We start from the raw sequence: 72,089 nt of genomic DNA on the forward strand, positions 1-72,089 counted from the left end.
TACACTCACACACAGTCTCACACGCTCACTCTCACACACACACATATACATTCCACATGCTCACAGTCACACACATACACTCACACATACCCACACTCTCACAGACTCACACACATACACTCTCACATGCTTACACATTCATGCTCATACACTCACACACGCTCACAGTCACACAATACACTCTCACATGCTCACACACACCCATACTCTCACATGCTTACATACTCTCACACGCTTACACTCTCACACACACACACATGCTCACAGGCACACACATACACTCTCACATGCTCACAGCCACACTCACATGCTTACACACTCACTCTCACACACTCACACATGTTCACAGTCACACAATACACTATCACATGCTCTCACAGTCACACATGCTCACAGTCACACATATATGCTCACACGCTCACACATACCCACACCCTGACATGCTTACACACTCTCACATGCTCACACACTCTCCCATTCTCACATGCTCACACACTCTCACATGCTCACAGAATCTCACACATGTGCACACACATACTCTCACACATTAGTCTTAACTAAACCCACAGACCAGGGTGGCCCAACATGATAGAACACTCTAACCATCCTTCCTATTCTCAAGGCAGACATGGGGAAAGCTCCACACTCTGCCCCCCAAAAGGTGCCTCAGAAGCAGAATTCATCAGCGGAAGGCCAACTTCCAACCCCTTCCCCCACAGTAAGGTGGTCCCTGCAGAACCTGCAGGCTGAGCTATCTCAGCCTCAGCATTATTGACCTTGGGTCTGGACAGTTCTTGGTTCTGGGAGGGTGGCAGCAGGTGCACTGTAGGCTACTTAGCAGCGTCCCTGAACAACCCACTAGATGCCAATACCACATCCCCCAATTTTGATCATCGACAATGGCTCCTGACATTACCTAATGTCCCCTGGGAACATTGCTCCTGGTTGAGAACCAATGCCATGTGTCCACACCCCCTGCAGGACGGGCCCTCTTCTCTCCCCACCCCAGAATAGGAGGCACCACTCTTTCCCATCCCAAGCCTGCAGTGAGGGGACGCAGGTGGAGTTCTGTCCCTTGGGAAACATGAAGGTGGACAGACAGGCCAGAACACATGAGCCGGTATGTACAATCGGAGTGACCCCAAGAGTGGGCTGTCTGGGAACAAGGCCACCAGAGACTGGCTCCCTGATGGGGAATGAGGAGCCTGCAGCCTGTGGGTACTCCAGGAGGAGGGAGCCTGCCCACGTGGCTGGGACACCACGTGTCTGCTCAAAACAAGTAGTCAGGGTTCCCGCCAATCAATGTTCCTGGTGTCTTGTGCCCTGCTCCATGGAGCTGCACGCCCTCATGTGTTCTGTGTTGTCACGTGCCCCCTACCATGGCACTGTGGTGCCCTCATGTGTTCCCGGTGTTGCGTGCCCCACGCCGAGGCGCTGCGGTGCCCTCACGTGTTCTGTGCTGTCACGTGCTCTGCCCCGAGGCGCTGCGGTGCCCTCACGTGTTCTGTGCTGTCACGTGCCCTACGCCGAGGCGCTGTGGTGCCCTCACATCTTCCTGGCGTCGCATGCCCCAGCAGGGTTGCAAGTCGGTCGCGGTCCTGCCCTTGAACCCCTGGGACCCTCCCACCTCATGGCTTCCCAGCCATCTGTCCCTCGTGCTGTGCTTGGAGCCTCACTGCCTGCAGCCCCCAGCCTCATCCTGCTCCTACTCCTCCTGCCCCCCACCCGAGTTGCAGCCATAGCCCACGGACACCCCAAGATCAAGGGTGTCTCCTTGAACCGAGACGTGGGTAGGACCCTTCCCAGCCCAAGTTGAAGGGGTCCTAGGGGCGATTTCGGGGCTTCTTTTTCCGTGGGGTGGAGGCCCCCCCTCTGCCCCTCTCTGCCCCTCCCAGCCCCTCCCTGCTCCTCTCCTCCTTTCACGCCCTTCCCCGCACCTCCCCACCCCTCCTCAGCACCTTCCCTTACCTGCCTTCCCTTTCCTACCCTCACTCCCATCCCCTCCCTTGCCCTGGCCTCCCTTCCTTGGCCCTCCCCCCAACTTCCCCTCCCATTCCCTCTCATGCCTCATCCCTCCCTGTCTTTCCCTTCCCCTGCCCTCTTCCTGACCTCCCCAAACCTTCCCTTCCCTTCTCACCCAGAGGCAGGACCTCTCTGCCACTCTGTGTTTCTCCCCAACCCAACCCACCTGCCACCGCTGATAACTTGCAGACTCTGTCCCTTTCTCCTCAGCCTGTGGCCATCGTTACATACAGGGGAAGATTGTGGGGGGCGTGGATGTCCCAGAGAGGAAGTGGCCATGGCAGGTCAGTGTGCACTATGCAGGCTTCCACGTCTGCGGAGGGTCCATCATCGATGAGTACTGGATCCTGTCGGCAGCCCACTGCTTCCAGAAGTGAGTGGGCAGCACCAGATGCCATTCCCTAGGAGGTCCAGGGCCTCTGGGGTTGACCACGTGGGCTACCTACAGCTGGGACTTCCCAGAAGTGGGGGAGAGAGTGGGGCCCAGCACACAGTTCCAGCCAGGGCAGCCTCTCCTCTCACAGGGCTTAAGGCTCCTTGGGGGCCATTGGCTCTTTGGGACAGGTGTGGAGCCTCGTCATAGGATGAGAGGTGAGAGGAAACATCACAGGAGAGGTGAGGAAAGACGTACCTTCATGGGCGACTCACTGCACACCTAAGTTCACCCTCCTGGGCTGATGGTGAGCAACATGTCATGATGAGTCCCTGAATCCTCCATGGGCCCAGCTTAGGACTTCTTTGGGGGCAGTTTTCCTAGACAACCAGGATCCCAGTGTGCTGCAGGAGTTTGCTTTTCCATATCCTGGCTGAGAGCCGGGAAACCCAGGCCACCATGCTCCAGGCCTCCCTGGGCCTGTGAACTCCTAGGAGACTTCCCTTCCCAGGTACATGGTGCACAAGCCACTGTGCCTCTGTCCTCTGTCCCCACAGAGAGAAGAACACTGAAGCATTTGATATGTACGTGGGCCTTGTGGACCTCAGGGTTGCAGGCAATCACACCCAGTGGTTCGAGGTGAACAAGGTGATCATTCACCCTACGTATGAAGTGTACCACCCTATTGGAGGAGACATTGCCCTGGTGCAGCTGAAATCTCGCATTGTGTTTTCTGACTCTGTGCTCCCAGTCTGCGTCGCACCCCCAGATGTGAACCTTCAGAATGTCATTTGCTGGGCTACAGGATGGGGAGTCATCTCCCAACAAGGTAAGAGAACTAAGGGGTCAATCTCTTAATTGGAGCTTGTGAAGGATGGCAGCTCTGTGTCACTACAGAGAAGAATGAATTCTGTCAGTTATGGGAGTGCAGGTGTCTGGAGACTGGAAATCCCACCCATCAATCACTATTTCTTTATCAGTGTGCGGTTTTGTTATCCCTGGCTGTCTTTGTTGTGTACAGAGAAGGAGTTACATCAATTCTGAGTACAGAATGTATATTTAGTATATTGAAAATACAAATACAGGTTTCAAAACAGAGTTTTCCTTAAGATTCTAAATTCAACTTATAAACAATCTTTATAAACTTATTTTAAAAATGGGGGCACCCGGGTGGCTTAGTCAGTTAAGCATCCAACTTTGGCCCAGGTCATCTCACAGTTTGTGATTTCAAGCCCCGCATCAAGAGCTCTCTGCTGTCAGCAGAAAGCCTGGAGCTTTCTTCAGATCCTCTGTACCTCTCTCTCTGCCCCTCACTCACTCATACCATCTTTGTTTCAAAAATAAAAATGAACATAAAAAAATTAAAAATCTATTAGTTATTTTAGTTTTCTCCATAATGGCCTCATATTTTCTTTCTAGGTTTATACCTGAGTGCTTTAGAATTTTTATGGTTACTGAATATTTTATTTTCTTTTTTTAACATTTATTTATAATTTTTGAAAGAGAGAGAGAGAGAGACAAAGCATGAGTGGGCAAGGGGTAGAGAGAGGGGGAGACACAGAATCCGAAGCAGGCTCCAGGCTCCGAGCTGTCAGCACAGACCCCAACATGGGGCTTGAACTCACAAACTGCAAGATCATGACCTGAGCTGAACTTGAACACTTAACTGACTGAGCCACCCAGGCGCCCCTGAAAACTTTTTTTTTTATTGTATTTGCTGATTAGTGACAGCTATTGATTTTTGCACATTGATTTTTCCAGCCACCTTATAGAACTCACTTTTAATACCTTGTCAATTTAGTATTTGGAAAAGAAACATCCTATTTTTTTTCCAAATAAGGACTGTTTCTTCATTTCTTTTCCCATATTTTCATCCTTTTTTTTTAATTTTTTGGTCTTATTGCAATGATGCTAGGTCTCCTCTTATTTTCTATTTTAATGAAAATCCTTCTAATAACTTGCTATAAATTTGTGGTCTGGTCTGGAGACTTTAGATTAATCTTATACCAGTTTAAGAAAGATTAATGTCTGCTTTACTTAATTAAAAAAATTTACTGAATTTAGGCTGCTAGAAATTCAAATTAGAAAGTTATAACTTTATCACGTTCAATGTAATTTCCATGGTAACAAAGAAAATATCTGTAGAATATACACAAAAGGAAATGAAGAAGGAATTTAAACGTTTCACTACAGAAAAAAAGTGTTTAAGCACAAAAGAAGACTGTAATTCAAGAAATGATGGACAAAAAGATACAGGGCATAGAGAAAACAAATAGAACCATGACAGAAGTCTTTCCTTATCAGTAATTACTTTAAATGTAAATGGATTAAATTCTCCAATCAAAAGACAGAGATTAGAAGAATGGATAAAAATATATGATCCAATTCTGTGCTGTTTGTGAAACTCACCTGAGATCCAAGGGCACAAACAAGTTGAAAATGAAAGGACAGAAAAAGATATTCATGCAAGCAGTGACCAAAAGAGAGCAGGGTGGCTATACTATTACCAAATTAAATAGACTCTTAAAAAAAAGTTACAAGAGACAAAGAAGGACATTATAGATGAATAAAAGGTTTACACATCAGGAAGATATAAAAATTATAAGCATTACACACCTAAAGACAAACCATCAAAATATATGAAGCAAAAACTGACAGAACTGAAAGGAGCACTAGACAGCTCTACCATAATAGTTGGAGATTTCAATATGCCTCTCTCAACAATGGACTGAACAACCAGACAGAAGATAAGGAAGGAAAGAGAGGACTCAAACATCACAATGAACCAACTAGATGTAGCAGACACACATAGACACCCACCCCGCAACAGCCACACACAAGTACACTTGTGAAATTTTTCAGGATAGACCATACATTAGGCCACAAAGTCCCAGTATATCTTAAAGGTAAATATCTTACAAAATATCTTCTCTGACCCAGACAGGGCGAAGTAGAAATCAGTAATATAAAGAAAATGGAAAAATTCACAAAACCATGAAAAGTAAACAACACATTCTTAAATAACAAATGGATCAAAGAAAAAAATCACAAGGAAAATTACAAAATACTTAGAGACAAATAAGAAAAGAACTAAAATGCAACATACCAAAACGTATGGGGTGCAGCAAAAGCAGTACTATGGGGGAAAATTGTAGCTATGCCATTTATTCTTTTATAAAAGAAGTACTTAACATTTATAAAGAAGAAAGACCTCCGATAAATAACTTCACTTTACAACTTAAGAAACAAAAGAAGAACAAACTAAACCAAAGCTAGCAGAAAGCAGACAATAACTAGAAAGCAGAGAAAATTAAATGGAGATGAGAAAAAAAATAGTCAATAAGACCAATGTTAGTTATATGAAAAGACCAACAAAATGAACAAACCTTTAGCTAGCCTGACTACAAAAATGAAACTGAGAACACCACTACTGACATCACATAAATAAAAGGATTTTAAGAGAATACTAGACATAACTCCACGCCAACAAGTCTGATAACATACATGAAAGGGAAAAATTCCTAGAAATGCCCAAATTACCAAAACTGACTCCAGAGAAACTTAAAACTCCAAGTGAGTTGTAACAAGTAAGCAAGTTGGTATTCACAAACCTCTCAACAATAAAAGTCTAGGACGAGGTGGCCTCCCTGATGAACACTACCAAAGATTTAAAGAAAAGTTAACGGCAATTCTTCTCAAATGATATTTGAAAAACATAAGAGAGAAGAGAACACTCACCTCATTCTATGGAGCCAACATTACACTGATCCCAAAGCAAGACACAAAAGTATGAGACACTATTCTTTGTGAATGTAGATGTAAAAATCCTCAACAAGACACCAACAAACTTAATTCAACAGCACATTAAATCCCAAGTACAAAATCTAACAGCACACCTAAAGGAAATAGAAGCAGAACGGCAAAGACACCCCAAACCCAGCAGAAGAAGAGAAATAATAAAGATCAGAGCAGAAATAAACAATACAGAATGTAAAAACACAGTAGAGCAGATCAATGAAACCAAGAGTTGGTTTTTTTAAAACATAAACAAAATTGATAAACCTCTAGTCAGGTTTCTCAAAAAAAAAAGGGAGATGACCCAAATAGATAAAATCACGAATGAAAATAGCATCATTACAACCAATCCCTCAGAAATACAAGCAATTATCAGGGAATACTATGAAAAATTATATGCCAACCAACTGGACAACCTGGAAGAAATAGACAAATTCCTAAACACCCACACTCTTCCAAAACTCAATCAGGAGGAAATAGAAAATTTGAACAGACCCATAACTAGTGAAGAAATTGAATCAGTTATCAAAAATCTACCAATAAATAAGAGTCCAGGACCAGATGGCTTCTGCGGGGAATTCCACCAGACATTTAAAGCAGAGATAATACCTATCCTTCTCAAGCTGTACCAAAAGATAGAAAAGAAAGGAAAACTTCCAGACTCATTCTATGAAGCCAGCATTACTTTGATTCCCAAACCAGAGATTCAGCAAAAAAAGAGAACTACAGGCCAATATCCCTGATGAATATGGATGCAAAAATTCTCAATAAGATACTAGCAAATCGAATTCAACAGCATATAAAAAGAATTATTCACCATGATCAAGTGGGATTCTTTCCTGGGCTGCAGAGCTGGTTCAACATTTGCAAATCAATCAGTGTGATACATCACATTAATAAAAGAAAAGAAAAGAAACATATGATCCTGTCAATCGATGCAGAAAAAGCAGTTGACAAAATACAGCATCCTTTCTTAATAAAAACCCTCGAGAAAGTCAGGAGAAAAGGAACATACTTAAACATCATAAAAGCCATTTATGAAAAACCTACAGCTAATATCATCCTCAATGGGGAAAAACTGAGAGCTTTCCCCCTGAGATCAGGAACACGACTGGGATGTCTACTCTCACCGCTGTTGTTTAACGTAGTGTTGGAAGTCCTAGCATCAGCAATCAGACAACAAAATGAAATCAAAGGCATCAAAATTGGCAAAGATGAAGTCAAGCTTTCACTTTTTGCAGATGACCTGATATTATACAGGAAAACCCAATAGACTCCACCAAAAGTCTGCTAGAACTGATACATGAATTCAGCAAAGTCGTAGAATACAAAATTAGTATACAGAAATCAGTCACATTCCTATACAATAATGAAGCAACAGAAAGAGAAATAAAGAAACTGATGCCATTCAAAATTGCACCAAGAATCATAAAATACCTAGGAATAAACCTAATCAAAGATGTAAAAGATCTGTATGCTGAAAACTATAGAAAGCTTATGAAGGAAATTGAAGAAGATACAAAGAAATGGAAAAACCTTCCATGATCATGGATTGGAAGAATAAATATTGTTAAAATGTCAATACTACCAAAGCAATCTACATATTCAATGCAATCCCAATCAAAATTGCACCAGCATTCTTCTCAAAGCTGTAACAGGCAATCCTAAAATTTGTATGGAACCCAAATAGCCAAAGTAATACTGAAGAAGAAGACCAAAGCGGGAGGCATCACAATCCCAGACATTAGCCTCTAGTACAAAGCTGTCATCATCAAGACAGCATGATATTGGCACAAAAACAGACACATAGACCAATGGAATAGAATAGAGACCCCAGAATTGGATCCGCAAATATATGGCCAACTAATCTTTGACAAAGCAGGAAAGAGTATCCAATGGAAAAAAGACAGTGTCTTTAAGAAATGGTGCTGGGAGAACTGGACAGCAACATGCAGAAGAATGAAACTAGACCACTTTCTTACGCCATTCACAAAAATAAACTCAAAATGGATGAAGGACCTGAATGTGAGACAGGAAACCATCAAAGCCCTAGAGGAGAAAGCAGGAAAAAAACCTCTCTGACCTAAGCAGCAGCAATTTCTTACTTGACACATCGCCAAAAGCAAGGGAATTAAAAGCAAAAATGAACTATTGGGACCACATCCAGATAAATAGCTTCTGCACTCCAAAGGAAACAATCAACAAAACTAAAAGGCAACCGACGGAATGGGAAAAGATTTGCAAATGACATATCAGACAAAGGGTTAGTATCCAAAAATCTATAAAGAACTCACCAAACTCCACACCTGCAAAACAAATAATCCAGTGAAGAAATGGGCAGAAGACATGAATAGATACTTCTCTAAAGAAGACATCTAGATGGCCAACAGGCACAATGTCACTTCTCAACAGGGAAATACAAATCAAAACCACACTGAGATACCACTTCTCGCCAGAGTGGCTAAAATGAACAAATCAGGAGACTACAGATGCTGGAGGGGATGTGGAGAAACTGTTGCACTGTTGGTGGGAATGCAAACTGGTGCAGCCACTCTGGAAAACAGTATGGAGGTTCCTCAAAAAATTAAAAATAGACCTACCCTATGACCCAGCAATAGCACTGCTAGGAATTTATCCAAGGGATACAGGAGTGCTGATGCATAGGGGCACTTGTACCCCAATGTTTATAGCAGCACTCTCAACAATAGCCAAATTATGGAAAGAGCCTAAATGTCCATCAACTGAAGAATGGATACAGAAGATGTGGTTTACATATACAATGGAATACTACTTGGCAATGAGAAAGAATAAAATCTGGCCTTTTGCAGCAACATGGATGGAACTGGAGGGTATTATGCTAAGTGAAATAAGTCATACAGAGAAAGACCGATACCATATGTTTTCACGCTTATGTGGATCCTGAGAAACTTAACAGAAAACCATGGGTGAGGGAAAGGAGGAAAAAAAGTTACATATAGGGAAGGAGGCAAACCATAAGAGACTCTTAAATACTGAGAATAAACTGAGGGTTGATGGGAGGGTGGGGGGAGAGGGGAAAGTGGGTGATGGGCATTGAGGAGAGCACCTGTTGGGATGAGCACTGGGTGTTTTATGGAAACCAATTTGACAATAAATTATATAATTAATACATACATACAAACATACATACATACATACCATTATGCCATCAAAATAAAAAAACAGCGCATTAAAAGGATTATACACTTTGGGGCATCTGGGTGGCTTGGTCAGTTAAGTGTCTGACTCTTGGTTTCAACTCAGGTCATGATCTCATGGTTCGTGAGCTTGTGCCTGGCATCGGGTTCTGGGCTGACAGCACGGAGGCTGCTTGGGATTTCTCTTGCCCTCTCTCTCTCCTACTTGCCCACTTGAGCTCTCTCTCTCCCTCAAAAAGTAAATAAATAAACATTAAAAAAGGATTATACACTTCAACAAAGTGTTATTTGTCCCAGGAATACAAAGGAGGCTCAGCATGCAAAAATTAACCAATAGAACACACCACATTAAAGGAATGAAGGAGGAACCCATATGTTCAGCTCAAGTGATGCAGAAAAGCCTCTGACTGGATCCAATGTCCTTTCATGAAGAAAAAAGCCAGTCAAAAAGTAGGAAGAGGGGAGTACTTCCTTGGCACGACTAAGGACATTTATGAACAACCCGCAGCCAGTATCTTACCCAGCAGAGAAAGGTGGACAACTGATGCCTAAAATCATGAGCAGGATAAGAAGGCCACTCTCACCGCTGACATTTTGTATTGTACCAGAAGCTTCAGACAGTTAAGTTAGGCAAGAAAAAGAAAAAAAAGTCACCCAAATTCCAAGTAATCCTAAAAACCAACACATAAAACCAACCACTACAAACAAGAAACAATTTCAGCAAAGTTGCAGGATAAAGATCAACACACACAAAAGTTAACTGAGTTTCTATATGCCTTCATTGAACAATCACAAAATGACATTAAGAAAATAATACTACATCATCTGAAAGAAAAGCTACCTTTAGTAAATTCAGCCAAGGAGGTGAAGACCTGTAAACCAAGTGCTACAAAACATTGCCAAGGGGGATTTTGAAAGACCTAAATAAATGAAAAGGCAGCTTGTGTTCACGGGTCAGAAGACAAATTTGTCACAATGTCAGCACCACCCAAAGTGGCCTGCATGTCCAGTGCCTTTTCTGAAGAAATGTAAAAGTTGATTCTTAAGTTCATATGGAATTGGAAGGGTCCCTATGTAGCCAAAACACACTCTTGGAGGAGAAGATCAAAGCTGGACAGACTCACAGTTCCCACTTTCAAAATATTGTAAAGTTATAGATATCAAGACAATGTGATTCTAGCACAAGGACAGATTCATAGACCACCCCCTGTGTACACGTGTGCCTTTTTACATGTGTGTTTGCATGTGTGTGTACAGGTGTGTGCACGTGCATGTATGCATGTGGGGTGAGGGGTGCACATGCATGTCTGTGAGTTCATGTGTGAGTGTGTGCATGTGTGTATATCTGTTACATTTTTGTTGAATGCCAGATATTGTAGAACATTTAGAACTGAAACCTGTGAACCCCAGAATAGACCCTTCTCTGCTGAGTCATTAGTGGGGTGGTGAGGGCGGGGAAGTCTGGTGAGAATTTGAGCTGGGTTGCAGGTTCTGCTGTTGCTCTGGCTGCCTTCAGTGCACCAGAGGCTCAGGTCCCTCCATGGTGGCTGCTGGATGTGGGGCTTGGGGTGTCTCTCTGTTCCTGTTCCTCCTTTTACCTCAGCACCTCTGCACACCTGTGGCACGTTGTCGCCTACCCTCTGGGGGGCAACTGGTGCTGGGGAGGAGGATCTCTGAGTTGCCCTGGTCCAGCCTTGGTCCCTGGCAGTGCTGTGGGCCCATTGGAAATGGGCCTCTGTGCACAGTTGCTGGCACACCTGGGGCAGCTGCACTCGACTCTGTGTCCTGGGACAAGAGTATCTTTTGGTCCTCCCGACCAATGGAAGGCTCATGGTCCACAGGTGAGAAAGGAAGCAAGCTGTACTCTTGCAGTCCTCCAGTGGCAGCTGGCCATCCCCTGGCCTCCTGTGTGGAGGGGCTCTCCCTCTGGACCCCTGCCCTGTCTCCTGTATTGTCCCATGGCTCTCGGTGGAGACTTAGAGGAAAGACCTACTAGTGAGTGCAAACCTCTCGTGTGGCTTCCGAGCATTCTGAGCTGGTGTGCTGGCCACACCTACACAAGCCATTGAAATTATTGCTACTTTCCATGCACATCTTCCTTCCACCTCTTCCCTTGTGCTCTGCCAGGCTCATCAGTTTGGTCCTCCGTCCACCAGCTGCATGGGGCTGTGGCGGCCGTGAGAGTGTGATGGATAGCTTACACCACACGTCCTCTGTCTCCACCACTGTCTGGGTGGTCAGCAAGACTCTCCACTCTGGGATGGCTGGAACTTGGTATCTCAGGCCCCTGTGAGCTCTGGGGGCTGTGGAGTCCACCCCACCATCCTCTGCCCATCCTCCCCATGGGATTGTCTGTACCCTCCACATGCACGGCTCAGGACCCAGCAGCAGGCTGAGGGAGACTAGACTCTGTGCCCTCTGGGCCTCCTTCTCTCTGCAACACCCTCCCTGTGGTGTCCACCTTGGGGTTCCAGCTGCCCGGGTACCTGGGGACATTCCCCACCCAAGGGGCATGGGTCCCTTGAGGTCTTGCCTCATCTGCTATGTGTTCCCTGGACAGCCACAATGTAGGAAAGCAGTTGTGTCCTGTGCAGACACATTGCTGCTTGCTTATGGCAGGAGAGAAGTGCACTCCTTGTTGCCCTGCATGGTCACAGTGGAGAGGTTTACAGCCAGCGTATTTCCCAATGCACTTTACTGGGCTGCCTCTTCCAGCACTGCAAACCCTGGTTTGTGGGTTCTCTGTTGCTCTGCGTGCCCGTTTGCACCACCTGCCTTGTCCGTGGCTCCTCTCCTGACATTACCCTGCCTGCGCAGCCAGTGTCAACCACAAACACTGCTGACTCCTGCTTTGGGTCACCTTCTCTAGCTCCAAGAGTGGTTCCCCAGGTGCCCCTGGAGGGTTCTCTGCCTTCCCCAAATGGGCACCCCTTTGACACCAGGGTCGCACGGGTCTGCAGCCTGTGCAAACAGCTTTTCTTCAGTCAGAGCGATGCCCAGAGCCATGGGAACCTCTCTGAGAGCACAGGCCAGGAGAGCACAGGTTTCTGGGACCAATGACTGTGCCCGTCAAGGTAGACTGAGGCACGCAGGGGTGACACCGGCAAAACCCAGAGGTTCTTTATTTTGCACACAGTGCCCTCCACTCAGCCACCTGGGGACTGGGCTGACAGAGGCTTGTTTGGTCCCCAGCTGCAGCAGTGGGAGGGAACAGGCTAGAACGTGGCGTGGCCCTTCCCGCTGCTTTAGGAAGACTCACATGACACATATATTTCATACCCACTGAGCAAACCAGGCACCCCAGTGCAGAGAGGGAGCCATGAGGAGGGCGGGAGCAGGAGGAGCCTCAGGGTGAGCCAGCTGGGCCCCAGGACCACAGGTGCCTTGGGGACCCCTCACTGGGCCTGCACTCTTTTCTGACAGGCCACACCTCAGACAAGCTGCAGGAGGCACAGATGCCCCTGATCTCACTGCCCCTGTGCCAGCTGCTCTACGGACACCTGTCATATATTATGATGGACATGCTGTGTGCCGGGGACATCAAGAACATGAAGACTGTGTGCGAGGTGCTTCCCTCTGAGGGTCAGGGGCCAAGCCTGGGGCTCTCAGATGCTCACCTGCTTTGAGCCAGGGGGCACTTTGGGAGTGGGAGGTGGTCCCAGATGGCCTGTCCCCTGTAGGGCTCAGGAGCACATCACCATGTGGCCTTCAGCTGGGCGGGAGTTTTGGGTGGCTTATGCGACTCCAGTTAGCACTCAGCACCCTGTGGACCCCAGCACTGCCAGAACAGCCCAGGTTCCACGTCTTCCTGGGGCCTTGCCCACTATCTGTCACCCCATGGCACCATCCCCCCCCCACCCCCGCTGGCAGGACAGTGCCTGGAGCACAGCCTGCCTGCAGCAGAGCTTGGCACCGGCAAAGTGAGGCTGAGTGTGTGGGATGCAGGAGGCTGCAGACCCTGAACTCCCCATTCACAGGAACCCCCTCTCTTTTCCAGGGTGACTCTGGTGGCCCACTCGTCTGTGAATTCAACCACACCTGGTTGCAGGTTGGAGTGGTGAGCTGGGGCCGTGGCTGCACATACCCTATGTATCCTGCAGTTTATGCGCGGGTCTCCTATTTCTCAAAGTGGATCCATTATCACATAGAGCACACACCCCTGCCTCTTCAGCCACTCCCCACCCTCTCCTCCATGCTATGCGCCACCCTCAGTGTCCCTGTGACCATGCTGGCTGTCCTATTAATGTTGTGAGGGCCACCGGCCAGGCCCAGATGTGGGGCCACATCTCACCACAAAAGGGCCCAGTGCTCTGGGCTGAGATGTGGTAAGATATTAAATGTTTACCAAGTGAGCATCCCGGAGGTGCTATGTTGTCTGTCCACTCAGAGCACAGGCCTCCTCATGAAGACAGAGTGTGTATATCGCCTGGCACTCAGTGGCCTTATCAGGGTGACAGGCAGCAAGGGGAGAAGCACAGGCCAGCCGGCCATCAGTGTCGGGACATTGAATCCAGGTGCAGCCAAAGCCAGCAGAGTTTTAAATGCTCAGACCTGTCAGTGTCAAAGAGTTTTTAAGTACCCAAATTTCCAATATGAAAATTGAAAGATGTGAGCTGAGAGTAGGCATTCGGAAGAACTAAAAAGATGAACACAGACATCAGGGGGGCAAATGCCAAGAAAACACCAAAACTAACATTCTAAACATCTGGTTTTGGGAAAAAAATCAAAAAGTAAGAAGTCACTAACTTCATCAAGATATAAGCTGGGGCCCCTGGGTGGCTCAGTCAGTTAAGTGCCAGACTTTGGCTCAGGTCATGATCTCGCTGGGTTTGAGCCCCACGTTGGGCTCTGCTGACAGCTCAGAGCCTGGAGCCTGCTTCAGATTCTGTGTCTCCCTTGCTCTCTGCCCCTCCCCTGCTCACACTCTGTCTCTCTCTCTTTCACTCTCTCTCTCAAAAATAAATAAACATTTTAAAAAAAGATATAAGCTGAGAGCAAAAAATACACAAAACAAGAAATGACAAGGGGGAAATATTAAAGAAAAAAATCTCTGAAATCATAAAAGGTATTGTATAATTCTATGTAAATAATTTTAAAATGAAACATTTCACCTTTTAGAAAGAAATTTACCAAAGGTAACCACAGTAGAGATGGAAGGTTCAAATAGGCCAAAGTCTGGAGAAGAAGTGGAGACATTTCAGAAGGAATGTAAAAGCCCTTGGTTGAGGGTTCCTTGGGAACCTGTCAAACCTTCTGCTGAGGGCTATCTCTGTGCTGCTACGCAGCCCACACGCAGACTGGGGAGAGGCTTCCAGACTCACCCTGGTGGTGCACGTGCATGAACACACCTGACCACACGTAAGCAGGGGACTGCCACAGTCCAGCTTACAGTTCAGAAGTCCTGGTGAAGGACTAGTCGCCAGAATCCAACTTTAAGATAGCACGTTGTAATCAAGTAGGATTTACTCCAGGAATGCAAGGATCCATAGGTGTAATTCACATATTAATTACTTCCTTAATGAGACTAATATTAATGAAGAGGCTTTTAACAAATTCAAAACCCATTTTCCAAAAATAAAAGGAAAGAAAGTAAAGATAGCTATTGCTAGTAAGGTACACGCTGCCTTGGCCTAAAAGCCGTCCTTTCCTTGGTGGGGAAACAGTGCATTCCTGCTAAGGCTGGGTCACAGGAACATCGCTCCTGTGTCTCCTGACCCTTCACATCACTGGAACAGCAGCCGCCACAGCTGTGGAAGAGAACCATCCGGGCAAGCAGGAAAGAGACATTGAAACTATGTCAGAAAACTTAGAGCACATCCAGAGCACACAAGAGGACAATGTGCAACTCCCAGAGATGGTAAGAATACTCGGTAAAGTCACCAGACAAAACATGACAAAAGCAGAATGGGTTCCGGCCAGGAGATATAGCAGAAGGGAAGAAGACACCTGTTACAGTAGCGGTGAAAGAGAGAAGATACCTACAGCCTTAACAAGAAATGTGAACGTCCATATGAGGAAATGTTTAAAATGCTTCTGGTGGGGGTGGGGAGGGAGAAAGAACAAGGAAAAGTAGATTTGAACAAATGTTAACACAGTCTTTCTCAGGCAAAGCAACCCTAGTGTGTGCATGCACGTGTGCATGAGTGTGTGTGCATGTGTGTGTGCATGCAAGCATGTGTGTGTGTGCACATGTGTGTGTATTTCTGGAGCTAAATAGTTGATTTTGAGGTTTATATCAAAACAGAAGAAAGAACACTGAGGAATAAAGCTACATATGAAGGCCAGTGACATGGGGGGAATTACCCCAGCAGACACTGAAATGTTGCATCATTATAACAGACCATGGATACGGGATAGTGTGTGTCTGTGCATAAGACACTCAAAACGGGGCCCAAGTACATGTGGGAAATCAGTGTATGACTAATGTGTTAATTTAAGTCGCTGGAGGTATTAAGTTTTCAAAACTGCAATTTGGCATGGCCAAATAGTTTGTCCCAGAAACAGCGTACATCCACCCAAGTACACTTTATCCCAGGAATTTAAGAATGATTGAACATAACCACATTCGTCCCATGTAGCATGCGAGAACTATTCACTGAGTGCTGCAGTGTGCCGAGTGCTGTCAGGCCCCACAGTGACAAGAGGGACCTGAGTGGTTCATCCGCTGTCATTGGCCCTGTATTCTGGCAAGAAGCTGAGAGAGCTGCAGTCGGGGCCAGAGCATCTTTGTGGCCTTTAGCGCCTGCATCACTTGAATGTTTTATCTGTCCTCTGTCACCCTCCTTTGCCATCCAGGGCCCCTGGAGACCCAGCTAAAGAGACCTTTTTACATGGAGTAGGCTCCCTGCTAAGAGGTAAGTAATCACTAGCCATCTGGGCAACTTGCTTGGAGGCACCAGCCAGAAGCAGGTCTACAAGCGAGGGTTTAGGTCAGGATGTGTGCTCTGTGCTGCCAGGAATACACCTGCTAATGCAGTGTGTGCACAGAGAGAGCACCACACATAACCTGTCCCCATTTGGATGGAATCGCTGGAAGCACTGCTGAATGCTGTACCAATTGAGCAGAGGACTGCAAGTCCCAACAGAATGCCAGCCGGCCTTTGGCCCTTAGCCACTCTCTGCACAGGCCTTGGCGAGGCCACTGCAGGAGTGAGCATGCCAGGGACACAGTGCCCACACCTCACTGAGTGAGCCCCAGAGCATCACTCATGAGAATCAGGCAGCAACTTAAATGCCTTGGTTTCAGGGTAATCTGTGCACTTTCCCGGTATTCTCAATCAGACTAAAATTCCAATAATGACAGGCAGGGAGTAACCTAGTCAAAACAGCAACGAGGACAAAAAAAAAAAAAAAAAAAAAAAAAAAAAAAGCCAAAAATGCAAACTGGAAAAAATGCAAAAAGACTTGAAAGAGACAAAACCTCTCAAGACATCACCATGGAAACTAGAATCTCTGATGTTGAAATCACGAGGAAAATAGGATAACCAGTAGAGAGAGTGTGGAAGGGACAACAGAAGAGCCGAGTGGCTGGCGAGACACTCCAGCCGGGGGTGGAAGAGAAAAGGTGGGGGTGACCATGGGGCTAGCGGGCCCACAGGGTGACCCTAGCAGGGCCCCGTACAGGGAAGGCACTTGTGATCCAGGTGGCATTCCGGTCACATCCGCAGGGAATCTACAGAGAACATACATTGAGAAGCTTCTCCAACCAATGTTTAAAAGAATTTTGGGAAGGAAAAAAAAAAAGAGAGGGAGAGAGCCAAACCATAAGAGACTCTTAAAAACTGAGAATAAACTGAGGGTTGATGGGGGGTGGAAGGGAGGGGAGGGTGGGTGATGGGTATTGAGAAGGGCACCTGTTGGGATGAGCACTGGGTATTGTATGGAAACCAATTTGACCATAAATTTCACATTAAAAAAAAGAATTCTGGAGCCAAACTTTTATGATGTCTTGGTTATGTTCTCCAAGACTAATGTTTTCACTTACTGTTTTGTCTTTAAACTGTTTTTTTTAATTGTGGTAAATACACATTATATAACATTTACCATTTTTGCCATTTTTTAAATTTAATTTTTTTTAAATTTTTAAAAATGTTTTTATTTATTTTTGAGTCAGAGAGAGACAGAGCATGAGAAGGGGAGGGGCAGAGAGAAAGGGAGACACAGAATCGGAAGCAGGCTCCAGGCTCTGAGCTGTCAGCACAGAGCCTGACGTGGGGCTCAAACTCACAGACAATGAGATCATGACCTGAGCTGAAGGCAGACGCCCAACCGACTGAGCCACCCAGGTGCCCCTACCATTTTAGCCATTTTTAAGCATACAGTGACTTTAGTGGCATTAAGTGAATTTACATTGTTGGACATCCATCACCACTATACATGTCCAGGATGTTTCCTTCTTCCATTAAGCAATAACTCCTATACAGTGCGCCACCCCCAGCCCCTGACAACTACCATCCCAAGTCCTGTCACCATGAACTATCCTATTCTACTCTCCCCATGTAAGTCCGACGACACACTGTCCTTTTGCATCAGGCTTATGTCACTCAGCATATTTCCAGGGTTCATCTATGTAATGTGTACCAGAACTTAATTCCTATTCCAGAGCAAATAATATTCCAGTATATATATATGCTACATTTCCTGTATCCATTCATCTGCAGGTGGACGTTTGGTTTGCTTCCACGTCTTGTCTACTGAGGAAGATACCACTGTGCACATTTGTATACAAATATTTGTTTGAGTCCTGCTTTCAGTTCTTTTGTATATATGCCCACAAGTACAATTATTGAGTCATATGGTAATTCTATATTTAGTTTTGGGACGAACTACCCAAACTATTTTCCCTGGGCAGCTGGACCATTTCACGTCCTCAACAACAGTGCATGAGGGGTCCAATTTCTCCACATCCTTGCCAGCACCTGTACTTTTCCGATTTTATTTTATTTTATTTTATTTTATTTTATTTTATTGAGAGAGAGAGCATGAGTCAGGGACCAGGTGGAAAGAGAGGGAGAATCCCAAGCAGTCTCCACATTCAGTGTGGAGCTCAAAGCAGGGCTCAATCCCATGACTGTGGGATCATGACCTGAGCCAAAATCGAGAGTGGGACATCAACCAACTGAGCCACCCGGGCACCCCTGATTATTTTATAATAGCCACTGTAAAGTGTGTAGAGTGGTATCTCGTGTTTTGCATTTCTGATGATGAGTGATGTTGACATATTTTCGTGTGTTTATGGCCATTTCTTTGGAAAAATATCTGTTCAAACCCATTGCCCATTTTTGATTTGGTCATTTGGTTTTTGGTGTAGAGTTGTAGGAGCTCATTATACCTTCTGGATATTAATCCATTATAAGACATGTAATTTTCAAATATTTTCTCCCATTCTGTAGACTGTCCTTTTAATTTTTCTTTTTCTGGTGGAGAAACAAACTCACACACAACATAAAACTTAACATTTTAACCATTTTTAGTGTATATTTCAGTGGCATTAAGTACATTCACACTGTTGTGCAGCCATCCCCACCATCCATCTCCAGAACTATTTTCATCTTGCAAAACTGAAACTCTGCCAATTAAACAATAACTCCCCTTTGCCTCTTCCCCATCTAGAAATGCGCATTCTACTGTTCCACTTCTATGAGTGTGACTGTTCTAGGCTCATTTAAGTGGAATCCTACAGTCTTTGTCCTTTTGTGGCCAGCTTCTTTTCACAGTGTTCTCAAGGTTCATCCATGTTGTAGCATATGTCAAAATTTCCTTACTTTTTTGGGTGGAATAATATTCCATTGAATGTATTTACCACATCTGCCCATTCATCCATCCACCGATGGACATTCGTGTTGCTTCCACCTCTTGGATATTGTGAATATTGCTGCTATGAACATGCATGTGCCAATATCTCTTCAAGACTCTGCTTTCAATTTTGGGGGGTATATACGCTGAAGTGGAATTTCTGGGTCATAGGGTAGTTTTACAAATTTTGGGGGAACTTCCATACTGTTTTCCACCATAGCCGCACCATTTTACATTCATACCAACAGTGCATGAGGGTTCCAATTTGTCCACATCCTTATCAACATTGTTGTTTTCTATTTTTTTGATAGTAGTCATTCTAATGGATGTGTGGTAACACTTCATTATTTTTAATTTGCATTCCTCTAATGACTAATTATGTTGAGCATTTTTTCATGTGCTTGTTGGCCATTTGTATATCATCTTTGGAGAAATGTCTATTCAAGTCTTTAGCTGACATTTAAAATAAGGTTATTTGTGTCTTTGATATTGAATTATATGAATTCTTTATATATTTTAGATATTAATTTCTTACCAGATATATAATTTGCCAATATTTTTCCCATTCTATAGGTTTCCAACTATGTTGGTTATGCCCTTTGATGCACAGTTTTTAAGTTTCATGTAGTTCCTTCTTGTCTGTTTTTGCTTTTGTTTCATGTGCTTTTGGTGTCATATCCAAGAAAGCATTACCAAAACCAATATCATGGAAGCTTTTCTCCATATGAATTTTGGGATGAATTTTTAATTTCTGCAACCAATACCATTGGAATTTTGATAGGGATGGTGTTGAGTCCGTAGATTGCTTTGGGTCATATTTACAACTTAACCACATTATGCACCCAGTGCATGATCATGGGATGCCTTTCCATTTATTGGTACTTCTTTAATTTCTTCCAGCAGTGTTGTGTGCTTTTCAGTGTACAAGTTTTCCACCTCTAGGGTAAGTTAATTTGAAGTATTTTATTCTTGTTGATAGTATTGTATATGGAATTGTTTTTGTTAACTTCCTTTTTATTCATTGTTAGTGTATATAAACGTGAATGATTTCTATTGGTTTTGTCTCTTGCAACTTTCCTGATTCATGTATTCTAATAAGTGTTTTTTGTGGAATCTTTAAAATTCTCTACATAGAAAATCATGTCGTTTATGAGCAGAGATAATTTTATTTCTTCTTTTCCAATTTAGATACCTTTTATTTCTTTTCTAGATAACTTCCCTGGCCAGGACTTCCAGCATAAGGTTAGAAAAGAAGTGGCAAAAGTGGGTATCCTTGTTTTGTTCCTGATCTTAGATGAACTGCTTTCAGTCTTTCACCATTGAGTATGATGTTTGCTTGGGTTTATCATATGGCCCTTTTTTGGCAGTTCCCTTCTTTTTTTTTAAGTTTGTTTATTTTGAGAGAGAGGAAGAGAGCACAAGTAGGGGAGGGGAAGAGACAAAAGGAGAGAGAGAATCCCAAGCAGGCTCTGCACTGCCAGCAACTGGCATGGAACCCGACACAGGGTTCAATTTCACAAACTGAGATCATGACCTGAGCCAAAATCCAGAGTTGTACACTTAACCAACTGAGCCACCCAGCCACCCAATGAAGCTCCCTTCTATTCCTAACTTGTTGAATGTTTTTACCATGAAAGGGTGTTGGATTTTGTCAAATGCTTTTCTGCACCAAGATAATCATGTGGCTTTCATCAACATTCTGTTAATGTCATTATTACATTGATTGATTTTTAAAAACATTTTAAATGATTATTTATTTTTGAGAGAGAGGGGTAGGAGGGGCAGAGAGAGACAGAGACACAGAATCTGAGCTGTCAGCACAGAGCCCAGTACAAGGCTCCAACTCACGAGTGGTGAGATCATGACTTAAGCTGAAGTTGGACACCCAACCGACTGAACCACCCAGGCACCCCACATTGATTGGGTTTTGAATGTTGAGCTATCTTTGCATTCCAGGAATAAATCTCACTTGGTCATGTTGTATAATCCTTTTCATGTGCTATTGAATTCATTTTGCTATTTTTTTTTTGATGATTTTTGCATCAGTATTTATGAGGGATATTGTTGTTTTGTGGGGAAAAACTCATTGTCTGGATCTGGAATCAGGGTGATGCTGACCTCAAGAATGAGTTTGGGCGTGTTCCCTCTTCAAATTTTAGGAAGAGTTTAAGAAGGATTAGTGTTGGTTCTTTGAGAAGTATAGACATTTTAACTATATATATTCTTTCATGAGCAAGAAATGTTTTCCCATTTCTTTGTGTCATCTTCCATTTCTTTCATCAGTGTTATAGTTCTCAGAGCACAGATATTTTTACCTCTTTCATAAGGTTTATTCCTAAATATCTTAATGTTTTGGTATAATTGTAAATAGGATTGATTCCTTAATTTCTCTTTCTGCTGCTTCATTATTGGTGTATAGAAATGCAACAGACTGCTGTACATTGATTTTGTATCCTGTGACTTTACTCAACTTGTTTATCAGTTCTAGAAGTTTTTGGTGGAGTCTTCCAGGTTTTCTTTACATAGTATTATGTCATCTGCAATACTGAAAGTTTGACTTCTTCCTTGCTGACTTGGATGCCTTTTATTTCTTTTTGTTGTCTGCTGAGGCTAGGACTTCTAGTACTATGTTAAATAACAGTGATGAGAGTGGATATCCTTGGCTTGTTCCTGACTGTAGAGGAAAGGCTCTCAGTTTTTTCTCATTGAGGGTGATGTTAGCTAGATGGCCTTTATTATGTTAGGTATATTTCCTCTAAACCTACTTTGTTGAGGTTTTTTTTTTATCATGAATGGATGTTGTACTTTGTCAAAGGCTCTTTCTTCATCTATTGAAAAGATCCTGTGAGGGGCACCTGGGTGGCTCAGTCGGTTAAGCGGCCGACTTCAGCTCAGGTCACGATCTCACAGTCCGTGAGTTCGAGCCCCGCGTCGGGCTCTGGGCTGATGGCTCAGAGCCTGGAGCCTGCTTCCGATTCTGTGTCTCCCTCTCTCTCTGCCCCTCCCCCGTTCATGCTCTGTCTCTCTCTGTCTCAAAAATAAATAAAACGTTAAAATTTTTTTTTTTAAAAAGAAAGGATCCTGTGGTTTTTATCCTTGCTTTTATCAATGCGGTTTATCACACTGAGTGATTTGCTAATGTTGAACCATGTTTCCAACCCAGGAATAAATCCCACTTGATCACAGTGAATGATTTTTTAATGTATGGTTGGATTCAATCTTCTAGCATTTTATGGAGAATTTTTGCCTCTGTGTTCATCAGGGATATTGGCCTGTAATTCTTTTTTAATGGAGTCTTTATCTGGTTTTGTGTCAGGGTAATGCTGGCTTCATAAAATGAATTTGGAAGTTTCTTTCATTTTCTACTTTTTGGAATCGTTTAAGAAGAAAATTGTATTAATTCTTCTTTAAATCCCTGTTATAATTCACCTGGGAAACCATCTGGCCCTGGACTTTTATTTATTGGGAGATTTTTTGTTACTGATTCAATTTATTTGCTGGTTATTGGTCTCCTCAAGTTTTGTATCTTCCCATTTCAGTTTTGGTTATTTATATGTTTCTAGGAATTTATCCATTCCTTACAGGTTGCCCAATTTGTTGGCATATAGTTTTTCATAATATTTTCTGTTTATAGTTCTGTGTTGTTTGCTATTTCTCCTGTCTCCTTTATGATTTTATTTATTCGGATCCTTTCTCTTTTCTTTTTGTTGAGTCTGCTAGAGGTTTATCAATTTTATTAATTTTTTGAAAGAACCAGCTGCTGGTTTCATTGATCTGTTCTATTATTGTTTTCCTGTTGTTTTATTTTTCATGTCATGTGTCTGCTCTAATGTTTATTATTTCCTTCCTTCTGCTGGTTTTAGGCTTCATTTGTGATTATTTTTCAAGTTCCATTAGGTATAAGGTTAGGTTTCATATTTGAGATTTTTCTTGCTTTTTGAGGTAGATCTGTATTGCTATATACGCCCCTCTTAAGATCACCCTTGCTGCATCCCAAAGGTTTTGGAACACTGTGTTTTCATATTCATTTGTTTCTGTGTACTTTTTATTTCTTCTTTTATTTCCTGGTTGACACACTCATTATTTAGTATCACATTGTTTAACCTTGTGTTTTTGGTCTTTCCAGATATTTTTTCTTTCTGCTTGACTTCAATTTTGAGAGTGTTGTGGTCAGAAAAGATGCAGGGCATGATCTCAATCTTTTTGAGGCCTGATTTGAGACCTATACTATGTGATCCATTCTGGAGAATGTCCCATGTGCACTTGGAAAGAATGTGTATTCTGCTGCTTTAGGATGAATGGAATGTTCTCAATATATTAATTCCATCTGGTCCAGTATGTCATTCAAATCCATTGTTTCCTTGTTGATTTTCTGCTTAGATTATCTGTCCATTGTTGTAAGTGGGGTGTTAAAGTCTTCTACTACTATTGTATTATTATCAATGAGTTCTTTTATGTTTGGTATTATTTTATATACTTGGGTATTACAAATTGGGGGCATAAATATTTACAATTGTCAGATCTTGTTGGATTCTCCCCTTATTATTATATAATACCCTTCTTTGTCTCTTGTTACACTCTTCGTTTTAAAGTCTATTTTGTATGATATAATTATTGTTACCCTGGCTGTCTTTTGACATCCCTTTGCATGATAAATGTTTCTTCACCCCCTCTCTTTCAATATGCAGGTAGTTTTAGGTCTAAAATGAGTCTCTTTTACCCACTTTAGACCTAAAGACATCTTCAGATTGAAAATAAGGGGATGGAGAACCATCTATCATGCTAGTGGTCAACAAAAGAAAGCCAGAGTTGCCACACTTCTATCAGACAATCTAGATTTTAAAATAAAGACTGTATCAAGAGATACAGAAGGGCATTATGTCATAATCAAGGGGTCTATCCACCAAGAATACCTAACAATTGTAAACATTTATGTGCCAAATGTGAGAACTCCCAAATATATATATCAGTTAATCACAAACATAAAGAAACTCATTGATAGTAATACCATAATAGTAGGAGACTTCAACACCCCACTCATAGCAATGGAAAGATCATCTAATCAAAAAATTAACAAGGAAACAATGACTTTGAATGACACACTGGACCAGATGGACTTAACATATATTCAGAACATTTCATCCTAAAGCAGCAGAATATACATTCTTCTCCAGTGCACAGCGAACATTCTCTAGAATAGACCATATACTGCGACACAAATCAGCCCTCAGCAAGTACAAAAAGATCGAGATCATACTGTGCATATTTTCAGCCCACAATGCTATGAAACTCGAAATCAACCACAAGAAAAAATTTGGAAGAGTAACAAATACTTGGAGACTGAACAACATCCTACTAAAGAATGAATGAGCTAACCAAGCAGTTAAAGAGGAAATTAAAAAGTATATGGAAGTCAATGAAAATGATAACACCACAACCCAAAACCTCTGGGATGCAGCAAAGGCAGTCATAAGAAGAAAGTATATAGCAATCCAGGCCTTCCTACAGATGAAAGAAAGATCTGAGATACACAACCTAACTTTATGCCTTAAAGAGCTGGAAAAAGAACAGCAAATAAAACCCAAAACCAGAAGAATACAGGAAATAATAAAGATTAGAGCAGAAATTAATGCTATCAAAAGAAAACAAATAACAACAACAAAAATAGAACAGATCAATGAAATCAGAAGCTGGTTCTTTGAAAGAATTAACAAACTTGATAAACCAGTAGCCAGTTTGATCAAAAAGAAAAAGGAAAGGACCCAAATAAATAAAATCAAGAATGAAAGAGGAGAGATCACAACCAAAACAGCAGAAATAAAAGCAATAATAAGAGAATATTATGAGCAAATATATGCCAATAAAATGGGCAATCTGGAAGAAATGGACAAATTCCTAGAAACATATACACTACCAAAACTGAAACAGGAAGAAATAGAAAATTTGAACAGACCCATAACCAGTAAGGAAATTGAATTAGTAATCAAAAATCTCCCAAAAGAACAAGAGTCCAGGGCCAGATGGCTTCCCAGGGGAATTCTACCAAACATTTAAGGAAGAGTTAACACCTATTCTCTTGAAGCTGTTCCAAAAAATAGAAATGGAAGGAAAATTTCCAAACTCATTCTATAAGGCCAGCATTATCTTGATTCCAAACCCAGACAGAGACCCCACTAAAAAGAACTATAGACCAATTTCCCTGATGGACACAGATGCAAAAATTCCCAACAAGATATTAGCTAACTGGATCCAACAATACATTAAAAAAATTATTCACCATGACCAAGTGGGATTTATACCTGGGATGCAGGGTTGTATCCACAAAACAGTAACGTGATAAAAGAAAGGACAAGAACCATATATCCCCTCAATAGATGCAGAGAAAGCATTTGACAAAATACAGCATGCTTTCTTGATAAAAGCCCTCAAGAAAGTAGCAATACAAGTATCATACCTCGAGATCATAAAAGCCATACATAAACGAATCACTGCTAAAACCATCCTCAATGGGGAAAAACTGACAGCTTTCACCCTAAGGTCAGGACCAAGACAGGGATGTCCACTCTCGCCACTGTTATTCTGCATAGTATTGGAAGTCTTAGCCTCTGCAATCAGACAACACAAAGAAATAAAAGGCATCCAAATCAGCCAGGAGGAGGTCAAACTTCCACTCTTTGAAGATGATATGATACTCTATATGGAAAATCCAAAAGATTCCACCAAAAAACTGTTAGAATTGATTCATCAATTTAGCAAAGTTGCAGGATATAAAGTCAATGCACAGAAATCAATTGCCTTCCCATACACCAACAATGAAGTAACAGAAAGAGAAACCAAGGAATTGATCCCATTTACAGTTGCACAAAAAATCATAAAATACCCAGGAATAAATCTAACCAAAGAAGGGAAAAGTCTGTACACTGAAAACTATAGAAAGCTTATGAAAGAAATTGACAAAACACAAAAAAATGGAAAAAGGTTCCATGCTTCTGGATAGGAAGAACAAATATTGTTAAAATGTCGATACTACCTAAGCAATCTACATATTCAATGCAATCCCTATCAAAGTAACGCCAACATTCTTCACAGAGCTAGAACAAATAATCCTAAAATGTGTATGGAACCAGAAAGGACCCCGAATAGCCAAAGCAATCTTGAAAAAGAAAACCAAAGCAGGAGGCATTACAATCCTATATACTACAGCTATACTACAAAGCTGTAATAATCAAGACAGTATGGTACTGACACAAGAACAGACACTCAGATCAGTGGAACAGAATAAAGAACCCAGAAATGGACCTACAAATATATGGCCAACTAATCTTTGACAAAGCAGGAAAGAATATCCAATGGAATAAAGACAGTCTCTTCAGCAAGGGGTGCTGGGAAAACTGGACAGCAACATGCAGAAGAATGAACCTGGATCACTTTCTTACACCATACACAAAAATAAACTCAAAATGAATGAAAGACCTAAATGTAAGACAGGAAGCCATCAAAATCCTCAAGGAGAAAGCAGGCAAAAACCTCTTTGATCTTGCCCGCAGCAACTTCTTACTCAACACATCTCCAGAGGCAAGGGAAACAAAAGCAAAAATGAACTACTGGGACCTCATCAAAATAAAAAACTTCTGCACAGCAAAGGAAACAATCAGCAAAACTAAAAGGCAACTGACAGAATAGGAGAAGATATTTGCAAATGACATATCAGATAAAGGGTTAGTATCCAAAATCTATAAAGAAGTTATCAAACTCAACACCCAAAAAACAAATAATCCAGTGAAGAAATGGGCAAAGGACATGAATCGACACTTCTCCAAGGAAGACGTCCAGATGACCAACCGACACATGAAAAAATGCTCAACATCACTCATCATCAGGGAAATACAAATCAAAACCACCATGAGATACCACCTTACACCTGTCAGAATGGCTAACATTAACAACTCAGACAACAACAGATGTTGGCAAGGATGCAGAGAAAGAGGATCTCTTTTGCATTATTGGTGGGAATGCAAGCTGGTGCAGCCACTCTGGAAAACAGTATGGAGGTTCCTCAAAAAACTAAAAATAGGAGGAGTTCCGGAAGATGGCGGCGTAGGAGGACGCTGGGCTCACCGCGCGTCCTGCTAATCACTTAGATTCCACCTACACCTGCCTAAAGAACCCAGAAAACCGCCAGAGGATTAGCAGAACGGAGTCTCCGGAGCCAAGCGCAGACGAGAGGCCCACAGAAGAGGGTAGGAAGGGCGGCGAGGCGGTGCGCGCTCCACGGACTGGCGGGAGGGAGCCGGGGCGGAGGGGCGGCTCGCCGGCCAAGAAGAGCCCCCGAGTCGGGCTGGCAAAAGCGGAGGGGCCGGACGGACTGTGTTCTGACAGCAAGCGCGACTTAGCGTCTGGGAGGTCATAAGTTAACAGCTCTGCTCAGAAAGCGGGAAGGCTGGAGGACAAAAGGAGGGAGAGCTGCTGAGCCCCCGGACGGACGGCAGAGCTCAGCTTGGCGGGGAACAAAGGCGCTCGCCAGCGCCATCTCCCCCACCCATCCCCCAGCCAAAATCCCAAAGAGAACCAGTTCCTGCCAGGGAACTTGCTCGCTCCACGCAAACACCCAATTCTGTGCTTCTGCGGAGCCAAACCTCCGGCAGCGGATCTGACTCCCTCCCGCTGCCACAGGGCCCCTCCTGAAGTGGATCACCTAAGGAGAAGCGAGCTAAGCCTGCCCCTCCCGCCCCCGTGCACCTTGCCTACCCACCCCAGCTAATACGCCAGATCCCCAGCACCACAAGCCTGGCAGTGTGCAAGTAGCCCAGATGGGCCACGCCACCCCACAGTGAATCCCGCCCCTAGGAGAGGGGAAGAGAAGGCACTCACCAGTCTGACTGTGGCCCCAGCGGTGGGCTGGGGGCAGACATCAGATCTGACTGCGGCCCCACCCACCAACTCCAGTTATACACCACAGCACGGGGGAAGTGCCCTGCAGGTCCTCACCGCTCCAGGGACTATCCAAAATGACCAAACGGAAGAATTCCCCTCAGAAGAATCTCCAGGAAATAACAACAGCTAATGAACTGATCAAAAAGGATTTAAATAATATAACAGAAAGTGAATTTAGAATAATAGTCATAAAATTAATCGCTGGGCTTGAAAACAGTATACAGGACAGCAGAGAATCTCTTGCTACAGAGATCAAGGGACTAAGGAACAGTCACGAGGAACTGAAAAACGCTTTAAATGAAATGCAAAACAAAATGGAAACCACGACGGCTCGGATTGAAGAGGGAGAGGAGAGAATAGGTGAACTAGAAGATAAAGTTATGGAGAAAGAGGAAGCTGAAAGAAAGAGAGATAAAAAAATCCAGGAGTATGAGGGGAAAATTAGAGAACTAAGTGATACACTAAAAAGAAATAATATACGCATAATTGGTATCCCAGAGGAGGAAGAGAGAGGGAAAGGTGCTGAAGGGGTACTTGAAGAAATTATAGCTGAGAACTTCCCTGAACTGGGGAAGGAAAAAGGCATTGAAATCCAAGAGGCACAGAGAACTCCCTTCAGACGTAACTTGAATCGATCTTCTGCACGACATATCATAGTGAAACTGGCAAAATACAAGGATAAAGAGAAAATTCTGAAAGCAGCAAGGGATAAACGTGCCCTCACATATAAAGGGAGACCTATAAGACTCGTGACTGATCTCTCCTTTGAAACTTGGCAGGCCAGAAAGGCTTGGCATGATATCTTCAGTGTGCTAAACAGAAAAAATATGCAGCCGAGAATCCTTTATCCAGCAAGTCTGTCATTTAGAATAGAAGGAGAGGGGCGCCTGGGTGGCGCAGTCGGTTAAGCGTCCGACTTCAGCCAGGTCACGATCTCGCGGTCCGTGAGTTCGAGCCCCGCGTCAGGCTCTGGGCTGATGGCTCGGAGCCTGGAGCCTGTTTCCGATTCTGTGTCTCCCTCTCTCTCTCTGCCCCTCCCCCGTTCATGCTCTGTCTCTCTCTGTCCCAAAAATAAATAAAAAACGTTGAAAAAAAAAATTTTTAGAATAGAAAGAGAGATAAAGGTCTTCCCAAACAAAAACTGAAGGAATTTGTCACCACGAAACCAGCCCTACAAGAGATCCTAAGGGGGATCCTGTGAAACAAAGTACCAGAGACATCACTACAAGCATAAAACATACAGACATCACAATGACTCTAAACCCGTATCTTTCTATAATAACACTGAATGTAAATGGATTAAATGCGCAAACCAAAAGACATAGGGTATCAGAATGGATAAAATAACAAGACCCATCTATTTGCTGTCTACAAGAGACTCATTTGAGATCTGAGGACACCTTTAGATTGAGAGTGAGGGGATGGAGAACTATTTATCATGCTACTGGAAGCCAAAAGAAAGCTGGAGTAGCCATACTTATATCAGACAAACTAGACTTTAAATTAAAGGCTGTAACAAGAGATGAAGAAGGGCATTATATAATAATTACAGGGTCTATCCATCAGGAAGAGCTAACAATTATAAATGTCTATGCGCCAAATACCGGAGCCCCCAGATATATAAAACAGTTACTCATAAACATAAGCAACCTTATTGATAAGAATGTGGTCATTGCAGGGGACTTTAACACCCCACTTACAGAAATGGATAGATCATCTAGACACACAGTCAATAAAGAAACAAGGGCCCTGAATGATACATTGGATCAGATGGACTTGACAGATATATTTAGAACTCTGCATCCCAAAGCAACAGAATATACTTTCTTCTCGAGTGCACATGGAACATTCTCCAAGATAGATCATATACTGGGTCACAAAACAGCCCTTCATAAGTTTACAAGAATTGAAATTATACCATGCATACTTTCAGACCACAATGCTATGAAGCTTGAAATCAACCACAGGAAAAAGTCTGGAAAACCTCCAAAAGCATGGAGGTTAAAGAACACCCTACTAACGAATGAGTGGGTCAACCAGGCAATTAGAGAAGAAATTAAAAAATATATGGAAACAAACGAAAACGAAAATACAACAATCCAAACTCTTTGGGACGCAGCGAAGGCAGTCCTGAGAGGAAAATACATTGCAATCCAGGCCTATCTCAAGAAACAAGAAAAATCCCAAATACAAAATCTAACAGCACACCTAAAGGAAATAGAAGCAGAAAAGCAAAGACAGCCTAAACCCAGCAGAAGAAGAGAAATCATAAAGATCAGAGCAGAAATAAACAATATAGAATCTAAAAAAACTGTAGAGCAGATCAATGAAACCAAGAGTTGGTTTTTTGAAAAAATAAACAAAATTGACAAACCTCTAGCCAGGCTTCTCAAAAAGAAAAGGGAGATGACCCAAATAGATAAAATCATGAATGAAAATGGAATGATTACAACCAATCCCTCAGAGATACAAACAATTATCAGGGAATACTATGAAAAATTATATGCCAACAAATTGGACAACCTTGAAGAAATGGACAAATTCCTAAACACCCACACTCTTCCAAAACTCAATCAGGAGGAAATAGAAAGCTTGAACAGACCCATAACCAGCGAAGAAATTGAATCAGTCATCAAAAATCTCCCAACAAATAAGAGTCCAGGACCAGATGGCTTCCCAGGGGAGTTCTACCAGACGTTTAAAGCAGAGATAATACCTATCCTTCTCAAGCTATTCCAAGAAATAGAAAGGGAAGGAAAACTTCCAGACTCATTCTATGAAGCCAGTATTACTTTGATTCCTAAACCAGACAGAGACCCAGTAAAAAAAGAGAACTACAGGCCAATATCCCTGATGAATATGGATGCAAAAATTCTCAATAAGATACTAGCAAATCGAATTCAACAGCATATAAAAAGAATTATTCACCATGATCAAGTGGGATTCATTCCTGGGATGCAGGGCTGGTTCAACATTCGCAAATCGATCAACGTGATACATCACATTAACAAAAAAAAAAGAGAAGAACCATATGATCCTGTCAATCGATGCAGAAAAGGCCTTTGACAAAATCCAGCACCCTTTCTTAATAAAAACCCTTGAGAAAGTCGGGATAGAAGGAACATACTTAAAGATCATAAAAGCCATTTATGAAAAGCCCACAGCTAACATCATCCTCAATGGGGAAAAACTGAGAGCTTTTTCCCTGAGATCAGGAACACGACAGGGATGCCCACTCTCACCGCTGTTGTTTAATATAGTGCTGGAAGTTCTAGCATCAGCAATCAGACAACAAAAGGAAATTAAAGGCATCCAAATTGGCAAAGATGAAGTCAAGCTTTCGCTTTTTGCAGATGACATGATATTATACATGGAAAATCCGATAGACTCCACCAAAAGTCTGCTAGAACTGATACATGAATTCAGCAAAGTTGCAGGATACAAAATCAATGTACAGAAATCAGTTGCATTCTTATACACTAACAATGAAGCAACAGAAAGACAAATAAAGAAACTGATCCCATTCACAACTGCACAAAGAAGCATAAAATACCTAGGAATAAATCTAACCAAAGATGTAAAAGATCTGTATGCTGAAAACTATAGAAAGCTTATGCAGGTAATTGAAGAAGATATAAAGAAATGGAAAGACATTCCCTGCTCATGGATTGGAAGAATAAATATTGTCAAAATGTCAATACTACCCAAAGCTATCTACACATTCAATGCAATCCCAATCAAAATTGCACCAGCATTCTTCTCGAAACTAGAACAAGCAATCCTAAAATTCATATGGAACCACAAAAGGCCCCGAATAGCCAAAGTAATTTTGAAGAAGAAGACCAAAGCAGGAGGCATCACAATCCCAGACTTTAGCCTCTACTACAAAGCTGTCATCATCAAGACAGCATGGTATTGGCATAAAAACAGACACATAGACCAATGGAATAGAATAGAAACCCCAGAACTAGACCCACAAACGTATGGCCAACTCATTTTTGACAAAGCAGGAAAGAACATCCAATGGAAAAAAGACAGTCTCTTTAACAAATGGTGCTGGGAGAACTGGACAGCAACATGCAGAAGGTTGAAACTAGACCACTTTCTCACACCATTCACAAAAATAAACTCAAAATGGATAAAGGACCTGAATGTGAGACAGGAAACCATCAAAACCTTAGAGGAGAAAGCAGGAAAAGACCTCTCTGACCTCAGCCGTAGCAATCTCTTACTCGGCACATCCCCAAAGGCAAGGGAATTAAAAGCAAAAGTGAATTACTGGGACCTTATGAAGATAAAAAGCTTCTGCACAGCAAAGGAAACAACCAACAAAACTAAAAGGCAACCAACGGAATGGGAAAAGATATTTGCAAATGACACATCGGACAAAGGGCTAGTATCCAAAATCTATAAAGAGCTCATCAAACTCCACACCCGAAAAACAAATAACCCAGTGAAGAAATGGGCAGAAAACATGAATAGACACTTCTCTAAAGAAGACATCCGGATGGCCAACAGGCACATGAAAAGATGTTCAACGTCGCTCCTCATCAGGGAAATACAAATCAAAACCACACTCAGATACCACCTCACGCCAGTCAGAGTGGCCAAAATGAAGAAATCAGGAGACTATAGATGCTGGAGAGGATGTGGAGAGACGGGAACCCTCTTGCACTGTTGGTGGGAATGCAAATTGGTGCAGCCGCTCTGGAAAGCAGTGTGGAGGTTCCTCAGAAAATTAAAAATAGACCTACCCTATGACCCAGCAATAGCACTGCTAGGAATTTATCCAAGGGATACAGGAGTACTGATGCATAGGGGCACTTGTACCCCAATGTTTATAGCAGCACTCTCAACAATAGCCAAATTATGGAAAGAGCCTAAATGTCCATCAACTGATGAATGGATAAAGAAATTGTGGTTTATATACACAATGGAATACTACGTGGCAATGAGAAAAAATGAAATATGGCCTTTTGTAGCAACGTGGATGGAACTGGAGAGTGTGATGCTAAGTGAAATAAGCCATACAGAGAAAGACAGATACCATATGGTTTCACTCTTATGTGGATCCTGAGAAACGTAACAGAAACCCATGGGGGAGGGGAAGGGAAAAAAAAAAAAAGAGGTTAGAGTGGGAGAGAGCCAAAGCATAAGAGACTGTTAAAAACTGAGAACAGGGGCGCCTGGGTGGCACAGTCGGTTGAGCGTCCGACTTCAGCCAGGTCACGGTCCCGCGGTCCGTGAGTTCGAGCCCCGCGTCGGGCTCTGGGCTGATGGCTCGGAGCCTGGAGCCTGTTTCCGATTCTGTGTCTCCCTCTCTCTCTGCCCCTCCCCCGTTCATGCTCTGTCTCTCTCTGTCCCAAAAATAAATAAAAAATGTTAAAAAAAAAAAAAAAAACTGAGAACAAACTGAGGGTTGATGGGGGGTGGGAGGGAGGGCAGGGTGGGTGATGGGTATTGAGGAGGGCACCTTTTGGGATGAGCACTGGGTGTTGTATGGAAACCAATTTGACAGTAAATTTCATATATTAAAAAATAAATAAATAAATAAATAAATAAATAAATAAATAAATAAAATAAAATACTGAAAAAAAAAAAAAAACTAAAAATAGAACTACACTATGACCCAGCAATTGCACTACTAGGCATTTATCCACGGGATACAGGTGTGCTGTTTTGAAGGGACACATGCACCCCTATGTTTATAGCAGCACTATCAACAATAGCCAAAGTATGGAGAGAGCCCAAATGTCCATTGATGAATGAATGGATAAAGAAGAAGTGGTATATATATATATATATATATATATATATATATATACACACACACACTGGAGTATTACTCGGCAATCAAAAAGAATGAAATCTTGCCATTTCCAACTACGTGGATGGAACTGGAGGGTATTATGCTAAGTGAAATTAGTCAGTCAGAAAAAGGCAAAAATCATATGACTTCACTCATATGAGGACTTTAAGAGACAAAACAGATGAACATAATGGAAGGGAAACAAAAATAATAGAAAAACATGGAGGAGGACAAAACAGAAAAGACTCATAAATATAGAGAAGAAACTGAGGGTTACTGGAGGGATTGTGGGGGGGGAATGGGCTAAATGGGTAAGGGGAACTAAGGAATCTATTCCTGAAGTAATTGTTGCACTATATGATAACTAATTTGGATGTAAATTTTAAAAAAATTAAATTAGAAAAGAAAAAGAAAACCTAAGACATTTAAAAAAATAATGAAATGAAATGAAATGAAATGACTCTCTTGTAGGCAGCATATTGATGGGTCTTGTTTTTTTAATCCATTATGACACCCTATGTCTTTTGATTGGATCATTTAATCCACTTACATATCAAGTACTTATTGATAGCTATGTATTTTTTGCTACTTTATTACTTGCTTTGTGGTTGTTTCTGATGATTTTTTTTTCTGATCCTTTCTTCTCTTTCTCTTTCATGGTTTTCTGGTTTTCTTTAGTAATATATTTGGATTTCTTTCTCTTTAGTCATTGCATATTTATTAGTTGTTTTTGACTTTTGGTTATCATTAGGTTTATAAATAACATCTTTTGCATATACCAGTCTACATTAAGTTGATGGTCATTTAAGTTTGAACCTATTCTTTTCTCCTCTCCTCCCCATGTTTTAAGTATATGTTATTATATTTTTTATACATTTTTGTGAGTTTCTTGACTGATTTTTACAGAAATAGTCATTTTTCTTGCTTTTGTGCTTCTTGCCTTTATATTGTCACTTTAGGTCTCTCCTGCCCACTCAAAGAGCCCCCTTTAATTTTTCTTGAAGAGCTGGTTTGATGGTCACAAACTCCTTTAGTTTTTGTTTTTCTGGGAAACTCTTCATCTCTCCTTCTCTTCTGAATGATACCCTTGGTGGATAAATTCTCAGCTACATATGTTTCCCAATCAGCTCGTTGAATATATCATGCTACTCCCTTCTGACTTGACAAGTTTCTGTTGAGAAATTCCTTCTGTTGAGAAAACCTTATAGGGTTTCCCTTGTATGTAACTGTCTTCCTTAGTCCTGTTACTTTTAATTTTTTTCTTTATCACTATATTTTGTTAATTTAATTACAATATGTCTTGGTGTGGATCTGCTTTTTTTTATTTTGTTAGGCGTTCTCTGTTCCTCCTGGATCTGCATATCTGTTTCCTTCCTCAGATTATGGAAGTTTTCAGCTATGATTTCTTCAAATAAATTTTTTTCCCCATTTTCACTCTCTTCCAGGATAATATAAATGTTATTATGTTTGATGGAGTCACTGAGTTCCCTAAATCCATTCTAATTTTTCATGATTCTTTTTTCTCTCTCTTTTTTTAAGCTTCATTGCTTTCCATTACTGTCTTCTATGTCATTAATTTGTTCCTCTGTTTCTTCCATCCTCCTGAGGTCAGCTAGCCTTCAGTGTGAGATTTGGAGATATCTCACTGCTTACCATGTCAGAGTCTAACACAGGATGCATCATAGATGGCCTCCTTCCCCATGCCCTGCTACAAGGATGGGAATCTTCTCTGATCTTCACCCTGAAATCCTGATGAACTCCCAGAAGTAAACGTGGGCCCTTTAGAGCTTCATCTCCCACATTAACCTTGCCCTGTGACTGGCAGTGTGTCAGCTTGTGGGGCTGGCCCCAATATGTCTCCCAGTGCAGGGATCTGGGTCTCTTGATTCACCTCAGACTTGGGGTTGGGGGTAGCAGTATTCCCTGTGATCTCAGATCTCTGAAGATCTAGGAAGAGCTGTTAATTTTCAGTTTGTTCAGCTCTTTCTTGATGTAAAGTTGTAGTGATGACATCCAACTCTTTACATGTTGAACCAGAAATCAGAGTCACTATAATTCATTTTAAAGAGTCACACCCTTCATCTATTATCTGCCTGCCTGTGCAATGCACTTACATAGAAAAGACAATGTTTAATGTATTTCTGGAGAAGTTTTGAGATAATGAGATGGTTCCCTTTCACTATCCAATAAGAGCCAATTTGTATTAAAATGTTATTTTAAGTCATGGATTTAAACATATTTTAAGTTTTTCAATCCACTGAAATTATGATCATTAAAGTTCATAATCTCACATATTGGTGTCATGGGAGCTACAGTAGGTGGTCCTGGTATCCAGAACACACACTAACTCTTTGCTAGTTTCCTTTTATATAGCAGAGCAAGATTTTAGGCTCACTATACACTTCCTGCCCATGACCTAGAATCAGGCTTTATCCCAAAGGCCTAGTTTCCCAACTAAAAAGCATTATTTCAAGACCACAACCTGAGGGCCAGGGGTACTCACTGGCCATAGCCAGGATGAAATTCTAGCTTGGACCAGGGTACAAGGTTTACATTCCCTCATTTTTATTTTAATCTCTATAATTCATGAAAGCTGAGAACACTATGTCTTAAGGACAAGAAAGGTGATTACCCAAAATTATTTAAGAGCATGGTCATGAAGACAAACAACATTATGAAAATAAAGTAACTCATCATTTCACTCCCAATATGTTTACTGCCAACATACCAAATGTTTTATATGCTCTATAAGCTTCACCACATATTAAAATATTTGTACCTGCATTCATATTGTTAAGGCATAAAACCTCCATGTTCTATCTTCTTATTTCTCACTTACATAGTTAGAGCCCAGAACCTTGAAATTCTGTCTTGTTATTTCTCCTGGTTGATTTGACAAGTAATCAATTTGATGCTCACAACTTGTCCTCCTTAATCTTTTTTTTTTTCCAAATCTGTGTCATGTTTAAATGTCTCATATATATATTTGTATGGAGAACATTGTTTTGGGGCTGAGTCCTTTTTTTTCTTGTCTATCTCTATCACCTGTGCTCCTACTTTTTCTCATGGCCTAAGCAGTTGATGTCATAAAGTTTGGTAATGAGCTGACTTTTTTCCCCTTATGCATTAGTGACTTCCTGGTATGTTGGCCTGGCTAAGTAGATATTGATTCATGGTGTGTTATTTTTACATAAAATTTCAAACAATTCTTAATTTAGGAAAATTCTTTATTAATAATTGCTTGTTTTGATTCCTTGTCTTCCTGTCTTCTTGGGGATTTCTGTTGTTTTTAATTTTTCACTGACTTATTTATTTACCACTTTTTATATTTGTCATAATGCCTGGATCCTTTAATCCCTTTCTTACTGTATGTACTTCTAACTGAAAGTTTGTCCCCTTTGGTGAACATTTCCCCAGTCTCCCAGTGCCACCTCTGCCTCTAGTACCACTGTTCTGCTCCCTGTGTTTGTGGGTTCAGGGTATTTAGATTCTACATGCAAGTGAGATTGCACAGTAGTCACCTTGTGACATCTCACCCCACGTAATGTCCTTCAGGTCTATGTTGCTGCAAGTGGCAGAATTTCCTTTTCTTATGGCTGCAATATTTCCCTGTATGTGTAGATCACATCTTCTTCATCCATTCATCCATCAATATTCTGTCATGTTCATCCCCATTCATGGTCCCCTGTGTCCTTCTTACCACCTAGTGCTCACATCTGGGACCCTCACACCCAGTGCCTATCATCAGGTGATGGATGAGCTAAATGACTGCCTTGGAGTATGAGCTGGCAAGGAGCAGGAGGGCTTCTCGCTCTGAAAACGTTCTGGGTTTGTCCTGAATGACTGTTACAAGCATGACTGTCTGCTTGTAGAGTTCCATATGTAGAGTTCCATCATGCTACACCTTACAAGCATGCACTTTACAAATGTAGATGAACACTGATGATAACAATGGTATTAATGGTGTTTATGAAGAGATGGAGTTAAAGTACTACATAACAAAGTATATAATTGAGGTGGAAGAGGTATAGCCACAGTGTTTGAGGTCTGAGATCCCAGATGAGTAAAAGTTCTAGTTAACTTTATTCTTTCAGGGACACCTGGGTGTCTCGGTTCAGCGTTTGACTCTTGATTTCGCTCAGGTCATGATCCCAGAATTCTGGGATTGACCCCTGTGTCAGGCTCTATGCTGAGCATGGAACCTGCTTGAGATTCTCTCTGTCTCCCCTTCTCATCCACTCATGTACACTCTTTTTCTCTCTCTAAATTTTTTTAATACAATAAAATAAACTTTGTTTTTTTCATTTAGTTAAGATTATAAAATACAATTTCAAGAACGATAATGAAAAGAATAGAAACAGAATGTATGATTTTAAATAATAAAGGTGGAAGTGGAAGAGTTTAAAAAAAAGCCAATCCAAAATAAGGCTGGAAAGGGGAGAAAATGAACAAGATAAAGTGAAAGAAGAATGGACCACAGGAAATAAGATGATAGACTTATAGACAGACACATCAGCAGCTGCATTAAATTTAAAGGAACCAGATATTCCCATTAACTTCAGACTGGTCAGGCAGGTAAAAATACACAGATCCAAAAGACCAAAAAAAAAAAAAAAACACATGGTTGTTACAAGAGACATACCTAAAACAGGAAATGGTAATTAATTAGAAATTAATTAAATAGAAGCTACATGTGTGATAGAAAGTATAAATAGCATCTAAAGTTGATACTTTGAAGTCTGTTTCCTTTTCCAAGTCTTCACATGCTAGTTTTTATGTTTTGTCTAAGTTTACATTGTTATCTGCAGGGAGGCTGGTCTCATGGGAACTGCTTAGCCATTTAGTGAAGGAGAAAACACATAAATTTATTAACAGAGAAAAATCATATGATTATCCCAGTCATCACAGGAAAGACTTTTCCTAAGCTCCGATTTGACATCCATTCATGATGCAAGTGCACCCAGGGCAAGCTGACACACACGGGGAAATGTCCTTCCTTGGCAGAGGCCCCAGGCCAACCAAGAACAGGACCCATGCAGCCCTGCAGACCAAGCCTGGAATCGTGCTGGCACTGCTGGTGCTCACAGCACTTTGCACACCCGGCTGAGGCTGGCATGGCTGAAGGGCAGCCATGGAGCAGCCATCACAGCAGATGGAGGACAGTCTGCCCTCCTAGGAAAGCCAATGGGTTCAATGAACTCTCAGAAAGTCCTCAAAAATCAAGCATTTCTTTCTGCAGCAGCAACTAAAAATATAACAAATAAAGAGAAATAAAGCTATAAACACTTATGTGGAGGACTTTCCAGCTCTAACAGAATCACAGAAGGTGAAATGAGAGATAGAGACCTCACATGCTCTTGGATGAGAAACACAATATTAATAAATGTCCACTTCATCCCAAATAAATCCATACATTCAAAACTCCAAAATTGTAGGGGCACCTGGGTGGCTCCATCAGTTGAGCATCCGACTTCAGCTTGGGTCATGATCTCACAGTTCATGGGTTTGAGCTGTGTGGAGCCTGCTCTGGACTCTGTGTCTCCTTCTGTCTCTGCTCCTCTTCCCCTCATGCTCTGTTTCTCAAAAATAAATAAACATTAAATGATTTTTTAAATCCAAAATTGGAGACCAGGGGTGTGTGTGGCTGAGCTCCTCAGACCACAGACTCCTGGGATAGCAGGGGAATGAGGTTGGAGGGCCCTCTGCTTACACATGGCAGACCGAGTGTGGATTGAAACCATCCCTTCCTGATCCATGTACAGAGACATAATAGAAAAGTAATAACTGACCAGCTCAGAAATGGAAAAGTATCCCAAGACAAATGAACAGATGGGCATCATCAATGACAAGCTGGGTGGCTGACCAAAACCAGGGGGGCAAGATGCCCATGTGGGGCAGAGAGAAGCAGGCTGGACTGACAGAGTGAAGTTACCTGCTCTGTCAGCAAGGGTACTTCCCGCTCGAAAGCAGGGCATGATTTACATAAAGAGGATGTGTCACTCTCCAAGCAAGATGGGGCCAGAGCCAAGCACTTCCCACACTGGGACCATGGCATGGCTCAGCATTCAGCACACAAAAGTCTGAAAAATATGTGTACACAAGCAAAAGTCAGCTAGGAAATAGGATGAAAGAAAGTAAATCTAATGGATAGAAGAACTCAGATCCAAAGAAATGGAAAAACTATAGCAGCCCTTAATTTAATAAGTATATTTAATAGGTACTATTATACAAATATATTTGGGGTGCCTGGGTGGCTCAGTCACTTGAACGTCTAACTCTTGATTTCAGCTGAGGTCATGATCCCAGGGCCATAGAATTGAGCTCTGCATTGGCCTCCATGCTAAGTGTGAAGCCTGCCTAAGAGTCTCTCTATATATATCTCTCTCTTTAAGGAGTAGAGGTTGAAATAGCACTCAAGGTACAAGGATAGGATTTTCTAAAAGAAACACAGATGGCTGAAAATAATAATTTTTGAAATTAAAGAGATATAATTACTGGAAGTTAAAAAAAACAGTGTCGATTAGGAGTTCAAGGCCAGCAAAACTGTCCTGCATAATGAAGGAGGGATGAAGACATTCCCAGATCAGCCAAGGTGAGAGAGTGTGCTGTGGGTAGTGGCTTACAAGAAATGCTAAAGGGGCTTTTCTGACCTGAGTGGAAAGACACCGGATGGCAGCTTCCATTGTGTGAGAATTACTGGTTACTGAGTAACCACACAGGTAAATGTGAAGGCCAGTATTACTGTTTTGGGTTTGTAGTTCTTATTTCCCTATGTGATTTAAAAGACATAAGGATACTAACTGGGCTTGAGGAAAGAATGGAAGACATCAGTGAGACCCTTACCACAGAGATAAAAGAATTTTAAAAAAAGAATCAAGCAGAGATGAAGTGTGCAATAAATACCACTGGAAACAGGCTTGATGCAGTGAACAGCAAGCTGGAAGAAGCAGAGGAATGAATTGGTGACCTAGAAAACACACTAATGGAAATCAATGAAGCTGAACAAAAGAGAGAAAGAAGAATTATGGAACACAAGAATAGACTTAGGAACTAAGTGATTCCATTAAATATAATAACATTCATATTACAAGAGACCCAGAAGAAGAGGAGGGAGAAAAGGGGACAGAAAATTTATTTGAAGAAATAATAGTTAAGTGAGCTAGAGGAAGATGGTGGCATAGGAGGACACTGGGCTCACTGCGTCCTGCTGATCACTTAGATTCCACCCACACCTGCCTAAATAACCCAGAAAACCACCAGAAGACTGGCAGAACAGATTCTCTGGAGCCAAGCGTAGATGAGAGGTCCACAGAAGAGGGTAGGAAGGGCAGAGAGGCAGTGCGCGTTACACAGACTGGCGGGAGGGAGCGGGGGTGGAGGGCCAGCCTACTGGCAAAGCAGAGGCCCTCAGTCTGGCTTGCAAAAGCGGAGGGGCCGGAAAGAGTGTGTTCTGACAGCAAGTGGGACTTAACATCTGGAAGTTTATAAGTTAACAGCTCTACTCCGAGAGTGGGAGGGCTGGAAGACAATGGGAGGGAGAGTTGTTGAGCCCCGGACGACAGAGCTCAGCTTGGTGGGGAAGAAAGGCACTCGCCAGTGCCATCTCCTCACACATCCCCAGCCAAAATCCCAAAGGGAACCAGTTCCTGTCAGGGAACTTGCTTGCACTGCCCAAACACCCAATGCTGTGCCTCGGTGGATTCATCCCTCCAGCGGCGGGTCTGACTTCCTCCTGGTGCCTTAGGGCCCCTCCCAAAGCGGATCACTGAAGGAAAAGCGAACTGAGCCTGCCCCTCCCGCCCCTGTGCACCTTGCCGATCCACTCCAGCTAATACGCCAGATCCCCAGCACCACAAGCCTGGCAGTGTGCAAGTAGCCCACATGGGCCATGCCACCCCATGGTGAATCCCACCCTAGGAGAGGGGAAGAGAAGGTACATACCAGTCTGACTGTGGCCCCAGCAGTGGGCTGGGGGCAGACATCAGGTCTGACTGTGGCCCCGCCCACCAACGAATGTTATTCAAGACAGCACAGAGAAAGTGCCCTGCAGTTCCGCACCACTCCAGGGACTATCCAAAATGATGAAACGGAAAAATTCCCCCCAAAAGAATCTCCAGGAAATAGTGACAGCAAACAAACTGATCAAAAAGGATTTAAACAATATAACAGAAAGTGAATTTAGAATAATAGTCATAAAATTAATCGCTGGGCTTGAAAACAGTATAGAGGACAGCAGAGAATCTATTGCTACAGAGATCAAGGGACTAAGGAACAGCCAGAGGGAGCTAAAAAAATGCTATAAATGAGCTGCAAAATAAAATGTAGATGACCACGGCTCAGATTAAAGAGGCAGAGGAGAGAATAGGTGAACTAGAAGATAAAATTTTGGAAAAAGAGGAAGCTGAGAAAAAGATTTAAAAAAATCCAGGAGTATGAGGGGAAAATTAGAGAACTAAGTGATGCACTAAAGAGAAATAATCTACGCATAATTGGTATTCCAGAGGAGGAAGAGAGAGGGAAAGGTGCTAAAGGTGTACTTGAAGAAATAATAGCTGAGAACTTCCCTGATCTGGGGAAGGAAAAAGGCATTGAAATCCAAGACACACAGAGAACTCCCTTCAGGCGTAACTTGAATCGATCATCTGCATGGCATATCATAGTGAAACTGGCAAAATACAAGGATAAAGAGAAAATTCTGAAAGCAGCTAGGGATAAACGTGCTGTAACATATAAAGGGAGACTGATAAGACTTGTGACCGATCTCTCTACTGAAACTTGGCAGGCCAGAAAGGAATGGCAGGAAATCTTCCATGTGATGAACAGAAAAAATATGCAGCCGAGAATCCTTTATCCAGCAAATCTGTAATTTGGAATAAAAGGAGAGATAAAGGTCTTCCCAAACAAACAAAAACTGAAGGAATTCATCACTACTAAACCAGCCCTACAAGAGATCCTAAGGGGGATCCTGTGAGACAAAGTACCAGAAACATCGCTACAAGCATGAAACCTACAGACATCAAAATGACTCTAAACCCATATCTTTCTATAATAACACTGAATGTAAATGGACTAAATGTGTCAACCAAAAGACATAGGGTATCAGAATGGATTAAAAAAAAAAGACCCATCTATTTGCTGTCTACAAGAGACTCATTTTAGACCTGAGGACACCTTCACATTGAAAGTGAGGGGATGGAGAACTATTTATCATGCTACCGGAAGTCAAAAGAAAGCTGGAGTAGCCATACTTATAGCAGACAAACTAGACTTTAAATTAAAGGCTGTAACAAGAGATGAAGAAGGGCATTATATAATAATTACAGGGTCTATCCATCAGGTAGAGCTAACAATTATAAATGTCTCTGCACCAAATACGGAAGCCCCCAAATATATGAAACAATCACTCACAAACATAAGCAACCTTGTTGATAAGAATGTGGTAATTGCAGGGGACGTTAACACCCCACTTACAACAATGAATAGATCATCTAGACACATGGTCAATAAAGAAACAAGGGCCTTGAATGATACATTGGATCAGATGGACTTGACAGATATATTTAGAACTCTGCATCCCAAAGCAACAGAATATACTTTCTTCTCGAGTGCACATGGAACATTCTCCAAGATAGATCACATACTGGGTCACAGAACAGCCCTTAATAAGAGTAGAAGAATTGAGATCATACCATGCATACTTCCAGACCACCATGCTATGAAGCTTGAAATCAACCACAAGAAAAAGTCTAGAAAACCTCCAAAAGCATGGAGGTTAAAGAACACCCCACTAAAGAATGAATGGGTCAACCGGGCAATTAGAGAAGAAATTTAAAAATATATGGAAACAAACGAAAATAAAAATACAACAATCCAAACGCTTTGGGATGCAGCGAAGGCAGTCCTGAGAGGAAAATACATTGCTATCCAGGCCTATCTCAAGAAACAAGAAAAATCCCAAATACAAAATCTAACAGCACACCTAAAGGAAATAGAAGCAGAAAAGCAAAGACAGCCTAAATCCAGAGAAATAATAAAGATCCAGATCTCTGAAAAATCCAGTTTCAGAGAAGAGAAATAATAAAGATCAGAGCAGAAGTAAACAATATAGCATCTAAAAAAACTGTAGAGATCAATGAAACCGAGTTGGTTTTTTTGAAAAAATAAACAAAATTGATAAACCTCTGGACAGGCTTCTCAAAAAGAAAAGGGAGATGACCCAAATAGATAAAATCATGAATGAAAATGGAATTATTACAACCAATCCCTCAGAGATACAAACAATTATCAGGGAATACTATGAAAAACTATATGCTAAAACTGGACAACCTGGAAGAAATGGACAAATTCCTAAACACCCACACACTTCCAAAACTCAATCAGGAGGAAATAGAAAGCTTGAACAGACCCATAACCAGCGAAGAAATTGAATCAGTCATCAAAAATCTCCCAACAATAAGAGTCCAGGACCAGATGGCTTCCCAGGGGAGTTCTACCAGACATTTAAAGCAGAGATAATACCTATCCTTCTCAAACAATCCCAAAAAATAAAAAGGGAAGGAAAACTTTCAGACTCATTCTATGAAGCCAGTATTACTTTGATTCCTAAACCAGAGACCCAGTAAAAAAAGAGAATTACAGGCCAATATCTCTGATTAATATGGATGCAAAAATTCTCCATAAGATACTAGCAAATCGAATTCAACAGCATATAAAAAGAATTATTCACCATGATCAAGTGGGATTCATTCCTGGGATGCAGGGCTGGTTCAACATTTGGAAATCAATGTGATACATCACATTAATAAAAGAAAAGATAAGAACCATATGATCCTGTCAATCAATGCAGAAAAAGCATTTGACCAAACTCAGCATCCTTTTTTAATAAAAACCCTTGAGAAAGTCGGGATAGAAGGAACATACTTAAACATCATAAAAGCCATTTATGAAAAGCCCACAGCTAACATCATCCTCAATGGGGAAAAAGTGAGGGCTTTCTCCCTGAGATCAGGAACATGACAGGGATGTCCACTCTCACCACTGTTGTTTAACATAGTGTTGGAAGTTCTAGCATCAGCAATCAGACAACAAAAGGAAATTAAAGGCATCCAAATTGGCAAAGATGAAGTTAACCTTTCGCTTTTGGCAGATGACATGATATTATACATGGAAAATCCGATAGACTCCACCAAAAGTCTGATAGAACTGATACATGAATTCAGCAAAGTTGCAGGGTACAAAATCAATGTACACAAACCAGTTGCATTCTTATACACTAATAATGAAGCAACAGAAAGACAAATAAAGAAACTGATCCCATTCACAATTGCACCAAGAAGCATAAAATACCTAGGAATAAATCTAACCAAAGATGTAAAAGATCTGTATGCTGAAAACTATAGAAATCTTACGAAGGAAATTGAAGAAGATACAAAGAAATGGAAAAACATTCCATGCTCATGGATTGGAAGAATAAATATTGTCAAAATGTCAATACTACACATTCAATGCAATCCCAATCAAAATTGCACCAGCATTCTTCTCAAAGCTAGAACAAGCAATCCTAAAATTCATATGGAACCACAAAAGGCCCTGAATAGCCAAAGTAATTTTGAAGAAGAAGACCAAAGCAGGAGGTATCACAATCCCAGACTTGAGCCTCTACTACAAAGCTGTCATCATCAAGACAGCATGGTATTGGCACAAAAACAGACACATAGACCAATGGAATAGAATAGAAACCCCAGAACTAGACCCATAAAAGTATGGCCAACTAATCTTTAACAAAGCAGGAAAGAATATCCAATGGGAAAAAGACAGTCTCTTTAACAAATGGTGCTGGCAGAACTGGACAGCAACATGCAGAAGGATGAAACTAAACCACTTTCTCACACCATTCACAAAAATAAACTCAAAATGGATACAGGACCTGAATGTGAGACAGGAAACCATCAAAACCCTAGAGGAGAAAACAGAAAAAGACCTCTCTGACCTCAGCCATAGCAATTTCTTACTTGACACATCCCCAAAGGGAAGGGAATTAAAAGCAAAAATGAACTATTGGGACCTCATGAAGATAAAAAGCTTCTGCACAGCAAAGGAAACAATCAACAAAACTAAAAGGCAACCAACGGAATGGGAAAACATATCTGCAAATGACATATCGGACAAAGGGCTACTATCCAAAATCTATAAAGAGCTCACCAAACTCCACACCCGAAAAACAAATAATCCAGTGAAGAAATGGGCAGAAAACATGAATAGACACTTCTCTAAAGAAGACATTCGGATGGCCAACAGACACATGAAAAGATGCTCAACGTCGCTCCTCATCAGGGAAATACAAATCAAAACCACACTCAGATATCACCTCACGCCAGTCAGAGTGGCCAAAATGAACAAATCAGGAGACTATAGATGCTGGCGAGGATGTGGAGAAATGGGAACCCTCTTGCACTGTTGGTGGGAATGCAAACTGGTCCAGCCGCTCTGGAAAGCAGTGTGGAGGTTCCTCAGAAAATTAAAAATAGACCTACCTTATGACCCAGCAGTAGCACTGCTAGGAATTTACCCAAGGGATGCAGGAGTACTGATGCATAGGGGTACTTGTACCCCAATGTGTATAGCAGCACTCTCAACAATAGCCAAATTATGGAAAGAGCCTAAATGTCCATCAACTGATGAATGGATCAAGAAATTGTGGTTTATATACACAATGGAGTACTACGTGGCAATGGGAAAGAATGAAGTATGGCCCTTTGTAGCAACGTGGATGGAACTGGAGAGTGTGATGCTAAGTGAAATAAGCCATACAGAGAAAGACAGATACCGTATGTGTTCACTCTTATGCGGATCCTGAGAAACTTAACAGGAACCCATGGGGGAGGGGCAGGAAAAAAAAAAAGACGTTAGAGTGGGAGAGAGCCAAAGCATAAGAGACTCGTAAAAACTGAGAACAAACTGGGGGTTGATAGGGGATGGGAGGGAGGGGAGTGTGGGTGATGGGTATTGAGGAGGGCACCTTTTGGGATGAGCACTGGGTGTTGTATGGAAACCAATTTGACAATAAATTTCATATATTAAAAAATAAAATAAAGAAATAATAGTTGAAAACTTCCTTAATCTGGGGGAGGACACAGACATCCAGATCCAGGAAGCAGAGAGAACTCCATCAAAATCAACAAGAGCATGCTAACACCAAGACATACTGTAATCAAGTTGGTGAAATATAGTGATAAAGAAAAAAAAATGTCAAAAGGAGCAAGACAAAAGAAGTCATTAACTTACAAGAGAAGACCCATAAGCCTAGCTGGAGATTTCTGAACAGAGGGTTGGCGAAACTGAAGGCAGTATCCTGACATATTCAACATGCTGAATGGGGGAAAATCTGCAGCCAAGAATATTCTATCCAGCAAGGCTCTCATTGAGAATAGAAGGAGAGACAAAGAGTTTCCCAAACAAAAACTAAAGAAGTTTGTGACCACTAAACCAACCCTGCAAAAAAAAATTTAAGGGGACTCTTTGAGTGGAAAAAAAAGACCAAAAGAAACAAAGGAACAAAAAAAAATCTCCAGAAACAGTGACAAAAATAATAAAAAGGCATTAATACATATATATCAATAATTATTTGGAATGTAAATGGGCTAAATCCTCCAATCAAAAGACCTAAGGTTACAGAATGGATTGAAAAACAAGACCCATCTATATGCTGCCTACAAGAGACTCATTTTGGACCTAAAGGCACCTGCGGATTGAAAGTAAGGGAATGGAGAAACACTTATCATGCAAATGGACATCAAAAGAAAGCCAGAGCAGCAATATTTATATTGGACAAACTAGACTTTAAAACAAAGAAGTCGTGGAGCACCTGGGTGGCTCAGTTTAGTTAAGAATTTGACACTTGATTTCAGCTCAGGTCATGGTTTCGCTGTTTGTGAGTTTGAGCCTCATTTGGGCTCAGTTCTGACAGCATGGAACCTGCTTGGGATTCTCTCTCTCCCTTTCTTTTTGCCCCTCTCCCCCTCACTCTCAAAATAATTAAGTAAGCTTAAAAAAAAGATGTTATATTAAGAACTGAGTGTTGTATGTAAGTAATGAATCACTAAATTCTACTTCTGAAAACAATATCACACTATATGTTAACTAACTAGCATTTAAATAAAAATTTTAAAAAGAAGGGCTTTCCTTTTCTTACAACTACAAAAACAACACCAATGGGAACAGAAGAAGAAGAGGAAGAAGAAGAGAAGAAGGACACTATATCACAAAGGGGATGATCCAATAAGAAGATATAACAATTATAAATATTTATACTCCCAACTTGAAAGCACCCAAGTATATAAATCAATTAATAATGAACATAAACGAACTCATTAATAATAGTACAGTAATAGTAGGAGACTTTAACTCCCCACTTACAACAATGGACAGATCATCTAAGCAGAAAATCTATAAGGAAACAATGGCTTTGAATGACACACTGGACCAGATGGATTTAACAGATATATTCAAAAGATTCCATCCTAAAGTAGCAGAATACACATAATTTTCAAGTGCACATAGGACATTCTCCAGAAAAGATCACATACTGGATCATAAATCAGCCCTCAACAAATACAAAAAGATTGAGATCCTAACATGCACCTTTTCTGACCACAACACTATGAAACTTGAACACAACCAGAAAGAAAAATTCTGGAAAGGCCACAAATACATGGAGTCTGAACAACATGCTACTAAATAATGAATGGGTCATCCAGGAAATCTAACAAGAAATTGAAAAAAGTAAAAAAATAAAACAGGGAAATAAATGAAAATGAAAACACGATGGCCCAAAACCCTTTAATATGCAACAAAGGCAGTCCTATGAGGGAAGTATTTTACAATACAGGCCTGCCTTGAGGAACAAAAATCTCAAATACAAAATCTAACCTTACACATAAAGGATATAGAAAAAGAACAACATAGCCTAAAGCCATCAGAAGAAGGTAAATAATAAAGAGCAGAAATACATGATACATTGACTAAAAAAAAAAGAATATATTGATCTATGAATCCAGAAGCTGTTTTTTTCAAAAAATTAATAAAATCAATAAAATTCTAGCCAGACTCATCAAAAAGGAAAGAGAAAGGACTCAAATAAATAAAATCATAAATGAGACAGAGAAATAACAACCAAAAACACAGAAATACAAACAATTATAAGAGAATATTATGAAAAACTATACGCCTACAAATTGGACAACCTGGAAGAAATGGATAAATTCCTAGAAACGTATAAATTACCAGAATTGAAACAGAAAGAACTAGAAAATTTGAGCAGACTGATAACCAGCAAAGAAATTGAATAAGTAATCAAAAAAATCCCAGGAAACAAAAGTCCAGTAACAAATGGCCTCAGAGGTGAATTCTACCAAACATTTAAGGAAGAATTAATACCTATTCTTCTCAAACTGTGAAAGAAAATATAGAAAATAGAAAAGTGAAAGAAAACTTCCAAATTCATTCTAGGAAGCCAGCATTACACTGATACCAAAATTAGATAAAGACTCCACTAAAAAGGAGAACTATAGGCCAATAGCCCTGATGAATATGGATGCAAAAATTGTCCATAAAATACTAGCAAACCAAATCCAACAGTACATTAAAAATCATTTACCATTATCAAGTGGTGCAAGGGTGGTTCAATACTCACAAACCAATCAATGTGATACACCACTAATAAAAGAAAGAATTAAAACCATATGATCCTTTCAGTAGATGCAAAAAAAAAAGCATTTGACAAAGTACAACACCCATTCATTATTAAAAAAAACAAAAACAAAAACAACTCGGGGCACCTGGGTGGCTCAGTCAGTTAAGTGTCTGACTTCAGCTCAGGCCATGATCTCACAGTCCCTAAGTTCTAGCCCCACGTCAGGCTCTGTGCTGACAGCTCAGAGCCTGGAGCCTGCTTTGGATTCTGTGCCTCCCTCTCTCTCTGCCCCTCCCCTTCTCAAGTTCTGTTTCTCTCTCTCTCTCTCTCTCTCTCTCTCTCTCTCTCAAAAATAAATAAGCATTGAAAACAAACAAAAAACTCAACAAAGTAGGTTTAGAGGGAGTATACCTCAACATAACATAGTCCATCTATGAAAAACATACAGCTAATATTATTCTAAATGGGAAAAAACTGAGGGCTTTCCCTTTACAGTCAGGAACTATACAGGGATGTCCACTCTCACCACTGTTATTTAATATAGTACTGGAAGTCCTAGCCTCAGCAATTAGACAACAAAAAGAAGTAAAATGTATCCAAATCATCAAGGAAGAAGTAAAAGTTTCACCATTTGCACATGACATGATACTATATATAGAAAACCAGAAAGACTCCACCAAAAAACAGGTAGAACTTATACACAAAACAAATAAAGTAGTCAGATACAAAATCAACATACAGCAATCTGTTGCATTTCTATACACCAATAATTAAGCAGCAGAAAGAAAAATTAAGAAACCAATCCCATTTACAATACTACCAAATCCATAAGATACCTAGGAACAAACCTAACTGAAAAGGTGACCTGTACTCTGAAAACTATGGAACACTTATAAAAGAAATTGAAAATGACACAAAGAAGTGGAAAAACATTCCATGCTCATGGATTAGAAGAAAATGTATTGTTAAGATATCTATACGACTCAAAGAAATCTACACATTTAATGCAATCCCTATCAATACCAATGGCATTTTTTTTACAGTGCTAGAACAAACAATCCAAAATTTGCATGGAACTGCAAAAGATTCCGAATAGTCAAAGCAACCTTGAAAAAGAAAAGCAAAGCTGGAGGCATCACAATTCCAGACTTCAAGTTATATTACAAATCTGTAACAATAAAAAATATATAGTACTGGCACAAAAATGACACATAGGTTAATGGAACAGAATAGAAAAGCCAGAAATGAACCCACAATTATATGGTCAATTAATCTTCAACCAAGCAAGAAAGAATATCCAATGGGAAGCAGATTATCTCTTCAACAAAAGATGTTGGGGGAAATGGTCAGCAACATGCAAATGAATAAACTGTACCACTTTCTTACACCATACACAAAAATAAATTCAATGGATTAACGACCTATATGTGAGATCTGGAATAAAATAATCTTAGAACAGAACTCAGGCAGTAGTCCTTGGCATCAGCAATAGCAGCTTCTTTCTAGATACATCTCCTAAGGTGAAGGAAACAAAAGCAAAAATAAACTACTGGGACTACATCAAAATAAGAAGCTTAGGCACATGGAATGAAACAATAAATAAAACTGAAAGACAACCTACAGAATGGGAAAAAATATTTGCAAATGACATGTCTGGGCTAGTGTCCAAAATATATAAAGGATGTATAAAACTCAACACTCAAAGGACAAATAATCCAATTTAAAAATAAGCAGAAGACATGAATAGACATTTTCCCAAAGAAGACATAGAGATGGCTAACAGACACATGAAAAGATGCTCATCATCACTGATCATCAGGGAAATGCAAATCAAAACCATGATGAGATACCACCTCACACCTGTCAGAATGACTAAAATGAACAACACAAGAAATAACAGGTGTTGGCAAGGATGAGGAGAAAGGAGAATCCTCATACACTGTTGGAAAGCAAACTGGTGCAACCACCCTGGAAAACACTATGGAGGTTACTGAAAATTTTAAAAATAGAACTATCCTATGATCTAGCAATTGCACTACTAGGTATTTACCCAAAGAGCATAAAAATAATAATTAGAAGGGATACATGTACCCTGATGTTTATTACAGCATTATCTACATTGGCAAATTATATAAACACCCCAAATGTCCATCAACCAATGAATGGATAAAGAATAAGTAGTATAGGGGCGCCTGGGTGGCGCAGTCGGTTAAGCGTCCGACTTCAGCCAGGTCACGATCTCGCGGTCCGTGAGTTCGAGCCCCGCATCAGGCTCTGGGCCGATGGCTCGGAGTCTGGAGCCTGTTTCCGATTCTGTGTCTCCCTCTCTCTCTGCCCCTCCCCCGTTCATGCTCTGTCTCTCTCTGTCCCAAAAATAAAAAAAAAAAAAAGAATAAGTAGTATACACACACACACACACACACACACACACACACACACAATGGAATACTACTCAGCCACAAAAAATAATGAAATCTTGCCATTTGCAATGACATGGGTGGAGCTAGACTGTTATTATGCTAAGTGAAGTAAGTCAGTCAGAGAAAGACAAATACAATATGATTTCCACTCATTTGGAATTTAAGGAACAAAACAAAGTAGCATAGGGAAAATAAAAAGAGAGAGAGAGAAACCAAGAAACAGACCCTTTAACTATAGAAAACAAACTGATGGTTACCAGAGGGGAGGTGGGTGGAGGGTAGGTAAAATAAGTGATAAGGATTAAGGAGTTCACTTGTTGTGATGAGCACTGGGTGTTATATGGAATTGTTAAATCACTAAATTCTACACCTGAAATTAATGTAAGTTTTATATAATGTTAACGAAGCATAATTTAAGTAAAAAGTTTAAAAATGAAAGAATGGAAAAAGATATTTATTCTACGTTAAACAAATATTAACTGAGAAAAAGTTGAGATGGCTATAGAGACAAATTAGTCTTCCAGTAAAAAATTTTATAAGAGACAATGAAGGACATTATATATTAAAAGAAGGCTCAATCCATTAAAAAATATAAAAATATATGGGGCGCCTGGGTGGCTCAGCCAGTTAAGTGTCCAACTTCAGCTCAGGTCATGATCTCGCAGTTTGTGAGTTCAATCCTGCATCAGGCTCTGTGTTGACAGCTCGGACCTAGAGCCTGCTTCAGATTCTTTGTCTCCCTTTTTCTCTCTGCCCCACTCATGATCTCTCTCTCTCTCTCTCTCTCTCTCTCTCTCAAAAATAAATAAACATTTTTTAAAAATTTAAAAATTTATAAAAATATAACAATTACAAACATACATGCACCTAGCAAGAAATCCTGAAAATATATAAAGAAAAAATCAATAGAATAGAAAAGAGAAATAGACAGTCCTACAAGAACAGTTGGAAACTTCAATACCCCACTTCCATGGGTGTGTAGAACAACAGACAGAAGACCAACAGAAGGGTGGAGGACTTGAATAGCACTATAGACCAGCTGGGCCTAAAAGGCAGGTGCACAGGACTCTACCCCAAAACAGCAAAATGCATACTTTTGTAAAATGCACATGGAACATTCTCCAGGATAGAGCATACATTAGACTACAAAACAAGCCTTGATAAATTAAAAAACACTGAAATCATACATTGTATCTTCTCCAACCACAATAGAATGACACTAGAAATCAATAACAGAAGAAAAACTAAAAAATTCACAAATATGTGGAAATTAAACAATACTTTTTTTGAGTAGAGGTGACACACAAGGTTATATTGATTTCAGGCATACAGCATAATGATCCAACAATTCTATGCCTTGTGCTATGCTCACAAGTGTAACTGCTGTCACCATAAACACTATTACAATACAATTGACTATATTCCTTATGCTGTTCCTTTTATCCCTGTGACTTTGTCACTCCATAACTGGAAGCCTCTGTTCCCATTTCATCCTTTCACCCATCTTCCTCTCCCCCTCCACCCTCTGGCAACCACCATTTCTCTGTATTTATGGTTCTGTTCCTTCTTTTTGTTTGTTCATTTATTTATTCATTGTTTTTGTCTTTCAGTTTCCATATATAACTGAAATCACATGGTATTTGTCTTTCTTTATCTGAGTTATTTCACTTAGCATAACACTCTCTATGTCCATCCATTAACAAGACGTTTTTAAACAATCAACGGGTCAAAGAAGAAATCACAAAGAAAATTAGAAAGTATTTTATGATGAATAAAAACTTGGGCATGCTGGGGCGCCTGGGTGGCGCAGTCGGTTGAGCGTCCGACTTCAGCCAGGTCACGATCTCGCGGTCCGTGAGTTCGAGCCCCGCGTCAGGCTCTGGGCTGATGGCTCGGAGCCTGGAGCCTGTTTCCGATTCTGTGTCTCCCTCTCTCTCTGCCCCTCCCCCGTTCATGCTCTGTCTCTCTCTGTCCCAAAAATAAATAAAAAACGTTGAAAAAAAAAAAAACTTGGGCATGCAGCAGAAGCAGTACTCAGAGGAAGATTTATGGCTGTAAACATCTATATAAAGAAGAAACATCTCAAATAAATAACCAGCTTTATACTGTAAAGAATTAGACAAAAAACAACAAACTGAACTCAAGATAGCAGAAGTAAGGAACTAAAAATGTTTAAAGCAGAAATAAGAATAGAAAAAAGAAAGTCATTGAAATGAAAAGTTGGTTCTTTGAAAAGGTCGACAAAATTGACAAAACTTTGGCTAGACCTGACCAAGAAAAAAGGAGAAGAGACTCAAACTGACAAAAATCAGTAAGTGGTGACATTCCTACTGACCTTACAGAAATAAGAAATATTGTTCATTCATCGGAATTTGTATGCCAACAAATTAGCCCAGGTAAATATGCCAATTCCTAGAAACACACAGACTACCCAAACAGCCTCAAGAAGAAATAGGAAATCTGAATAGACCTACAACAAGCAAAGAGATTGAGTCAACAAGCAAAACCCTCCAACAAAGAGAAGCTCAGGACTAGGTGGCTTCACTGGTGGATTCTACCAAACACTTAAAGAAGAATCAACACCAGACATTCTCAAACTTTTCCAAAATTTAGAAGAGGTGGAACACTTCTTAACTCATTCTAGGAGGCCAGTATTATCCTGACACCAAAGCCACCAAAGTGATGTGGTGACAAAGACACCACAAGAAAACAAAGAACAAACAATATCTCCCATGAATGTAGCTGGGAAAATTCTCAATGAAATACTAGTAAAGATGAATTCAACAGAATGTTAAAGGTATGATACACCATGACCAAACGGGATTTATTCCAGGAATCCAAGTTCAGTTCAACATACAAAAATTAATCAATGTAAGTATGTATTAATAGAAAAAACACATAACCATCTCAATTAATGAATTGTTTTCCTATTTTTCTACTGTTGTCTTTTCTTTTCTTTCTTTTTTTTTAATATATGAAATTTATTGTCAAATTGGTTTCCATACAACACCCAGTGCTCATCCTAAAAGGTGCCGGCCTCAATACCCATCACCCACACTCCCCTCCCTCCCACCCCCATCAACCCTCAGTTTGTTCTCAGTTTTTAACAGTCTCTTATGTTTTGGCTCTCTCCCACTCTAACCTCTTTTTTTTTTCCTTCCCTTCCTCCATGGGTTTCTGTTAAGTTTCTTAGGATCCACATAAGAGTGAAACCATATGGGGCGCCTGGGTGGCGCAGTCGGTTAAGCGTCCGACTTCAGCCAGGTCACGATCTCGCGGTCCGTGAGTTCGAGCCCCGCGTCGGGCTCTGGGCTGATGGCTCGGAGCCTGGGGCCTGTTTCCGATTCTATGTCTCCCTCTCTCTCTGCCCCTCCCCCGTTCATGCTCTGTCTCTCTCTGTCCCAAAAATAAATAAAAAACGTTGAAAAAAAAAATTTAAAAAAAAAAAAAAAGAGTGAAACCATATGGTATCTGTCTTTCTCTGTATGGCTTATTTCACTTACCATAACACTCTCCAGTTCCATCCACGTTGCTACAAAGAGCCATATTTCATTCTTTCTCATTGCCACGTAGTACTCCATTGTGTATATAAACCACAATTTCTTGATCCATTCATCAGTTGATGGACATTTAGGCTCTTTCCATAATTTGGCTATTGTTGAGAGTGCTGCTATAAACATTGGGGTACAAGTGCCCCTATGCATCAGTACTCCTGTATCCCTTGGATAAATTCCTAGCAGTGCTATTGCTGGGTCATAGGGTAGGTCTATTTTTAATTTTCTGAGGAACCTCCACACTGTTTTCCAGAGTGGCTGCACCAATTTGCATTCCCACCAACAGTGCAATAGGGTTCCCATTTCTCCACATCCTCACCAGCATCTATTGTCTCCTGATTTGTTCATTTTGGCCACTCTGACTGGCGTGAGGTGATATCTGAGTGTGGTTTTGATTTGTATTTCCCTGATGAGGAACGACGTTGAGCATCTTTTCATGTGCCTGTTGGCCATCCGAATGTCTTCTTTAGAGAACTGTCTATTCATGTTTTCTGCCCATTTCTTCACTGGATTATTTGTTTTTCAGGTGTGGAGTTTGGTGAGGTCTTTATACATTTTGGATAGTAGCCCTTTGTCCGATATCATTTGCAGATATCTTTTCCCATTCCGTTGGTTGCCTTTTAGTTTTGTTGGTTGTTTCCTTTGCTGTGCAGAAACTTTTTATCTTCATAAGGTCCCAATAATTCACTTTTGCTTTTAATTCCCTTGCCTTTGGGGATGTGTCGAGTAAGAGATTGCTATGGCTGAGGTCAGAGAGGTCTTTTCCTGCTTTCTCCTCTAAGGTTTTGATGGTTTCCTGTCTCACATTCAGGTCCTTTACCCATTTTGAGCTTATTTTTGTGAATGGTGTGAGAAAGTGGTCTAGTTTCAACCTTCTGCATGTTGCTGTCCAGTTCTCCCAGCACCATTTGTTAAAGAGACTGTCTTTTTTCCATTGGATGTTCCCTCCTGCTTTGTCAAAGATGAGCTGGCCATACGTTTGTGGGTCTAGTTCTGGGGTTTCTATTCTATTCCATTGGTCTATGTGTCTGTTTTTGTGCCAATACCATGCTGTCTTGATGATTACAGCTTTGTAGTAGAGGCTAAAGTCTGGGACTGTGATACCTCCTGCTTTGGTCTTCTTCTTCAAAATTACTTTGGCTATTCGGGGCCTTTTGTGGTTCCATATGAATTTTAGGATTGCTTGTTCTAGTTTCGAGAAGAATGCTGGTGCAATTTTGATTGGGATTGCATTGAATGTGTAGATAGCTTTGGGTAGTATTGACATTTTGACAATATTTATTCTTCCAATCCATGAGCAGGGAATGTCTTTCCATTTCTTTATATCTTCCTCAATTACCTTCATAAGCTTTCTATAGTTTTCAGCATACAGATCTTTACATCTTTGGTTAGATTTATTCCTAGGTATTTTATGCTTCTTGGTGCAGTTGTGAATGGGATCAGTTTCTTTATTTGTCTTTCTGTTGCTTCATTGTTAGTGTATAAGAATGCAACTGATTTCTGTACATTGATTTTGTATCCTGCAACTTTGCTGAATTCATGTATCAGTTCTAGCAGGCTTTTGGTGGAGTCTATCGGATTTTCCATGTATAATATCATGTCATCTGCAAAAAGGGAAAGCTTGAGTTCATCTTTGCCAATTTTGATGCCTTTGATTTCCTTTTGTTGTCTGATTGCTGATGCTAGAACTTCCAGCACTATGTTAAACAACAGGGGTGAGAGTGGGCACCCCTGTCGTGTTCCTGATCTTAGGGAAAAAGCTCTCAGTTTTTCCCCATTGAGGATGATGTTAGCTGTGGGCTTTTCATAAATGGATTTTATGATCTTTAAGTATGTTCCTTCTATCCCGACTTTCTCAAGGGTTTTTTTTTTTAATTTTTTTTCAACGTTTTTTATTTATTTTTGGGACAGAGAGAGACAGAGCATGAACGGGGGAGGGGCAGAGAGAGAGAGAGGGAGACACAGAATCGGAAACAGGCTCCAGGCTCCGAGCCATCAGCCCAGAGCCTGACGCGGGGCTCGAACTCACGGACCGCGAGATCGTGACCTGGCTGAAGTCGGACGCTTAACCGACTGCGCCACCCAGGCGCCCCTCTCAAGGGTTTTTATTAAGAAAGGGTGCTGGATTTTGTCAAAGGCCTTTTCTGCATCGATTGACAGGATCATATGGTTCTTCTCTTTTTTGTTGTTAATGTTATGTATCACGTTGATTGATTTGTGAATGTTGAACCAGCCCTGCATCCCAGGAATGAATCCCACTTGATCATGCTGAACAATTCTTTTTATATGCCGTTGAATTCGATTTGCTAGTATCTTATTGAGAATTTTTGCATCCATATTCATCAGGGATATTGGCCTATAGCTCTGTTTTTTTTACTGGGTCTCTGTCTGGTTTAGGAATCCAAGTAATACTGGCTTCATAGAATGCGTCTGGAAGTTTTCCTTCCCTTTCTATTTCTTGGAATAGCTTGAGAAGGATAGGTATTATCTCTGCTTTAAACGTCTGGTAGAACTCCCCTGGGAAGCCATCTGGTCCTGGACTCTTATTTGTTGGGAAATTTTTGATAACCGATTCAATTTCTTCGCTGGTTATGGGTCTGTTCAAGCTTTCTATTTCCTCCTGATTGAGTTTTGGAAGAGTGTGGGTGTTTAGGAATTTGTCCATTTCTTCCCGGTTGTCCAATTTATTGGCATATAATTTTTCATAGTATTCCCTGATAATTGTTTGTATCTCTGAGGGATTGGTTGTAATAATTCCATTTTCATTCATGATTTTATCTATTTGGGTCATCTCCCTTTTCTTTTTGAGAAGCCTGTCTAGAGGTTTATCAATTTTGTTTATTTTTTCAAAAAAACCAACTCGGTTTCATCGATCTCTACAGTTTTTTTAGATTCTATATTGTTTACTTCTGCTCTGATCTTTATTATTTCTCTTCTGCTGGATTTAGGCTGTCTTTGCTTTTCTGCTTCTATTTCCTTTAGGTGTGCTGTTAGATTTTGTATTTGGGATTTTTCTTGTTTCTTGAGATAGGCCTGGATTGCAATGTATTTTCCTCTCAGGACTGCCTTCGCTGCGTCCCAAAGCGTTTGGATTGTTGTGTTTTCATTTTCATTTGTTTCCATATATTTTTTAATTTCTTCTCTAATAATCCTGGTTGACCCACTCATCCTTTAGTAGGGTGTTCTTTAACCTCCATGCTTTTGGAGGTTTTCTAGATTTTTTCCTGTGGTTGATTTCAAGCTTCATAGCATTGTGGTCTGAAAGTATGCATGGTATAATTTCAATTCTTGTAAACTTATGAAGGGCTGTTTTGTGACCCAGTATATGATCTATCTTGGAGAATGTTCCATGTGCACTCGAGAAGAAAGTATATTCTGTTGCTTTGGGATGCAGAGTTCTAAATATATCTGTCAAGTCCATCTGATCCAATGTAGCATTCAGGGCCCTTGTTTCTTTATTGGCGGTGTGTCTACATGATCTATCCATTTCTGTAAGTGGGGTGTTAAAGTCTCCTGAAATTACCACATTCTTATCAATAAGGTTGCCTATGTTTATGAGTAATTGTTTTATATATTTGGGGGCTCCGGTATTCAGCGCATAGACATTTATAATTGTTAGCTCTTCCTGATGGATAGACCCTGTAATTATTATATAATGCCCTTCTTCATCTCTTGTTACAGTCTTTAATTTAAAGTCTAGTTTGTCTGCTATAAGTATGGCTACTCCAGCTTTCTTTTGGCTTCCAGTAGCATGATAAATAGTTCTCCATCCCCTCACTCTCAATCTAAAGGTGTCCTCAGATCTCAAATGAGTCTCTTGTAGACAGCAAATAGATGGGTCTTGTTTTTTTATCCATTCTGATACCCTATGTCTTTTGGTTGGTGCATTTAATCCATTTGCATTCAATGTTATTATAGAAAGATAGGGGTTTAGAGTCATTGTGATGTCTTTATGTTTTATGCTTGTAGTGATGTCTCTGGTACTTTGTCTCACAGGATCCCCCTTAGGATCTTGTAGGGCTGGTTTGGTGGTGACAAATTCCTTCAGTTTTTGTTTGTTTGAGAAGACCTTTATCTCTCCTTCTATTCTAAATGACAGACTTGCTGGATAAAGGATTCTCGGCTGCATATTTTTTCTGTTTAGCACACTGAGGATATCGTGCCAAGCCTTTCTGGCCTGCCAAGTTTCAAAGGAGAGATCAGTCACGAGTCTTATAGGTCTCCCTTTATATGTGAGGGCACGTTTATCCCTTGCTGCTTTCAGAATTTTCTCTTTATCCTTGTATTTTGCCAGTTTCACTATGATATGTCGTGCAGAAGATCGATTCAAGTTACGTCTGAAGGGAGTTCTCTGTGCCTCTTGGATTTCAATGCCTTTTTCCTTCCCCAGTTCAGGGAAGTTCTCAGCTATAATTTCTTCAAGTACCCCTTCAGCACCTTTCCCTCTCTCTTCCTCCTCTGGGATACCAATTATGCGTATATTATTTCTTTTTAGTGTATCACTTAGTTCTCTAATTTTCCCCTCATACTCCTGGATTTTTTTATCTCTCTTTCTCTCAGCTTCCTCTTTTTCCATAACTTTATCTTCTAGTTCACCTAATCTCTCCTCTGCCTCTTCAATCCGAGCCGTCGTGGTTTCCATTTTGTTTTGCATTTCATTTAAAGCGTTTTTCAGCTCCTTGTGACTGTTCCTTAGTCCCTTGATCTCTGTGGCAAGAGATTCTCTGCTGTCCTGTATACTGTTTTCAAGCCCAGCGATTAATTTTATGACTATTATTCTAAATTCACTTTCTGTTATATTATTTAAATCCTTTTTGATCAGTTCATTAGCTGTTGTTATTTCCTGGAGATTCTTCTGAGGGGAATTCTTCCGTTTGGTCATTTTGGATAGTCCCTGGAGTGGTGAGGACCCGCAGGGCACTTCCCCCGTGCTGTGGTGTATAACTGGAGTTGGTGGGCGGGGCCGCAGCCCGACCTGATGTCTGCCCCCAGCCCACCGCTGGGGCCACAGTCAGACTGGTGTGTGCCTTCTCTTCCCCTCTCCTAGGGGCGGGATTCACTGTGGGGTGGCGTGGCCCATCTGGGCTACTTGCACACTGCCAGGCTTGTGGTGCTGGGGATCTGGCGTATTAGCTGGGGTGGGTAGGCAAGGTGCACGGGGGCAGGAGGGGCAGGCTTAGCTCGCTTCTCCTTAGGTGATCCACTTCAGGAGGGGCCCTGTGGCAGCTGGAGGGAGTCAGATCCGCTGCCAGAGGTTTGGCTCCGCAGAAGCACAGAGTTGGGTGTGCGGAGCAAGCAAGTTCCCTGGTGGGAACTGGTTCCCTTTGGGATTTGGGCTGGGGGATGGGCGGGGGAGATGGCGCTGGCGAGCACCTTTGTTCCCCACCAAACTGAGCTCTGTCGTCTGGGGGCTCAGCAGCTCTCCCTCCCTTTGTCCTCCAGCCTTCCCGCTTTCCGAGCAGAGCTGTTAACTTATGACCTCCCAGACACTAAGTCAAGCTTGCTGTCCGAACACACTCCGTCCGGCCCCTCCGCTTTTGCAAGCCAGACTCGGGGCCTCTGCTTGGCCGGTGAGCCGCCCCTCCACCCCAGCTCCCTCCCGCCAGCCCATGGAGCGCACACCGCCTCGCCGCCCTTCCTACCCTCTTCCGTGGGCCTCTCATCTGCGCTTGGCTCTGGAGACTCCGTTCTGCTAATCCTCTGGCGGTTTTCTGGGTTCTTTAGGCAGGTGTAGGTGGAATCTAAGTGATCAGCAGGACGCGCTGTGAGCCCAGCGTCCTCCTACGCCGCCATCTTCTTCAATCCCTGTTGTCTTTTTCTTATTGATTTGTAATTATTTGTATATTCTGGATAAAGATATATAAAGTTAAAAAAAGCATTTCAGAATATTGAATATCTATCATCTATCTATGTATCTATGTGTCTATCTATCCATCTATCTATCTAACAATGTTCAATAAACTAAGAACAGAAGGGGCATTCTGAACATGATAAAGGGCCCATGTGAAAACCCACAGCCAACAGCCCACTCAGCAATTAAAGATTGATAAGTTTCCCCAAAGTTCAGGACAAGACAAGGATGCTTCCTTTCCCACTGTTATTCAATATTATATTGGAAGCCCTTGCCAGAGCAATTAGATAAGAAAAAGAAATAAAAGGCATCCAAATTGGAAAAGAAGAGTTAAAACTATCTCTGTTCTCAGATGACATGGTTTTATGTATAGAAAGAAACCAAGATGACTCAAGTCGGTTAAGTATCCAACTCTTAATTTTGGCTCAGGTTTCTCACAGTTTGTGAGAGCCCCACATGAGCTCTGTGCTGACATCAAGGAGCCTGACTGGGATTCTCTCTCTGCTTCTCTCCCTCTCTCTCAAAATAAATAAATAAACTTAAAAACAGAAAATTTAAATAGCCAACCAAAAATATTAGAGCTAATTTAAAAATTCATAAGACTTATAGGATGCAAAATCAATTCACAAAAATCAGTTGTACTTGTATACACTAGCAATGGACAATCTGAAAAGGAAATAAAAAAAAACAATTCAATTTACAATAGCATCAAAAAGAATAACACACTTACCAAGGAGGTACAAGACTTGTACACTGGAAACTCAAAACATTGCTAAGAAAAATTAGAGACCTAAATAAATGGAAAGACATCCAGTGTTCATGGATTGTAAGACTTAATTTGTTAGATTGGCAATATTCTCCCAAGATTTAATGCAATCCCTGTCAAAATCCCAGTGGCCTTTTTGCAGAAGTGGGCATGCCAGAATATGTGAGTTATGTGAGATCACAGACTAGTAACTGCCACATTCCACAGGAGGAACTCAGAAACACTGCACGTGTCAGGGGCATATGTTGTGCCCCAGAGAGCTGAGATGCCCTCTGTAGGTAGAGCTAAATGTGGGAGACACAGCTCCCAAACTGGGCTCCCTGGTCACCATGGAGAAGATGGACCGTGGAACAGTGGTGTCAGGGAAACTCACAATTATCAGCAGCAGGGTGGACATAATTACCATAAAGGGAAGCAGAGCCAGAATGACAGCCAAGGGATCTAACCCTCAGGGGTCTGTGGGGATGAACCCAGTGAAAACATGGTGTTTCTGGAGCAGGATAGAGAGACAGTTAATATACAAAATTGGAATGAGCAAAAGGCAGAGAGGCAGCCATCCCCATGCAAAGTGTAATCTCTCCCCTTTGCTTTTGTGTGTGAGCCAGTTTTCAAACCCAGAACCTAAGAATCTCCTGGCAAGAGTGTATGGTGGGGACGATCTATGCCATTTACACAGTAATCATATCTGGGGAGAGGTGGTCCCCATATCTTTCAAAGGCTGTAGAACACAGGGTCCAAGTCCACTCTGACAGCTGTGGACTCAAAGTGCCACATGGTTCTCCTAGTAGACAAAGCACATATGGGGTCTGAGAACAGGCAAGGTATTGGTCCAGGCCTGTTCCAGTGTCTCCATGTATAGTCAGTCTCCAAGTCCCCTAAAGCCAGACAAACTGGGTCCCTTGAAAAGATACTTGTACTCTGAGTGGTGTGTGGTAAGAGATTCAGAGACCTGCCCCATCGGTGTGAGATTTAGGATCCAGGGGCACCAGATACCTGTGGAGAGCAGACAATGTGTGGAGCATCTGACCACCTCCAGTGGAGGAGGTTTGCAGGCAGAGCGTCTTATTCACCATGTGTGCAGACTCTGGAATGCACCCGACCCTGGCAGGAAGCAAGCATCTGGGCATGGAATTTGAGCAACCCTGTGACCAGAGCTGCCTGCAGTGGGCTGAGCCCAGGAGTAATAAGGTTATGTGGCCTTGCCACTCACCACCATGGTTCATTGGGATTGGGTCCACAGAAGTCCAAAGGGAACAATAGGCTGAAAAACAGGTGCGACCCCATATTGTTGTTTTGTGAACATCTTTCCTCATCCTCCCCCCCACCAGCTGGAGGCCCCATGACCAGCTGACAGAACAAGACAAAGCCAGATGTTTGGTTCAGAGAGCCAACTTCTACTGCATCCAGGGGTGGCCGTGAAAATAGTGGTGAGGGGCCTCCCAATGGGCAGAGCTCCTGGCAGGGCACCTGTGGCCCAGGATAAGGGTATGAAAGGTGCATGAGGGACCATCCAGCTAAAGATGAGCACCAAATGGTAAGGCTAGTTGGGCAGGGGCCTGGAGGGAGCAAACTGGGAGAGCAGGGAGGAGGTTAGGGGAAGAGGCATGTGAAGCCCACCTGAGAGCATCTACCAAGTGCTGTGCAGGGAGCTCTGGAGAGCTGTGATGGCAGACAGAGAGGCTGGACCTGCCTCTCACCCACAAGCATCCACTGTCAGCCAAAGAGGCCAAGGCTGGGGTCCTGTACAGCACGATCCCCTGAAGTTACCCAACAACTCAGGGCCATGCTGCCTGCCCTGGACAAAGTTCCATCTGGGTCAAGGCTGACCTATGTCCCAAGGACAGGCCTGCCTTTGCCACCCACAGTAATTCAGCCAGCACCCATCTCAGCACACCCAGGTTTCGTTGACTTACGTGGGGTCCCACAGAACTCTACTATGGCCCCCTTTACAACATGACAATGGGATCCAGCCATCCCACCACCTGGAAGCTGCCTCTGATTGGCCTCTGGAAGGTTTAGTGAGGCACCATCTTGGAGAAACAGCCCTGCCGTGATGGGGCATTACAATGGCCACTATGGTGCAGGGTCTCAGTCTCCAAAAAGGAGATAGTTCCACCAGGGTGCATTGTAAGAGTCCTGTTGGACTCCAGGCTCTGACTGCCTGCTTGAGTCCGTGGGCTGGCAGGGTTGGTGAGCCTTGACCAAAAGAAGGACTCGGGCTAGGGCCCCACAGTGGATGCAGGGACAGAAAGGATATGGCCAGGACCCAGGCAACTGGGGCATCTTTGGCTCTTCCATGCCCAGTTGTGACCAGAAGGGGCAAGTGTCAGACTCCTCAGGGATGAAGAGGCCAGGCTGGCGAAGGCAAGCAGGATGTGGAATGGGGGCTAGAAGAGGGAGTGGCGAGCATCATGGGGCTCAGGGCCAACAGCAGCAGCAGCAGCAGCAGCAGGGTTGTGGCTTATCCCACAGACTGTCCTCTTCAACATTCTCTCAGAATTGTGACCGTACAATCCCAAGGAAGTGGGCAGATAGAGTGGCTTTACTAAGAGAAGCCAGGATGTGGTGGATGCCCTTGGTTTCCCTGCCAGACCTTCCATAGCAGCCAAGGTGCCAACAGTCAGCGTCTGGGGTGCTGACCATAGAAGCTTACCACTGTTCCTTCTCAGTCGGAGTGCCTGAGAGGACAGCACCTCCCCTGGAGGACAGCCCTCAGCCAAGGACCATGTACAGACTGAAGGGACAGCCAGCTCCTTGCCTCAATCAAGGTGGCAACAACTCTGCCACCAGCTCTTGGGCATCACCTTCCCCTGACTTCAGTGTGGACCACATCATAGCTTGGCTTCCTCTTCTGCCTGTGCTGCCAACCCACGCCCCATCTACTGAGAAAGTCAGCTGCAATAAATTCAATCAGTTCAACCTAGGACCAATTACCATGTGCCACAGAATAAAAATAAATATCTCCTGAAGGGGAAAAATCTAGCAAAATATGTGCAGGATCTCTACCCTTGAAATTATGGACAGTATTAAGAGAAATTAAAGAATCCCTAAATAAACAGAGAGCCATGTCATGGGCATGAGCGGGAACACCCAATATGTAAGGTGTCAATTCTTCCCCAACTGGACTATAAACTCAATGCTATTGCAATAAAAATCCCATCATGTTGTGTAAATTGACAAGCTGATTCTAAAATTTATACAGAAGTGTAAAGGTACAAATAGCCAAGACACACTTGCTGCCACACAGTGGCAAGATTTGCTCCCTTGGATACAGTAAACCACAGTGATTAAGACAGAGAGGTGTTGGTGTTCAGATAAACTCATGAGCCAGGAATGGAATAGATAGTGGAGGAGCAGACACATGTCCACATGGACACCTGATGCAGGCGGTGGAGAAAGAGTGGTGGTGCTTTCCATAACCACCTGGACAGTGAGGAAACTCAACTCTCCTTCCCACCCTGCCAACTCCAGGTGCACTGACATCCAACTGCGAAAGACAAAACTAAGCCTCTAGCAGATAATGTAAAATATTTTCATAACCTGGTTATAGGCAAATAATTATTCTTAAATGTGTACGCACACATAAACAGCATTAGCTATGAGGGGAGAGTATGAAAATTTTGACATAATTAAATCTTTCTACTCATCAGAATACACTAAGATAGGGGGTGCCTGGGTGGCTCAGTCAGTTGAGCATTGGTTGGTGGGTTCAAGCCCCACGTCGGGCTCTGTGCTGACAGCTCAGAGCCTGGAACCTGCTTTGGATTCTGTGTCTCCCTCTCTCGCTCTGCCCTTCCCCTGCTCACTCTCTGCTCTCTCTGTGTCTCTGTGAAAAGAAAATAAACATTATTTTAAAAAAATAAGACATTAAATAGGAAAAAGCCATACAGTTTAAGAAATTTAAAACTGATAAATCTAAAGAATTCCAAAAAATTGAGGGGGGTGGAATTGATAACCCAACCAAAAGATAAGAGACTTCAATGGACACTTTATAAAAAAGATTATCCCAATGGCCAACATCATTATACATCAGAAAAATGCAAATTAAAACTATACCCATTACAATACTAATATTTAAAAATAAAATAAAACCTGACCATGTAGAACACCTAAAATTCTCACACACTGCTAGGGAAAGTTTAAATTGATTCAACTGGTTCGGCATTACCTACTAAAGTTAAATATGTTTCCATCCTTTGACCTAGCAATCCATGTTTAGGTGTACATGAAAAGGAGATACATGCACATGTACACCAAGCAATATTAAGAAGGTATCTCATACCCTTATTATTCACAATTGTTCCAAACATAGGGAAAACCAAATATGCAGCAACAGAAGAAGGCCTTTAGTGGTATATTCATGCAATGGAATAATATACAGCAACAAAAAAGGCTACAGCAAGCAACAGTATGCAGCAACCTTGCAGTTCTACTGAGTAAAAAAACCAGCTGAACACAATGGAACATATACAGTATAGCTCCGTGCAATACTAAACAGGAACACAGATTTAATGAAAGACAAGGAAATTGCTTTTATAAAGTCAGGATAGTGGTTGCCCTTAGGAGGTTTCAAGGAGGAGGGAAGAGGGAATTATTAGGAGGAGCACAGGTTGCTTCAGGTGTACCAGACACCTTTTATTGTTTTTTTTAAATTTTTTATTAACGTTTATTCATTTTTGAGAGACAGAGAGAGACAGGGTGTGAGTGGGGGAGGGGCAGAGAGAGAGGGAGACACAGGATCCAAGGCAGGCTCCAGGCTCCGAGCTGTCAGCACAGAGCCCGACACGGGGCTCAAACTCACAAACCTTGAGATCGCGACCTGAGCCAAAGTTGGACACCCAACCGACTGAGCCACCCAGGGGCCCCACCTTATATTCTTAATCTGGGTGGAGTTCCTACCGTAAAAGAAATTCCTTCATGACAACTTTCAGCTGCACAATCTCCTTTTGTTAAAAGTTCTGTATTGATGTTATTTTTCAAATGAAATATTGTTTGAAATTAGGAATGAAGGGTGCAATTACACATCTAACATATAAAAGCAAACCTTTAGGAATTAACGGACTTTTTTTTACATTGTTTTTATTTTAGAGAGAGAGAAAGCATATGAATGGGGGAGAGGGACAGAGGAAGAGAGAGAGAGAAGGAGAGAGTGGGGGGAGAGGGATAATCTTAAGCAGATTCCACACTCATCATGGAGCCCAACATGGAGCTTGATCCACAACCCTGGGATCACAACCTGAGCCAAAATCAAGAATTAGACACTTAACCAACTGGGCCACCCAGGCACCCCAGGAATTAGCAGACTTTTTAAACATAATTTCTAAAATTGTGAAATATAATCACTGAGGGTCACCTGGGTGGCTCAGTTGGTTAAGCATCCAACTTCAGCTCATGTCATGATCTCACAGTTCGTGGATCCGAGCCCCATGTTGGGCTCTGTGCTGACATCTGAGAGCCTGGATCCTGCTTCTGATTCTGTGTCTCCCCTTCTCACTTCCCCTCCCATGCTCATGCTCTGTCTCTCCCTGTCTCTCAACAATAAATGTTTTTAAGTTAAAATGTTTTTATTTTATTAAAAAAGGTTTTTAAGTTATATATATATATATATATATATATATATATATATATATACTATATATAGTTATATACATATACACCTATATATATATAGGTGTATATATATAGGTATATATCTATATATACATATAGATATATATATAACTATATAGAGAGATATATATATAACTATATATATAAGTTATATATATAACTATATAACATATATATCTATATATATAACTTAAAAACATATATATAGATATAGATAGATAGATATAGATATAGATATAGATATAGATAGATATCACTGAAAAATTTTTGAAAGCACATAGTGGATGGGCTCAGCAGCAGATTAAATATAGTTGAAGAGAGAGGTAGTGAAGTGGAAGGCATGTCCAGTGAACTTATCCAAAGTGCAGCAGAGGTGAGAAGATGAAGAATATGAAAGAGACTGACAGATACAAGGGTTACAATAAGAGGACTGAGTCTGTGTCAGTCCAGAAACTCTGAAGAAGAAAATGGTGAGCAGTTATTTAGGAATGGGCATATATTTTAAGAGATTATGTATTAAGGGAATTTTCCAGAACTGATGAAAAATATAAATCCACAGAAATAAATCCACAACTATATGGTCAATTAATCTTTAACAAAACAAGAAAGATGATCCAATGAAAAAAAGACAGTCTCCTCAACAAATGTTGGGAAAACTGAACAGCAACATGCAGAAGAATTGAAACTGGACTACTTTTTTACACCCATGTAAAAATAAATTCAAAATATATCAAGGAACTAAATGTGAGATGTGAAACCATAAAAATCCTAGAGGAGAACACAGGAAGTAACTTCTTTGATATTGACCATGGCAATTTCTTTCTAAATATGCTTCCTGAGGTAAAGGAAACAAAAGCAAAAATAAACTATTGGGACTACATCAAAACAAAAAGCTTAGGCACATGGAAGGAAACAATCAACAAAACTAAAAGGCAGCCTACGGAATGAGAGAAAATATTTTCAAATGACATATCCAATAAAGAGTTATTATCCAAAAAATACAAAGAATTTCTACAACTCAACACCCAAAAACACCAAATAATGCAACTGAAAAATGGGCAGAAGACATGAATAGACAGTTTTCCAAAGAAGACATCCAGATGGCTATAGGCACATGAAAAGATGCTCAACATCACGCATCATCAGGAAAATACAAATCAAAACCATAATGAGATATCACCTCACACCTATCAGAATGGCTAAAATTGAAAACACAAGAAACAACAGGTGTTGGCGAGGATGCAGAGAAAGGGGAACCACCTTACACTGTTGATGGGAATGCAAACTGGTGTAGCATCTGGGAAATAGTATGGAGGTTACTCAAAAACTTAAAATTAGAATTACCTTACTATCTAGTAATTGCACTACTAGCTATTTACCAAAAGGTTACAAAAATACAAATTCAAAGGGGTACATTCAACCTGATGTTTATAGCAGCATTATCAACAATAGCCAAATTATAGAAACAGTGCATGTTCATTGATGAATGGATAATGCAGATGTGGTTTAAATACACAGTGGAATATTGCTCAGCCATCACAAAGAGTGAAATCTTGCCATTTACAATGATGTAGATGGAGCTACAAAGTATTGTGTTAAGAGAAATAAGTCAATCAGAGAAAGATGAATACCATATGTTTCACTTCCATGTGGAATTTAAGAAACAAAACAAATGAGCATGAGAAAAAAAAAAGAGAAGGAGGCAAACCAAGAAAGAGACTCTTAATTATAAAGAACAAACTGATCGGGACTGGAGGGAAGGTTGGCGGGGCGGGGGGGGGGGGGTGCGGCAGTGGATTAAATAGGTGATGGGGATCACTTGTTGTGATGAGCACCGGGTGTTGTATGGAATTGTTGTACACCTGAAGCTAACATAACACTGTATGTTAAGTATACTGGAAAACAACAGGAGAGAAAAATATAAATCCACAGATGCAGGCAGCACACCTATCCTACACCTAGAAGCACTACAGGGAAATTGAAGAATTTCACCAACAAAGAGAATATCTTTCAGGAACCCAGAGAGGGAAAGGAGAAATCTCCAGGAAAGGAAAGCAGTGCAGACCTCTAATCAACAGTGATGGGACTGTTGGGGTCACCTCCCAGATGCACCTCTCTTGTGCCTTTTTGTAGCGCCTACACTGAACAGGTGGGCCCTGTGTGACCAAGGGGCATTGGGGAAGTGGTGACATATGATTCTAAGGCTGGAAGCTGGGCAGCATTGACACTGCCACCTTGGTCTCCTAGGTGGCAGGTTCTGGAGAAACCACCATCATGGAGGGAAAGCATTCTGTCTCCTTGTGGAGAGACACTGAGGCCTCCAGCCAACAGCCACATGGTTAGGTCACCCTGGAGGCAGGTCTGCAGGCTGCTAAAGTCTTCAGACACTGAAGCCAGCCCACATCCAACTGCAACCTCATGATAGACCCCAAGGCAGAACAGACCAGGGCACCACTTCCATTTCCGACCCACAGAAACGGCAGGAAATAATTGTGTTAAGCCACTAAGTGTTCGTGTACTTTGTTGCACAGCAATAAATCATCAATGCATTGGAGTAGCTGCAAAGTTTTGAGGGAAAACAGATACCAGCCTACAACTGTGCATTTAACATACATGTTCCTCTAGGACAAAGTTAGAATAAAATAATTTCAAGAGGAACAGAGATGGAGGGAATGTAATGCTAGAGCCCACTCCCAAGTAAGTGCTTCGAGAAAAAAAATAATTCTGGAGGGACAGACCAGCATGTGCGAAGGAACATGAACAACAAAACAACAATGTGTGCATGACTCCAAACATTGTCCACAGACAATAAACAGTGTCTGCCTCATAAGTTCAAGGCAGAACTAAAACCCACAACAACAGCAGGCTGGAATGGGATAATGGAAGCTAAAACTTTCTCATGTGCTTTTATTGCCTTGGAACTGGCCAGATGTTATCTAAGTCTTTATGAAACCAACAAGTAATAGCTCAAGGGGCAGCACTGAACAAATAGATTCCGCATGTATAAATTTCAAGCCTTTGGGGTAGGGAATCAGTAGGGCAGGGAAGAATTTTAAAACAAAAATCTCCATTTAAAAAGCAAGGCCAGAAAGTGGGAAAGCAAAATTGATAAAAGTGGAATAAAAGTGTAAAATTATAGGAACAAATCCAAATATATCAATAATCACTGTAAACACATGGGCTGTTGTTACCACCTAAAAGACAGCATCAGAGTGGTTTTTTTAAAAAGCTACAACCCCAGCTGGATGCTGTTTTCAGGAAAGGCACTGAAATGATGGAATTCAGGAAAGTCCAGAGCAGGAACATGGGGAAAGATACATCAGGCAAGTATCAGCCAAAAGAAAGCCAGTGTGGTTACAGGAACATCTGACTGGGCGAACACATGGCAGAGAAGACTGATCCTGACCCAGGGAGAAAGGCCTCACCGGCTCACTCAGCCTGTACACTCCCCCAGGTGCCTGTAACCTCCAGAAAAATCCACCATCTCTGAAGCTATAAAACAATTTCCACACATTCCCAACATCAGGTACCATATAGAACAAGGTCTCTGACTGTAAAACAATGCAATTAGAGGGTAATATCACTGGAAAATTTGTGAAAATCCCCATGTCTTTGGAAAGAAAGGCTAGCAAGGTGGCTGGATATAAGACCAATATAAAAATGTCATTTGGATTTCATACTGCAGCAAACCATGAGAAAATACTTTTAAAAATAAAACATTTACAGGGGTGCCTGGGTGGTTCAGTTGGTTAAGCATCCAACTCTGGCCCAGGTCATGACCTCACAGTTTGTGGGTTTGATCCAGAGCCTGGAGCCTGCTTCATATTCTGTGTCTCCCTCTCTCTCTGCCTCTCCCCTGCTCATGATCTCTCTCTTGAAAATGAATAAACATTATTTTAAAAAATTTAGAAAATACAAAAATAAAAACATTTGCAATAGGAACAACCATCAGAGAAAAGGGTACATGGGAATCAATGTAGAAAATGTGCAAAAAACCTACCCCAATGTTTATAGCAGCACTTTCAACAATAGCCAAATTATGGAAACAGCCTAAATGTCCATCAACTGACAAATGGATAAAGATGTGGTTTATATATACAATGGAATACTACTTGGCAATGGGAAAGAATGAAATATGGCCATTTCTAGCAACATGGATGGAACTGGAGGGTATTATGCTAAGTGAAATAAGTCAGGCAGAGAAAGACAGATAGCATATGTTTTTCCTCATATGTGGATCCTGAGAAACAACAGAAAACCAGGGGGGACGGGAAGGGGGTAGAGTTAAAGAGA

General features: G+C 41.5%; 1 protein-coding gene across 1 annotated transcript; it reads left to right on the top strand.

The window, feature by feature from the left end:
• The first annotated feature begins 1,536 nt into the window (after positions 1-1,536).
• PRSS38 (serine protease 38) lies at positions 1,537-13,719 on the top strand. Its single transcript, XM_058692870.1, has 5 exons — positions 1,537-1,790; positions 2,233-2,395; positions 2,953-3,224; positions 12,790-12,932; positions 13,364-13,719. The coding sequence occupies exons 1-5, from the start codon at positions 1,631-1,633 to the stop codon at positions 13,616-13,618; spliced, it is 993 nt and encodes a 330-aa protein (XP_058548853.1). The 5' UTR covers positions 1,537-1,630; the 3' UTR covers positions 13,619-13,719.
• Positions 13,720-72,089: the final 58,370 nt, after the last annotated feature.

This window comes from Neofelis nebulosa, chromosome 1 (genome assembly GCF_028018385.1).
Source record: "Neofelis nebulosa isolate mNeoNeb1 chromosome 1, mNeoNeb1.pri, whole genome shotgun sequence".
Classification (NCBI taxonomy): Eukaryota; Metazoa; Chordata; class Mammalia; order Carnivora; family Felidae; genus Neofelis; species Neofelis nebulosa.

Excerpts from the sequence above, each read along its gene's own strand:
- PRSS38 (XM_058692870.1), top strand. The coding sequence starts at position 1,631 with ATGGCTTCCCAGCCATCTGTCCCTCGTGCTGTGCTTGGAGCCTCACTG. Across the intron at positions 3,225-12,789 it reads GGGAGTCATCTCCCAACAAG|GCCACACCTCAGACAAGCTG; the intron begins GTAAGAGAACTA and ends CTTTTCTGACAG. Across the intron at positions 12,933-13,363 it reads ACATGAAGACTGTGTGCGAG|GGTGACTCTGGTGGCCCACT; the intron begins GTGCTTCCCTCT and ends TCTCTTTTCCAG.